The following is a 70,225-nucleotide window of genomic DNA, read 5'->3' as shown; positions in this document are numbered from 1 at the left end:
CGTCATACTCCAAGGCCTTTCATGAATTTATTAGAGAACACCCAATTCTCGCAGACTGCGACGTTGACAGTCAAATTCATATAGGTGTGTTCCTCAGAAGATGTTCTGCATGACAACATCTCTGCTTACCCGAATAAGCCACTTGGAACACATTAAGATAAGTATCAACCTGCCATGCAGATGAGGAGAGTATTGCATCTTCACGGAGTGGGATAATTAATATAGAGATACTCTCCTCCCAGCTGACCAACAGCTTGTCTCCCACTTCTACTTCACGGGATCTCTGATCACATAGAGTGGGTTACCACTATGGACAACTCATGCGGTGGGTCTCAAACCCATCTCCATCGATGCATTATCTATCACATTACGTGATAGACCCTTTGTGAAGGGATCTGCCAAGTTTTTCGACGTTTGGATATAATCCAACGTAATAACTCCGGAGTTCCTCAATTTTCTGACAGATTTTAGTCTCCTCTTCACATGCCTTGAGGACTTCATATTATCCTTAGAACTGTTTATCTTGACGATCACAGTTTGATTATCACAGTTCATCAGGATAGGGGGTATTGGTTTTTCAACCATAGGTAAGTCCATCAAGAGTTCACGAAGCCACTCTGCTTCAATAGTGGCAGTGTCTAATGCTGTGAGTTCTGCTTCCATAGTTGACCTCGTTAAGATGGTCTGCTTGCAAGACTTCCAGAAAACAGCGCCACCACCAAGTGTAAAAACATAACCACTTGTGGCCTTAATCTCATCAGCATCAGATATCCAGTTTGAGTCACTATAACCCTCCAGTACCCTTGGATACCCGGTGTAGTGAATCCCGTAGCTCGCGGTGCCTTTCAAATAGCGCATAACTCTCTCAAGCGCATGCCAATGATCATCTCCCGGTTTTGACACAAACCGACTCAGCTTGCTCATAGCAAAACAGATGTCAGGCCTCGTGGCACTCGCCAAATACATAAGCGAGCCAATAATCTGAGAATACCTCAGTTGATCTCTACCAATCCGTCGATTCTTTCGAAGCAACACACTAGCATCATATGGAGTTGGAGAAGGCGTGCAGTCGCTATACCCAAAACGACTCAAGACCTTTTCCACATAATGAGACTGAAGCAGTGTGATCCCACCATTCTCATCTCTCAATAGCTTGATGTTTAAGATAACATCAGCTACTCCTAGATCCTTCATCTCAAAACAGCGAGATAAGAAATCCTTAACCTCCTTGATTAAATCAAGTTTGGTTCCAAAGATGAATATGTCGTCGACATACAGACAAAGAATAACTCCTTCGCCCCCACCATAGCGATAGTACACGCACTTGTCACCATCGTTTACTACAAAGCCGGCAGCAGTTAATGTTCTTTCGAACTTCTCATGCCACTCCTTAGGAGCTTGTTTAAGGCCATATAAAGACTTTAATAACTTGCACACCTTTCCTTCCTGACCAGGTACTGCAAAACCATCTGGCTGATCCATGTAAATTTCCTCCTTCAACTCTCCATTAAGGAAAGCTGTCTTAACGTCCATTTGATGAACGAGAAGACCATGTGAGGCAGCCAGTGATAGTAGCACCCGAATTGTGGTCAGTCTAGCCATGGGTGAGTAAGTATCAAAGAAGTCTTCACCTTTTTTCTGGGTATAACCCTTGGCCACAAGCCGTGCCTTGTACTTTTCAATCGTACCATCAGGTCTAAGCTTCTTCTTGAACACCCACTTACATCCTACAGGTTTGCACCCATATGGACGGTCAGTGATCTCCCAGGTACCGTTAGCTAAGATGGAATCCATCTCGCTACGTACAGCTTCCTTCCAGTAGTCAGCATCAGGAGATGCATAGGCTTCTGAAATAGTCCTGGGTGTGTCATCCACGAGGTACACAATGAAATCATCACCAAAAGACTTTGCAGTCCTCTGTCTCTTACTCCTCACAGGAGTTCCATTGTTACCCTCAACAGGTTCCTCAACGTGTTCCATCGCAATGGTGGGTTCAGGAATTACAGTGAATTCCTCACTAGATGGAGTAGGTATCTCCTGATTTGATGAACTCGACATATCCTTCATAGGAAATATGTCCTCAAAGAAAGTTGCATCATTTGATTCCATAATCGTACCAACATGCATGTCGGATACCTCAGATTTTATTATCAAAAATCTATAGCCGATGCTATGAAAAGCATAGCCCAGAAGAACACAATCCACGGTTTTTGGTCCAAGCTTGCGCTTCTTGGGAATTGGTATATTGACTTTCGCCAAACAACCCCAAGTACGTAGGTAAGAGAGTTTCAACCTTTTCCTTTCCCATTCCTCAAATGGAGTCATGGTCTTATGCTTTGTGGGAACTCGGTTTAGGACATGACACGCAGTCATTAGCGCCTCCCCCACCATTCCTTGGATAGACCCGAAGTGTCTAACATGGTGTTAACCATATCAGTTAGAGTTCGGTTCTTTCTTTCGGCTACCCCATTTGACTGGGGTGAGTAGGGAGGCGTCCTCTCATGGATTATACCATGTTCCGCACAAAACAAATCAAAATCATTGGAAAAATACTCTCCACCACGATCGGACCTAAGCCGTTTAATTTTTCGATCAAGTTGGTTCTCTGCCTCAGCTTTATAGTTTTTAAAGAAAGTCAAAGCCTCATATTTTGATTTCAGAAGATACACATAACAATATCTAGTGGAGTCATCAATCAACGTCATGAAGTATCTCTTTCCACCTTTTGTCAACACACCATTCATCTCACAAAGATCAGAATGTATAAACTCTAGTGGCGCCAAGTCTCTTGCCTCTGCAGTCTTATGGGACTTGCGAGGTTGCTTAGCTTGCACACATACTTGGCACTTGGAGCCTTTGACAGTAGAGATTTTCGGAATTAAATTCATATTGGCTAACCGCGTCATGCAACCAAAGTTAATATGACAGAGTCGTGAATGCCAAATATCAGACTCATTATTGTGGCAAACATTATTAATAACTTTAGTGCAAATATCTGACAAAGATAGGCGGAACAAGCCTCCGCACTCATAGCCTTTTCCAACAAATTGTCCACACCTAGAAAATTACAACTTTGTTGGATTCGAAAACCAACTTAAAACCATCTCGACATAAACGGGAACCGCTAACGAGATTTTTATTGATGGACGGCACATGATGAATGTTCTTCACGCGCACAGTCTTCCCCGAAGTAAACTTCAGATCGACCGTACCGACACCTCGAACGATGGCATGTGAGCCGTTCCCCATCAGCACGGGTGAAGTCCCTGTTGCCTGGTAAGAAGAAAACATGGAGGCGTCAGCACAAACATGTACATTGGCACCGGTGTCAATTAACCAATCAGGGGATTGAAATACTGAAAGGATGGTAGGAAAAATACCGTACCCTGATTCCTTCATATCAGTATCACCGATGACAACATTAGCGGACTTGCCGCTCTTCTCATGTTCGCGCTCCTCAAAGCGGTTAGGACACTTTGGAGCCCAGTGATTAGGATCACCGCAGACATGGCAAAGTCCCTTCCCCTTCTTATGAGAATTCTTCTTGAAGTTGGTAGAATGTGATGGCTTGTTCTTTGTATCAAACTTGCCTTTGCCCTGAGTTTTGTTCTTATTGTTTTTGTACTTGTTGGGCTGGGAGTTCTTCTTCTGTACCATGTGGGCACTAGAACCTCCCTCAGCAACTCGAGCACGTGTGTCCATTGCTCTCGCCTTCTCTTCAACATCAAGAGTACCAATGAGATCCGCAACGGAAAACTCCTGTCTCTTGTGTTTCAGGGAAGTAGCAAAATTGTTCCACGAAGGTGGAAGCTTGGCAATGATGCCTCCGGCAACACACACTTGAAGTACTCAAGTTCTTTTGCGAGCGACTGTATCTCATGAGCCTGCTGTACAACAGGGCGCTCATCAGTCATCTTGTAGTCATAGAATTGCTCCATGACGTACAACTCGCTGCCGGCGTCCGAGGCACCAAACTTAGCCTCGAGCGCAGCCCACATGTCCTTGCCGTTGTCAAACGACATATACGAATCCACAATGGAGTCATCAAGAAAACTCAGAAGAGCGCCTTTAAAGAGGGTATCGATCTTCTCAAAAGCTTCCAGCTGTGCTGGATTAAGATCGCCCTCAGGCTTGCCCTTGGTGGCATCATAGCAGCCCATGGCCTGAAACCAGTAGACTGCTCTCGTGCGCCACCTCTTATATTGCGCCCCCTTAAAGGCAGGCGGTTTCAGATGCGCAGCAAAACCACTCGGAGTAAATTGCCTATAATTAGGTTTTTGGATTGTTGAAAATATGAGCAAATTACTACGAGATTTGATCTGAATAAACAGAATATAAATCATGACCACGGCAGCAGAGATTAAACTAATCATGCGAACTAACATAGCAGATGAACATATCACATCTAGGGCACATACTAGAAACATGAATTCTACCACGATCTCGAACAGGAAGGATAGAATCACATACGGTGCAGCGGGTGCAGCACCGCCGGCGTTGATGTTGTTGCCCATGTCGTCCAGGATGAGGTTGCCGAGGTCGGGGAAGAAGTCGTCGTTCGCGAAGTCGTCGCTGCCAGCAGTCGCGCGAGTGCGCTCCCCAAAAACCTGATCGCCCCTCTCCCGTACAGGATCACGAGAGGCGGGGTTCCGGAGGCCTGTTGTCCCTTTTCGCGGTGCACGCCGGAAGGAGGGATGGAGAAGACTAGCTTGGCGGCGTAATGATCTGGAATGGTGATGAGAAACCATACGAAGCGGCGGCTAGGGTAGACGTCTGCTTTTCCGCGGCATGGCGTGGCGTGGCGTGGCGTGGCGTGGCGTGGCGAGGCGAGCGAGGAGGAGGAGCGCGCGTGTAGGTCTCCTCTTATCATGCTCATACAAGTGGTAGAAGAGCTCACCTTATAAAGAGGTGCAACTCTCTCTCAACTTCCAAGGTGAGACTAAACTTTAGCCTCACTCACTCCACTCACATGTGTGTTGGGGAACGTAGTAATTTCAAAAAAATTCCTACGCACACGCAAGATCATGGTGATGCATAGCAACGAGAGGGGAGAGTGTTGTCTACGTACCAACGCAGACCGACTGCGGAAGCGATCACACAACGTAGAGGAAGTAGTCGTACGTCTTCTTCCCGATCCGACCGATCCAAGCACCGTTACTCCGGCACCTCCGAGTTCTTAGCACACGTTCAGCTCGATGACGATCCTCGGGCTCCGATCCAGCAAAGCGTCGAGGAAGAGTTCCGTCAGCACGACGGCGTGATGACGATCTTGATGTTCTACCGACGCAGGGCTTCGCCTAAGCACTACAACGATATGACCGAGGTGGAATTTGGTGGCAGGGGGCACCGCACACGGCTAAGGAACGATCTCAATGATCAATTGTGTGTCTAGAGGTGCCCCCTGCCCCCGTATATAAAGGGGCAAAGGGGGAGGGGTGCGGCAGCCATAGGGGCGCGCCAGGAGGAGTCCTACTCCCGCCGGGAGCAGGACTCCCCCTCCAATCCTATTCCAACTAGGACTCCTCAAGGGGGAAAGAGAGAGAGGGTTGGCCAGCCACCTTCCCTAGTCCTAATAGGACTAGGGGAAGGGGGGGCGCAGCCCTATGTGGGCAGCCCTTTCACCTTTCCACTAAGGCCCATGTTGGCCCATTTGGCTCCCGGGGGGTTCCGGTAACCTCCCGGTATTCCGGTAAAATTCCCGATTTCACCCGGAACACTTCCGATGTCCAAATATAGGCTTCCAATATATCAATCTTTATGTCTCGACCATTTCGAGACTCCTCGTCATGTCCGTGATCACATCCGGGACTCCGAACAACATTCGGTACATCAAAATGCATAAACTCATAATAACTGTCATCGTAACGTTAAGCGTGCGGACCCTACGGTTCGAGAACAATGTAGACATGACCGAGACACGTCTCCGGTCAATAACCAATAGCGGGACCTGGATGCCCATATTGGCTCCTACATATTCTACGAAGATCTTTATCGGTCAGACCGCATAACAACATATGTTGTTCCCTTTGTCATCGGTATGTTACTTGCCCGAGATTCGATCGTCGGTATCCAATACCTAGTTCAATCTCGTTACTGGCAAGTCTCTTTACTCGTTCCGTAATACATCATCTAACAACTAACATCTTAGTTGCAGTGCTTGCAAGGCTTATGTGATGTGCATTACCGAGAGGGCCCAGAGATACCTCTCCGACAATCGGAGTGACAAATCCTAATCTCGAAATACGCCAACCCAACATCTACCTTTGGAGCCACCTGTAGTACTCCTTTATAATCACCCAGTTACGTTGTGACGTTTGGTAGTACCCAAAGTGTTCCTCCGGTAAACGGGAGTTGCATAATCTCATAGTCATAGGAACATGTATAAGTCATGAAGAAAGCAATAGCAACATACTAAACGATCGGGTGCTAAGCTAATGGAATGGGTCATGTCAATCAGATCATTCAACTAATGATGTGACCTCGTTAATCAAATAACAACTCTTTTGTTCATGGTTAGGAAACATAACCATCTTTGATTAACGAGCTAGTCTAGTAGAGGCATACTAGTGACACTCTGTTTGTCTATGTATTCACACATGTATTATGTTTCCGGTTAATACAATTCTAGCATGAATAATAAACACTTATCATGATTTAAGGAAATAAATAATAACTTTATTATTGCCTCTAGGGCATATTTCCTTCAATGTGTGCATGAATGGGCCAAGAGAATTTCAGAATTTTAGTTGGGCTTTGGGCCAAAGGCCTACTAGCAAAATTCCAACAGTTATATGCTCAAGTTGGCGGCGGACAATTGAAGGAATAGACACCCACTATAGTCTTATATCAAATCTAGTAAAATAAAAAACAACAAGCTTAACTTCCTAATTGGAATGATTCCTTGCTCTAATTACGTTGAAAATAGATTACTGCCGAATGGAGGAAAAGGATGGGTTTTCCTATGAGTGGACCCTTTATTTTTTGTACAAATCCTAGATCATACTCAATTCGATGGAATTGTTTGATATTTTGACTCGTTTTGTGACAAATGGTCATTCCTTTGTACTAGCTCGTGTTTTCCTTGATAAATATGATATATAAGATACCCATTGGGCATATTTTCTTAAAAAGGGGGAAATTTTGCAATATCATTGTATTGGGGGTATTTTGGTACTTAGCTATTACATGACCCTTAGTAGCAATGAATAGGCATTCCCATCCCCATTAAAGTAACATGCAGGTCCATGGCCTGTTGATTCTAGATTGCCCCTCAAGAAACTTTATCTTACGATTGCATTACTAGCTGATGGATGTCAAGCAAAGTCACTATTGTAATATACCCCAACATATGACCTGTCCACACCCCCCAGTTATGAAGTTCATAGTGGAGGCTTTTCTATTTCTTGAGTGGGTTAAATACCTTGTCTTCGGTGTGACAGCCTGGTTTGATTGCCGGTTTATCTCAATACCATCTGGCTCGATGTGGATTTCACCGCTTCGATGCTTGCCGGTCTGCAACGTGAACCAAATCACTTGAGCCTGTTGTTACGGTTCTTTTGGGTTGGACCGTTGGGTTGGTAAGACCAGATCAGAATAGGAGAAAGAGACAACAAAGAGGCGATCCGCTGGTCCAATTTTAATAACTATGGCTAATCCAGCTTAGACAAGTCCATGGTCTGCCTAATCCAACTTGCCCATCAAGAAACTTTGACTAGTATTGCACTAGTAGCTAATAAACATACAATGATACAGATGTCAAACAAAGTCACATCATCTCATATTATCTTTGCACTATCATTTCATTCAAATTCATTATTTTTGGATTGGAGCAACTGCTCAGTAGCATGTCTCATACGACCATTGGCATAGAAACTAAAGGGCATTGACTAAAGGAAACTAAAAGAGAATTCAACCTTTCTTGGAGAAAAAGCAGTAAACACCCGCCATCTGAATCTGAACCCAGTGCAGATTTAGAGAAACTGAAAACTCGCCGTTAGACCCCTATAAGTACCGGCGTGTTAGTTTGTTTAGGTAGGCAAGATATCATCAAGCAAGCAAAGCAAAGATAAACCAGAATCTGCAAGCAAGCACGCAAAGCAAAGATGGCTGAACAGGTTAAGCTCATCGGCACATTGGGGAGCCCATTCGTCCACCGGGCCGCTGCCGCCCTGCGGCTCAAAGGGGTGCCCTACGAGCTTGTTCTGGAAGATCTACAGAGCAAGAGCGAGCTGCTGCTGAAGCACAACCCCATCCACCAGAAGGTGCCCGTGCTTCTTCATGGCAGCCGGTCCATCTGCGAGTCCCTCCTCATCATGGAGTACGTCGACGAGGCCTTCGATGGACCGCCCCTCCTGCCGGCCGATCCATATGACCGTGCCATGGCCCGTTTCTGGGCTCAGTTCCTGGAACAGAAGGTGATCTCCTATATCCTCCTACTGTCCATACAAGCTAGCCGCAATCTTTTTGTTTTTTTCGAAAAAAAGATAACCCCGGCTTTTGCATCCAGCGATGCACACATCCATTTTTATTAATTATAGCCGCCATCTTTTCGTGAGCATGCACTTACCCAACATACACTTGATGGACATGCAAGCAGTGCGCGAGGCCGTTCTGGCTGGCCATGTGGCTGGATGCCAGCGAGGAGCAGAAGGCGTTTGTGAAGGAGATGAAGGAGAACCTGGCGCTGCTGGAAGGGCAGCTCCAAGGGAAGAGGTTCTTCAGCGGCGACTCCATTGGCTACCTCGACGTCGCCGCCTGCGGGCCGGCTCACTGGATCTATGCGTTCGAGGAGGTGACCGGGGTGGGCTTGATGGGCGAGAACGAGTTCCCTGCTCTGCGCCGCTGGGCAAAGGAGTATACCGCGAATGAAACCGTGAAGGAGTGCCTACCGACGAGGGAGCAGCTCGTTGCCCTCTTTACCGCGAAGAAGGACATATACAAGATGATAGCCAATGCGATGCTCCATCAGTAGTAGCAACTCGATCGGTGCAATGCAGTGTGCCAGTATAATTATGCATGTTGTGTGCTAGAATAAAGTTTGTGGAATGGTGATTCCATAATCTACTGGGATGTATTCTTATGTGTGTGTGTGACATCAAAAATTATGAGTGCTTAATATTGGTGCTATATACTGTACTTCGGCTAAGATTTGACCATACTATCTGTAAAATATATATTTGGAGTAAATTGTGTTGAATAGTATTATTCAAAGAGCAATCATATGGTCAAAATTACATAAATTTGGTAGTTTCCCAATTACTTATATTTTGGACAAAAAGTGATGGGACAAACCCCGGACCAGCTCGCTGCTCATCTCCTCTCACTAGCTTGGACGAAGGTGGAAGAAGGAGCACACTGGATTTCTCCGGTGCATAAACGCTTCGGCCGCACGAATGACCTTACTTTACAGGGCACCTATCCTGACTCGGCTCATACCATCACCATGGCTCGGCAACACACCGACACCTCGATCAGTACATCAGAGAGCCTTTTATACCTGGCTGCACACACACTAGCACATGCACGCACGCAAGACCCGTCCACCACACTGGCCACCGTTTTTTTTAGTCTGCATATAAGGTTTAGTCAAAGTCAAGCTTGGTAAAGTTTGACTAATTTTAAATTAAAAAATATCAACATTCACAATACGAAATCAATATTTTCAGATGCATCATGAAATGTATTTTCATATTATATAGTTTTAGTATTGTAGATGTTTATATTTTTTAATATAAATTTAATCAAACTTTATGTAGTTTGACTTTGACCAAAACTTATACGCGGAGTAAAAAGAAACAGAAAGAATACACGGCCGGCTCACCGACTAACCAACTAATCAAGTCCTACATACATGCACGTCCAGCGATTGTGCAGCTGCACTAACGGCCTCACGACCTTGCTATGCATGTAGCTAACTAACTCAGTGCGTCATCCACACACAACGCCGACTAACTAAACTCATCCAACTAACAATCTTGCATGTTAAGATTACTACTTACACTTTCCCATCATCGTCGTCATCATTACGACCGCGGACTCGATCTGGCGCGCTGAAGCCGGTCGCCACCACCACGAACTCGACCTGGCACATTGACGTATGTTACCACCGTGCCTACTTCATCTTCGGCGACATACACCGAGCTCCTTCTTCACCAGCAGCACATGTCTGGCGTCTCTCAGCAACAAACGCCGTCGATGCCGTCGCGCTCAAACGCGAGACTTCCCGGACGCCGCTTCATGGTGTTGCACCGCGCTGCTGCGGCCTCCGTCGCCGCGCAGCACCTCCATGCCGCCACACCGTGCCGCATGTCCGCGGCCTCTGCACCACCACACAGCGCCTCTGCGGCCACCGCGCTCGTCGCAGACTCACTGTGCACCACCTCAGCGTCCGCCATGACAGTTGCAGCGCCGCGCACCTCCATAGGCCGACACACGGCCCGGAGCTTCGCGCAGCCGCCAATGAACACCGTCATCGCCGGCACGCCTCCTACATAGCGAACCATCACCAAGAGAACCAAGCTCATGATACCAAATGTTGGAACCAAGGATTGACAAATAATCACAAGAACATGAGGGAGAAGAATTTTTCCGGGCGACGAACACCCGCGGCGACGGACGCCCGCCCCGGCGACAAACGCCGGGTCCTTTTTCTTCCTCTGTATTCACTTGGCTCAACTCCCTTGGACACATACATGGAGGAACACACGCACACACGCAGCACAACCCCGAAAGAACTCTCACGTTGACGGGGCGCATACCACAGTCTGGATGAAGACTACATCTTTTTTAGACTCCTTCTCCTCAGCTCGGCACATACCGTCACCGTGGCGCGGTAACAAACCGACGCACTTTACATCAATACACGAGAGGGCTTTTATAGCCAGGCTTCTGCACACACACTACACGCACGCACGCATTACCCGGCTACCACACAGCCAATAACCAATGCATGCACGCTTCACACCCGGCCACTAACTAACCCACGAACAAGCCCCATGCAGCTCCGGCCGCGCGCACGACGCGACTGCCTCCAACAGACTCCAACGGCGGCAACTAACAGCCACAGCGCCCAGCCGGCGTCTAACTACATGATCAAGATTAATGCTAACAAAAAGAACTATATTCAACAGGATTACAGGAATATAGATCATCATGGTCAACTTTATGTATTGTGTGGCACGCAGCCGCCTCCTTCCCTAACAAAAGTTTAGGATTCCTCTGCCTTTCGCCGCCGCCGTCGCCGGTCCGTCTCGTCTTCAGTGGCCTTAGGGCTATGGCAGCATGGTGGATCCCGGCCCTACCGGCGGCAGGATTTGTTTTTAGATGTTCCTTCAAGTTTTGTTAGGGTTTGTGTTGACGGCAGTGGCTTTCTGAAGATGGAATAAGGTTCTCCCCGCTTAGCCCCTGTCCCGGTGGTGTGTCTAGCATCATCGCTGCGCGTGTGGAGGTACGTCTCTGGCGGATTTGTCTTGGTGGATTTGCTCGGATCTGGCCATAGTACGTCTACGTTCATGTGTCTTGAGGTTGAATCCTTCCGGTCTACGTTACTCTTTATCGGCGGCGGTTGTTGTTCTATTGCGCTGGTCCTATGGGGCCTTGACATGACCGACTTTCCGACTGTCTACTACAACAAGTTCTGTCCGGCTCCGGCGAGCGAGGGGCGATGATGGCGGCACGCCTTCGGCTCGGATCCGTTCTTGTAGTCGACGATGTGTGGTCTAGGAATCTGAATGTAATTTTTACTATTTCTGGTGTTCGTTGTACCGCCATGACTGAAGATGAATAGATTGAAAGTTTTCTCGCAAAAAAGAGTTTATGTACCATAGTCTGGTAGTAACCATAAAGTTACATAAAAAAAAGGACCCTGATAAGTGCCACAGTGTGGCACGTACTGCAGTTGTAAAGTTTTGAATTTGGAGCAATTGCCGGATTGCCGATCTGTAGTTGGCTCCTTGCCGCAGGGTCGCCCAATGGAGGGATTGAAACATTGGAGATGAGGCGAGGGAGCCGAGTTGGGAAGCAAACACGAAAGGGTGTCCAATTGCTTTGTACTATTGGAAATGATTCTAATTAGCCGGCAGATGTAGCACGGGCCTTCTGTCGCCTTCCTTGCTTGACACGTGTCCTGCTTGACCATGCACTCCCTCATCTTTTTTGCAACAACTATTGCAGAACGGTGGCAGCGAACGATGACTGCACCGGTGCTGTGATGCAGCTGGAGATGTGTTGCACTTTTCGCAACACACGCCTTCTTGCAGAAAATTAGGTGTGACGGAGATGTTGTTGCAATTTTGGCAACAAGAGTCTTGTTGCAGAAAAATAGGGAAGAAGAGATTGTGCAGCATTATGGGTCTTGCTGCAGGAGATTAGAGAAGAAAAGGTTTTGAATCAAGGGTTTTGTTGCAGAAAATTAAAGAATAGAACATTTTGCAACTAAGGCCTTGTTGCAAAAAGAACAATGATTAGAATCACCCAACTGATCACGACTATAATTGCATCACACGTGCAATCGTCAGATACAAGTTTAATCGAACGACATGCAGCCTTTATCAGCCGCCCAAGACCTACATCACTGGACGCGTGCCTCTGCCATTTTTCTAACATCATCTGGGTTGCAGAAGTCATCCTGCAACAACGTCTATGTTACAAAAGCATTAAGATGAGAAAAAATTGTACAGCATCATTTGTGTTGCAGAAGTCCATTCGAAGGCCACACATGTTTCAAAAAAGTTAATGCGAAAAAAAGTCTACAACAAAATCTTTGTTGCAGAAGTTTCCGCAACAAGAGATATGTGCAAACGGTTCCACAACACTGTCTTTGTTGCAATTGTGAGGAAAGAGTCGGGCCGATGGATGCGCCGGATCAAACGACAGTGAAGGTGGCGGATCTTTGAACATAATCCGCCGGCGGACGCGTAGGGTCGCCCTTGTAGTATATATCTAGCTTTTTCTTAAGGAAATAAGAGCATCTACAACCGAGCTCCTCAAATGCCCCTAATATGTCCATGCGGACGGCCCGGTCACTGATCCATAAAAAAACTCGACCCAGCTGCACCCCTCATACCGGCTCTATACGTCGGAGCCGACCGACACCCCTCATATCGAACCCATATCTTGGGGGATGTAGGTAGGCCCGTACGCGCCCTGGAGCGTCCGCCACGTCGGACAAACCCACTATGGCCCACACCGTCTCCACACATGTTTCCATAAATACCCCGAAGCCGGACGATCAAACCCTAGTCAACCTTTCTGCTCCACTCGACTTCATTCTCCTCCCCCTCCTCTCTCCTCCCTATCCCCTCCCCTCCGACATGTCTGGGAATGGATCGACAGTGACTTTGACAGTCTGACTCGATCGACTAGGAGAAGCTTGTCTGGCGATGAGGAGGAGCTAGCGCTCCGCATTCCGCTCAGCTGATCGAGGATGGATCGGGCGGGAGCTCTTCATCCACGGCATCGGCGGCGGCCCAGGTGGGTAGCTGTAGCTCCATGGCGCCCCACGGCAGCCCAACACGGTCCCTGCCTGTTCGTTAGGCGGCAGGGGTCCAGTGGTGCCTGGCACCGACAACAGCTGCTCCTCCTGGGCGAGATCGGGTGCTCCTGTCCACAAGGTAGTTGTAACCCAATTGCTGCGTGTATCAGCGCGCAAGGAAGAGCGCGGTGGAGGAGGCCGCCAACTGTTTTGAGTGTGGGTCTTGCATATCCGCGCCGGAGCCGCTGGCCCCCTCCAGCGACGATGACGAGGCCCTCTGTGACGCCATCCGCCGCTCCTACACGTTCGAGGAGACGGACGCCCACTCACGTCGCCGCAAAAATGTGGCGGCGCTCCGCATCGGGATCCAAGAGTCCTAGCGGTTGGCAATGCAAACGGCGCTCCGCCCAGACCAGGTTCTTGCACCAGTGCCTTGCCAGTTGCATCCGTCCTTCCTGGTGTAGAATTGTGGGATGGAGGCAAGGAGGAGGCAAAGCTACGCTAGCCGCCGCTTGCGAAGAAGAGAGTGCAACGGGATGGGAGGAGGGATCGGGTGAGAGAGTCCGAAAAAGAAATTAGGGTTGCTAGGCATCATGAGCGCGCCCTTTATGTAGCCGCCAAACACAAGCGACTTAAGAAAAATTTCTAGAAGCCCACAGGTGGGTTCGTGCGTGGTGGCTGTCCGGCTGTGGTCTGTTCGACAGACGGCTCTGGTTAGTGGGATCAAACCACGCGTAGCTTCTTTTTGGAAGCCAAGACTTTATTACTCAAAGATTACAAAGTTTGGAATACAAAAAGGAGCTTTCAGTTGGTGGAGACATTCCCGTAGACGACGAGGCGCCTACGGTGACTTCGTAAATCTCAAGATGATATGCCGGCTCAGTCTCTCGAAGGTGTTCATAAGGATAGGGTATGTACGTGCGTTCATAGGGGTGAGTGTATACGCGTATGTATGAGCGTTTGCGTTTATACTGTGTTAAAAAAAGGGAACATTTACATCTGTGCCCCTAACTCGAACCCACTACTCATATTTGCCCCTAATTTTGAAGCATGCTCAAATTTGCCCCTCTGCCGTTAAATCACTACTCAGAAATGCCCTTCCGTACAGTACTGTAGCACTTTCCGTCCAATATTGTAGCACTTTTCGTCTGCTACAGTACACATGGGCCTTTGACTGGACGGAAGGGCATTTCTGAGTAGTGACTTAACGGCAGAGAGGCAAATTTGAGCATGCTTTAAAATTAGAGGTAAATATGAATAGTGGGTTCGAGTTAGGGGCAGAAATGCAAATGGCCTAAAAAAAAGAGCCAGTATGCCAGCCTTGCACGTTCATCCCATGCGTGAGCCGACTCCACGGGCGCGACACGGGCCCAAATAATCCTGACAGGCCAGGTCCCCGTGCGAGCCGGTGCACACGGGCAGCAGGCTTGCTGACGCGTGAGCCGATCGATGATGCTAGTACGAGCGTGACACAGGCCCCGGCCAGCGTGATCGAACCAGCACGTCATGGGGCCAACAGTCCTGATAGGCCAGCCCAGTGCCTGGGGCCGAAGTCATCGACAGGCTTCTAGCCTCCCTATAGTGCGCGGGGCAACGCACAACAGGGTCATCACAGGTGCTACCGAAACTGCCTGATGATTGTGGCCCTATGCGACCCTGCGGTCCACCCATAATGAACTGTCGGGGCAGGTCGGCCCGGTGCTTGCTGGTCGAGCAGATCAGACGGCACAAAGAGCCCCCCACGACAGGCCGCATCCTGGAGTAATAGCATAGTCTCTCCTGGGTCTTAAAAATTTTATTCACACAAAACTTGACAAGAATTTATGAGATAAGTTAGTATAAATTAATTCAAAACTTTAACATTCTCTATTGTAGCAAATTACTAAAATTATAATTAAACATTGCACACTAAATGTGTCCATATATTTAATATTGGTATCCACCAACAGAAACACTAAATAAGCAAGCATAAGCAAACAATGTAATTATAATAGTAAACTGTCAAAACAAAAGAGTCTGTAAAGGAAAAATAGTCAATAAACAAGAGAATTGTACAAAGAGAGACTAGAAACCGAGACCCAGCAAATATCAACTCTTGTGTGGAGATCAAGCAGGTATTAACGTGAAAATACCTTTGCCGACATGTCGTTGGATGCCACGTCGAACTTAGATTGTTGTTTTTTTGTCCTATTTGAGTCCGCTTCTTGTCTTGACTGCTGAAAATTCTTCTAAAACTCTAGGGGAGCATTAATTCAATATCATGTAACATACTTCACGAGATATTTTTACCATTTCAACCTTTTGTTGAGAATTTTTATTTTGTTAACTATTTCCACAATCCAGGTGCATATTTTTGGTTGAAATAGATGAACATTCAGCACAAATGATATAACATTTTTTTTCCAAGAAGTGTTATTTTGCACTGAGCATTTTTTTCCCCTAGCTATCCTTTCAATTGTGCTGAATCATGGGGACACTTGTAGTTTAAGAAAAGTTGTGCCATGTTCACAGTTCTTGCTTCACCGATTTCCATATTTGTACACCCTCCTTCTATGTATATAGGGTCTAATGCGTTTTTTAAGGCTAACTTTGACCAAGCAATAATATATGGCATACAAGTTAAACAAAGCACACCCTCAAATTCGTACGTACAAGAAGCTTCTAATGATGTAATTTTCACATTATATATTTCATATATTATTAATCTTATCAATAATCAACGGCAACCTCAAAAAATGTACTAGGCCCTATATATATGGAAGGAGGGAGTATCATTTATATGGGCTCTTAATTAATTTGAAGATGGCATCTTTGATTGACAAAACGATACAAATGTGTCATGTTTTGGATTGTACAATTTAGAACTGTGTGGCTCTGAATTTTCACACCATGTTATAACACACCTTCTCTTTATAAACATGTGCTATTAGAATAACACTGCAAAGTAAACTAGCCACTGAAAGAAAAACTTTTTAAGGTAGAAAGGCACAATCAGGAAAATATGCAGGAGCTCTTTGGTGCTCCACACCCCTGTACAAATATTAAACTTAAAAAATACCAAAGAATCAAAAAAAATCTGAAGGGATATCAAACCTGGGTTCCCAATCTATTCTCTTGTGAAGTTTTGTGAAATATACCAGGAATTGTATCCGTGGCGAAGGAAATATTGTCCGAATAAAAATCCATCCAAACAGTCTTTTTTCATACATATAATTTTTTATTTTATCTTTTTTGCCACGGATACCTTTCCTGATATATTTTTCATGAAATTTCACACGAAAGTAGATCGAACCCCCAAGTTTGATATTCCAAAATCCCAGTTTTTATTTCAATTTTCTCAGTTTTTATTTCAAATTTCTCAATATTTGGAGCACCTAGGTGTTACAAATCCTCTTCCGGCACAACAGGACGTACTACTAGTACTAGTGGTGTTGGGAGCAGCTATGTCTCACCCGCAGCAAGACACAAGCTCGTCTGGCATCAACATCCATACTAATGGGCCGGCCTAAGTAGCTTCACGCAGGTTAATTCGTTTCCCTTCTCTGTTTTTTAATTTTTTTTATTTTGTTCCTATTTCCAAAATAATCCAAAAAATATAATAAAACTCAAAAAATATATAAACCACAAATTTGAAAAGTTCTAATGCAATGTAAAAGTATAGAGGTTGCATATTCAGATCGGAGGGAGTAGCGTAATTTTTTAAAATGATGATTGTATCGAAAAAACAAATTGAGACATTTAAAAAGAGTTCACACGTTTCCAAAAATATTTCACGATTAAAAAATGTCGACCCATTTCAAAAATATTTTAGTGACATTTAGAAACAATATTTATACAATGTACAAAAATATTTCGTGTAGTTTTAAAAAATTCATATCAATTCAAAAAAAATTTCCATGTGTATTTGGTAATTGTTCAACACGTATTCAAAAGATGTATTTGAAAAATGTTAATCATGTATTGGGAAAATGTTAAACACGTATAAAAATGTATATGATGTATAGGAAAATGTAAAATGTGTATGAAAAAAGTAGACATGTGTTAAAAGGATAAGGAGGAAAAGAACAAGAAAAGAAGAAAAAACTGGAGAAAACAATACAAAAAAAGGGTGAAAACTGAAGAAAGAAACAAAGAAAATCAAATAAACCTGAAGAAAAAAAAGACAAAATAAATATATCTCACTTGTCATATGGGAAGAGCTACCGTATGACAAGTGAGACATATTTATTCCACTCGTCCCATACGCATAGCTAGGCACCTAACTCGAATAGTACATGCCAAGAAGAATTAGTTGAGCATGCCGAATTGAACTGACACGCTGGTCTATCAGTAGCGCATTTCGGTGTGAACTGAATTAATCTACTACTACGTACCAGCTACAAGTTCCCACAAATTTGTACTAGTTGCTGAAATTTACACAACAGCATCACCTCAAAAGTGCAGAACAGAGAAAAGAACAGCACATGCCATGAACATGTTCTGGCGTTAAATGATAACTGCAGTTCCAAACAATCGGCTGCTTGCAGTTTGTAGAAGGTTCGATCCGAGAAGAGAACCGAGTTCTAGATTAATTTCACCTGAAAATTTTCTTTTATAAAAGGCACAATCTGAATATCTGGCTGCTTTCCAGTCGTACTCCAATCTGATATAGTACTAGTATAACGGTATAACCCAGACATGCATTTCTGGCTGCTTTTCATGTCACCCGTCGGCATTCGAGCTATACCTGAGACTTGTCAAACTAGACGACTCCTTATCCTCGCTGAATGCCTTCTGAAGCAAGTCCTGCAGCTCATGGAACCTCCGCTTCCTCTCGGTGGATGTGTCTCTTCCAATGGAATCCAGCTCAGATTCATCATCCATGATCTTCTTCAGCACATTCGAACAACATGGGAAGAAGCGTTTGCCGAGTTGGACTGGTAGACAGGAAAATATTCAACCCACAGACAATTGGATTTTCATTTATTTTTCGAGGAAGTTCAGTACAAGAGCCGACTAAACAGGCCCAAGGAGACAGCAACGAAAGTAGAATACAGCTGGGAAAAGATTATTGGATCTCAACTTCAGCTGAACAAGCTTTCTTATTCAGAATGTTACACAGCAGATTAGCTAAAGAAGTGAATATTATTAGGCTGAAAATATAAATAATGTAGAAGCGCGGTGGTTATACAAAGGCAGGCTGTGCCTCACCTGTTTTGGAGAGGGCTCTCAGCCGAGTCAAGTGTGCATCGTTCGTTTCGAAAGAAAATTCATTTAGATCAACGGTTGGCCATCGTATCTCCAGATGTGGATTTGGACTAGAATCAAAAGTAAATTCCAAAGTACCATTCACTTGAGGAATTTCCATTGCTACTGTTGCCTCAATCGGAAAGAGTATTTTCATCAAAGAACCTGCATTGCAAGGAAATAATTGAGTGAAAACACAACTTCCAAGAGAAGATAAAAGTAGCACATTTGCAAGTTGCACAAGGAGAACTTCACTCCACATGCAAAACACCACCATGTGCAAACCATAAAAACCGGGTAATTTAAAAAACTTTCGTTTTTAGATGATATTACCTCAGTTTTCAAAGGTACAACAACTTTCCACATAGACCGTCACCGGCCATTTCAACAGAAACTCATTCTTCTCCAAGTTGTGCTTTTCTTTCAGCTTGCTCTAGTATCTCAATGCATAACCGATCTTGAGGAGACGATTTCCCTTTTTCAGTAACCCCAAAGTAATCCCTATGTTTTGTGAGTCTTTTTGAGATTTGAACTGCTGTTCTTCCATCAAATGTAAGATCAGAAGGCCGAGCACCCTTGGTTAAAAGAGAAGCAAGAATTTTGGGATCTCTTCGCCTGGCAGCAATGTGAAGAACAGTATAACCTCTAGGATTTCTATGATTAACATCTGCAAGTGTGATGTCCAAAATTTCTGTTATGATCTTTGAGTCACAATGTTCAACAGCATAGTGCAACGCAAACGCATCATCAAGATTAGTCTGCCCTTCCTGGTGCAGGATCGTCGCTAACTCCGCATCATTACTGTCAAGAGCTTGGAGTATCCTTCTTACATGTTTGTTAGGAAATCCCTTGTCTTTGGCTGAAACTAACCCAAGACTTAGGCGTGAATCAGCAATTTGCTTGATAATATCTGGAGGCAATGCTTTCTCAAGAGTAATCATGTCAAGATTTGACCGAACTACCATCTCAAGGCATCTCTCGAGAAGTTTCATGCATGATTTATTGCATAAGTTTGCAACAGATAAGATCAATGGAAGGTTATCAACTTCAACATCATCAAGGACATCAAGGAGACGCCACTGCATGGAAAAGACGTGGCTTAGTATTGGCTATTTAAAAACGCAAAACACTATGATAGTAAAATGTTACAAGTAACAACCCGACACGAATTATCATCACATCATAGATACACAAGTCATATTCAATAAAGTCAGAACTTTCAAAACAAAAATACTAAATAAAAATCTGAAAAAGCAAAATTTTAAGCAACGCCCTGTCTAAAAATTTCTAGAATGTGTAGATGCACAGATTGATGATTATTTACCTACAAAAAGGGGGTCCCCTATTTAAATACTCTCTCTTGAGAGAATATTCATTGGTCCTAATGGAAAATGAGGAGTTATTGAGCTAATATGTGCATAGGTATTAGGAATCTTAGTTCTTAGGTACTACTATAATTAATTAATTATTGTTTGTTGGGATAATTCACTTCTCACACAAACTGACATTCGAAACTTTAGTAAGTGAAAAAACTAGATGAATATTATTGTCACGGACTTGTTGCAAATACTTCGGGGGAAAACTGCTGTATTTATATGCTATCATTTTTGCTCTACATGTATTAGCTGTTGGTATTCATGGAGCCTAGATTTGGATAGTATGACCCAAGCATGTTTATCATGAACAGTTTTTTTTTTTCTCGAATACACCTAGAAGAGCAGCATTTTCATGCTTTAAACAGTTACCTTTCCTTTTTCCTATAAAAATTCAAAACAAGAATCCCTGAAATATCATCAAAATGACACAGCGCTGGAGCAACCAATTGCATGATTTGCATCATCAACACATTTAAGCGGACAGGTTTTGAAACTGGGACACCAATTTACGCCACCACATGCACAGACAACTCAATTTATTTCCATTCCTACATCAAACTGAGCCAGGAATGGGTCTTGATTCTTGAACCTAAACGGGCGTTGCACCCTAGTAGGGAGCTCCAAACAAGTCAACATGCCCATGAATAAAAAACTTGACCAATTTAATGAGTACCATATATTCAGCACAAATGTAATGCTTATCGATGTTTTGTAAAAGCATTGAAATTAAAGAATTTTAGCTAGAATAATATGATATGGATCTATCCCATTCGGCTGAAATATAGCATTGAAACATCTGATAAATACACATCCCATTCCCACCAAGGACAATAAATGTCTGATATGAAGAAATCATCGCAATGGAGAAGGGGGGGAAGAGGTGGACCTGGAAGAGGTTGGTGAGCTTGGCAATCTGGAAGGTGGATGCGGCAAAGAGGACCTGCACCATGAAGGAGATGACGGGGTGGCAGCCGACATGCGTGCAGCCATCTACATCAGCGCAGACGCACACCGACTTGGGAAGGTCGCCGACGCAGCCGGTGTACAGGTACTCGAGCACCAGCTGCAATGACTCGTACCCGACCTCCATCTTCTCACCCAGAAGCTCGCGGAGGTCCAGCCGGTAGCCCTTCACGGCAGCGGCACGGCGCATGAAGAAATCATGTAGGAAGGGACTTCGTGCGCAGAGCATGGGAAGGTGCACAGGCAGGTCGGGCGCGTCGGGCACGACGATGTGCATGTCAACAAGGAAGGCGAAGACATCCGGCGAGCGGAAGACGGCGGCGAGGTTGTCAGATAGGCGGCAGAGCGCCTCCAAGTTCATGTCTGCCATGAAGATGCCATCGGAGCTGGAGAAGGTGGTGGTGAAGTGACTGGGAGGATCCTCCATTGGTGCTGAGGCTGCGGCACGCGACTTGACAGCCCAGTTGGTGAGAAGGTTCTGTTTTGTGCTTCCATCACAATTTGAACAAAAATTCACCAATTGCATATTGATTGTAGGATTTCTCGGATGACTAGTTACAACAGACCTCGCATACTCTATATGAGCAGCTACACCCCCAAATTTTACGGATATCCCTTTAAGGTTTGGCATATGCTCGATGCGGATAAGTTGATGTTGGTCCATTCGGGGGGTGGCATTGAAACCTAGCTTGAGCTTCCAGAGATTAGGCATTGCTTGCGCCTCAAATTTTAGACACGCTATACCACTCGTGCAAGTCAACTTGAAGTACTTGAGAACTGAGAACCCGTCTGCCTTGTTGAAGATGATCCTTTCAATGGGCGCACGCCGCACATACAGAGACAGAGCAGTGAGGGCAGGCAATCCTCTCAGAATATCAACCCAACTAATCTGCAGTTCCACCACTGCAATCTTCAGAATGCACAGGTGGCTAAGTTCTTTAATCCACTTAGGAATTCGGGAAAATGTGATGCAGCTGTGCGGCGAGCATTCAAATCTCTGGAGAAGGGGGAGAGGTTCCAAGTCATCCCAGGAAATTATTGCTTTTGAGGCGCCAGGAATCACCGATGAGCCATGAGACATTACTATAGTTTTCAGGTTACCATGCCCTCCGATCAAATGAGCCAGAGCTTCCACGCCCAGAAGTGAAGGAATACACGACATGTTAAGATGAAGATCCTGCAGGTAGTTCAGCTTGCCAAGGCTCCACAGACTGATGACTGAGTCAGTCATGCTGCCTATCCAATCCAGCAGATTTGTGTCAACCGGAAGAGTCAGGTGCAACAAGTGTGGGAGATGTATAATATCCCATGGAACAGCAGTGACTCTTGTTGCATCCATAAGATCGAGCGTTTTCAAACATTGCAGCCCTCGTATACTGTTTGGTAGTTTTATGCAGATATCACTTGTGATCTTCAAATATCTTAACTGAAACAGCTCTGAAATGCCAGTGAGGTCTATGGGGTCATGGGCGCCACAATGACCAGATAGTTGAAGGTTTAGGACACGGAGAACCTTGAAGTCTCTAACACAAGGCATACACTTGAATAATCCAAAAAATCTGAGTGACCGAACTTGTGACCTTGTGATGTTTTCTGGTGTCTTGGCATATTTTGCATCACCAAAGATGAGAGATAGACGACGAACCTTATGGGAAAGTGCTATATTTTTTCGATTGTAGTCTACTACCACAATGAAATTCTCTTCTGCAGACTTTTTTGCAATAAGATCACGTACTACGTCATGAACTGTACAGGACAACACCTTATTGTTGTAGTTGATATATAAAGGTTGAATGAATCTTCTATCAACAAGCGCATCAAAATAGATTCCTGCAGTTTTCTCTGTCGTTTCTTTATCTTGCTCTTTCCCTTTTCCTGTAGCAACAAACCCTTCAGCCACCCATTGCTTCACCAGATCATCCTTCCAGATTATGGAGCCCTCTGGATACATATGAAAATACAGCAAACATGTCTTCAGATGCTGAGGAAGATTATTGTAGCTAAGGTTCAGTACTTTTCTCGTTCTTTCCAAGGTAGAACTTGACCAAGAATGGGACCTCAGTGAATCACACATGTATGCCAGCAAATCAAGTGCTAATCCTGTCTGTTGGTTTGCCAAATGACTAGCTATATTGATTGTTGCTAGCGGCAAACCACCACATATATCAACAATTTCATTTGAAACTCGTTTGAATTCTTCAGGACAGTCACTTTCAGAACCAAAAAGTCTGTTAAAGAATAGCTTTCTTGAGTGATCGTCGTCGAGAGGTTTCATCTCGAAAACATGCTCCCAGTGATCACAGCAACATGTTAATGCAACATCTTCAATCTGTGTGGTTATTATTATTCTACTGCCATGGCTTCCCTTCGGAAAAGCACATTTAATAATATCCCATGCTGATGCATCCCACAAGTCATCAATGACTATTAGATACCTGCATGCCAAGAATTCACGCATATCAGATATACTGTGCCAGGATAATAGTAAAAACTGAAGTTTGCTGGGTTAACATAAACTAGAATAATCCCGCAAAAAAAACATAAACTAGAATAAAGAGACTGGGTTAACAGTGCCTTTTATCTTGCAGATGTTTGCTGATATTAATGTCGCTGATGCCAAGTTCATTACAATTGGCAGGTAGTGGCTGCTTCTTCTTATGGAGTTGCAAGAACAGGTTGTGAAGAAGGCTCTTCATATCAGGCTTTTTGGACACTCGAATGAAAGCTCTGCAATCGAATTGCATCCCAATTCTTTTGTACAGCACTTTGGCAAGTGTAGTTTTACCCAGACATCCCGATCCAAGGACAGATACCACCTTGAGCTGCTGCTGATCTGCAGCAACATCAGCTACCAGTGAGTTGATAAACTCATTCATACGGCCATCGATTACAACGTGATCATCGGTTTCTTCATATGGCATTGGAAGCATACGGCCATTGGACAAGAATGTATGTCTCCTCAAGTTGCTGCAACAATGGAGCTTATACCTGTCATGCCGTTCAATTGCCTCCTGGACATAGATCCTGAATTCTGATATTGTTTCCGCAATCTTGGACTTTTTGGGAAGAGGAGGGACAACAGTAACATGAATGCGTTTGCTGGTCCTGACACCATGTTCTGACACTTGCGCAATGTATGTGATCTGTCTGTGCCACTTGAGCCTCTTCTTTATTATCTTCTTTTTATTCTTCTTCCTCTTCTTATTTTTGTTGAAATGGTCAGGTGGCACACATAATAATAAGCTGTCAATGTAATCCTCCATGTCATAAGACAGTTCGCGTGCCTCATTCATCCAGCACATGGCCATCGGGGGAGGGTCCTCAACCTCTAAAAGTTCATCAAGGTAGGAGCTTATCTCTTCAAGGTCATCTTTGAGAAGGTGCATCCCATCCTTCACCCTCTTGGAGGAGCATTCCTGAGGAGATGAATAAGCTAGCAGCAGCATGTCCAGCTTCTCAACAAGGGCTCTCATGGCGCCCAACGAAGCACTGATCACCCAACAATGGTCCTGGAGGAGCTGGAACTTGTCGGGGTCGGCCTGGAGCCCGGAGAGAGCATTCATGTCCCAGCCAGTGCCGGTGGCCGAGTAGCTGCCAGTGAAGCTGGTGGTTTCGTCCTGGAGACTCACAGATTTAATGTCCGAGTAGCTGCCTGTGAAGCTGGTGGCTTCGTCCTTGATCCTGAGAGAATTCATGTCCGAGTAGCTGCCAGTGAAGCTGAGTGCTTCGTCCTTGATCCTGAAAGGTTTCATCTTCGAGTAGTTGCCGGTAAAGCTGGCGGCTTTGTCCTTGATCCTGGGAGGTTTCATGTCTGAGTGGCTGCCAGTGAAGCTGGCGGCTTCGTCCTTGACCCCGAGAGTAGTCATGTCCGAGCTGCTGCTCCCGACGAAGCTGGCTGCTTTGTCCTTGATCCCGAGAGTGTTCATGTCCGAGCTGCTCCCGGCGAAGCTGGCCGCGTTGGTGTGGGGCTGTGCCCTGGTGCCCATGCTGACACCAGAGGAGAGGCTATTACCGGGGGCAGCGGCGTGCAGGCCGGGGAGCCCCTTGAGCATGCTGAGGTCAGTGTGTCGGTGCGTGACGGGGTCGATGCCCATCTGGAGCAGCTTCTTGCGCAGGTTCGTGTTCCAGTAATTCTTGATAAAATTGCCTGTTCTCCCCGGCAAATGAGTCGCGATCGCCGACCACCTGTTTAAAGTTCAATTCGTAAGCATTCAGCAGCGACACAGTGTGGCTTGACACCGTAGTTGGAGAAGAAGAAAGATATCGACAGACACAACAGAGAATAATACACATACTTGTTCCCGTGAATGGAGTGGAGGTGTATGATGGTTTTCTCCTCATCGTCGGTGAAGGTTCCGCGCTTGATGTTGGGGCGGAGGTAGTTGGTCCAGCGGAGGCGGCAGCTCTTGCCGGAGCGGTTCAGGCCGGCGCACTGGGGCAAGGTTCGCCAGTTGCCGCCGTTGCCATGCCTCTCGAAGTAGTTTATGAGCAGTATATCCTCCTCTACCGTCCACGGGCCCTTCTTCACGCCGGCGACACCGGTGGAGGATGGCGACCGACCCATTGATTATGTGTATTCTTCAATGCTACACAACGCCAGTCGCTGAGAGATTTTGCAATGGAGCGGGGGACGCACCTATGAAAATTTTACTAGCTTTCAGCCTTTGCTCTCTCTCCCTCCCTCCCTCTCTCTCTTTCTCTCTCGCTCCAAGCTGGTTCTAACCATTTATTTATTATTACTCCTTAGTCTAGGAGACACACACGTTCTCTATTTACTCGGAGTAAAAAGTGGAATATTTGTAGCGTTGTCTTTGAACATTTGATTCCATGATATACTGCGCATAGATTTTTTTTAAGTCAAATTTCATCAACTTTGATCAGGTTTATAGAGTGTACAGTATCAAACCAGTACCATTAGATTCATTGTGATATATATTTTTATAGTTAATGCATATGGTATTACTATTATTGATATTTTTCTTTTTGACTTGGTAAAACTTTACAAAGTTTGACTTTTGAAGAAAACTGTATCCACTACTATGGGACGGAGGGAGTATAAAGTGCACTTCCTCCGTCTAAGTTTATTGAAACCCCTTGTATTTTGGGTCAATACGTACCATTTGCATGACTAACAAAACATGATTTATATCCTACAAAAGATATACCATTGTACTGTATTCAAAAGAGGATTCTCATCATATAATAGTTGTGACATATTATTTATATTTTATTAATTAAATATATGATCAAAATATAAATACAAGGAGACCTAATAAAAGCATCTCAATCCCAACCCATCAAACTGCCCTCATATGTTGCGGGTGGGCAACCCGGACAGGAGAGAAAAAAATCGATATCTAACTAGAGCCCCCTAAATTGTTCTCGTATGTACATGTTATCCGCAAACCCTCACATTGAGTCCATATGTGGAGAAAATTAGGTAGTCCATCACGTCAGAGGCAACCCACCTCGAATCACGTTATCCCTTTCTCTTCATCCTCACCAATCATACACATGTGGCCAGGCAATTTGAGGGCATGGTTGGGTATATAGACAAATGAGGATTGAAAGCGAACTATGAAAGGCCAAATAGGCCAGTCCATCATATGAGCCGCCAAATTAGAACCCGAGAGAATATGCTCTTTGCGCAATGATTGTGCTGACTCAGTGCAGAAGGTGTTCTCTGCATTTAGTCTAGCTAATGGACTGTTCTTTTCCTACCATCATTGTAGGAGTGGGGCCCACCACCACTCCTTGTTGGGAATTAAATAGCTGTGCCAGCTCACGTGCTTGGCCCCTCTCTCTCTCATCGGCTTTTGCAATTTAGTTGTCCCACCACAAGGTATAGAAAGATAAAGAAAGCATTTGCAATCGAGTTGTCCCATCACAAGGAAAAAAGAAATATTGTTTCTACACTCTCTCCGATCATTCAAAGCTATTTATCACACTAATTCACGTGAGCCTATCTTGTTTCGAAAAGTTGCAATTATCGTGAGCGTGCCATGTTACAAAAAACTGCAGTGGTTATGAAATGATTTTGATTTCACTGATTGCTTAAGGCCTTGTTCAGTTGTGTGGATCCGAGAGGATTGAAGGGGTTTGAGGAGGATCAAAATACGTCCCAATCCTCGCCAATCCCCTCCAATCCTCTCGAGGAGAGGAGATGATTGAAGGGGTCTGAGGAGGATTTAAACCCCTTGTAAGTCAAAATACGTCTCAGTTCTCGTCAATCCTCTTGGAGAGGATTAACCGAACAGAGACTAAAGGTTTCAGATCTCCAAATGTGTTTTTCCTATGAATTATTGACTTCATTTTTAAAACTTTTTACATATTTCCAAACATTATATCGCAATGAATCATCGAATGTTACAAACGTGAATTTGTTTCAATTCCGTTCCAATATGTTTTTACACTTATCTCACTTATTTGATTAGAATTTAGTAACTTTTTCAATATTTTAACAAAAAATCATTTATTTTGAAATTCTTCTTGTGAAATTTCATACAAAATTATCAACAAAGTTGCAATGATTGTTCACATCAATTTCAGAAACATTCAGACATATGTCAATTAATTTCATAACCATTCAACACACAATTCACATGAATTTAAATTATCTATTCACATTTTCAATTATAAAGTGTTACAGAGTTTTGTTGGAATATGACAAATAATTAACAAAATTGTGTAAAACCTAAGAAATGTTTCTAAGTTGGTTGAGATAGTTGAAATTTGGGTGGTTTGAATATGGAAGTATGTAAGCAACCTTCATTCTCCGTGCAACTCTCTAACTTAACCTCGCAAAAAAAGAAAACACAAAGTACTACTCCTACATGGAAGGTATTTTGGCTTGTATTTGCAATTTTCCCTAAAATGTACTCCCTCCGTCTCAAATTACTTGTCTTAGATTTGTCTACATATAGATGTATCTAACACAAATGTATCTAGATACATCCAACACTAAAACGTGTCTAGATAGATCTGTATCCGAGATAAGTAATTCGGGACGGAGGTAATCGCCTGCACCAATCTCCAAAGCGTAAATGATTGGCGGATTCCGCTCGGCCAGGTTAAATCCGGATATGCTTACCATCATATGTAGTGTCCATAATTAACTCCAGAGGATGGGATGGCAGATCAGGGATGTTAATTAAACTGGAGAAAGATATATTCTATAGGTGGGCACTCGTAGCTACCTACCTTTGCCCGGCCATGGCTGCTCATGTGCCGTCCTCGCCTCTTTTCTCTATCCACGAAACTCCATGATCTGATCTTCCAACCACACACAGATATCACCAACATCCATGGAGGCTGCCGCGGCCACCGCTTTTGTCGGTAGGATCGCGCCGAAGCTCCTCGAATTCTTAGCTGCAAATCACAAGCTTCGGCAGAATCTGGAGCATGACATCACCTACATCCAAAGAGAGTTTGCGTTGATCTCCGCTGCCATTCAGCAAGATGATGACTGTCGCTGGAGGAGCGGCGACCATGTGAAGAGGGCCTGGATCCAAATCATACGTGACTTGGCCCATGCCATCGAGGACTGCATCGACCGCTTCATGCACCGGGTGACCATCTCTGGGGCGTCGACATGGATCCGTCAGGCTGTCCACCGGGTGCAGACGGTGACAGTCCGTAAGGAGTTTGCCAAGGCGATCCGCGAGCTCAAGAAAATATCACAGGAGTCATCCAAGCTGAGAGAAACTTATTACAGCGCCAACATCGGTGCTGGCACCTCCTCTTCCTCAGTGGCGTCGTCGGTGATGGCATGTGAGACGGCGACACAGATGGTGATAGATGACACCCTCTCAGCTGGCCAACCCGTGGGCATGGATGCACCCTGGGAGGAGCTTCTCGAGCTGATCCAGCAGCAGCAACAGCAGCTCAAGGTGATTTCCATTGTTGGTTTCGATGGTATAGGCAAGACTCTCCTTGCCAGGTGTGTGTATGACACAATTGAGAACCAATACGAAGCTCGGGCATGGGTCTCTGCAGCGGAGCAAGGGGTCCCAACAAATGTTATCAAGGAGATACTCCAGCAATTTGCCATCCCTACCAATGGTGGAGGTAACCTCAGCAAGCTCTGCGCAATCCTTAGACTATACCTTGGGACCAAGAGGTAACTAATTTAAGCTATCTTGGTTTTTTTTTTGTCAACTCCATCCCTGTTTGATGATTCAATCTCGATCTAGAGCAGTCTGCATCTTTCATACTTTTGCAGAGTCCAGCAATTCTCCTAGCTAGATTCAGTATTATCATCTTTGTGGGTACACAAAATGAAATTTACTCTGTTTTAATTTCCACTTGGTATCTCTCCATGTTTGACCATTTACTCCTCCTGGTAGGTTCTTCATTGTTATTGATGACATGCGGACAGAATTTTGGCATGATATAAAAGATGCATTTGTGGGGTTGAGCGGCAGAGTTTTGGTGACGACAGCCATTCATTCAGTAGCAAATGCCTGCAGCAGCTCAGCAGCTCATGATCATGTGTACGCAATGAAAACTCTTGCCGATGAACACTCGAGACTATTATTCTTCAAGGAAGCTTTTCAAGACGACAATCCACCAATCGATAAAGAGGACCAACTTGGCTCGGAAGCACTGAAGAAGTGTGATGGTTTACCCCTTGCTCTTGTTACCACAGCACGGTACTTGCAAAGCACAGGTAATCCAACACATGGAAACTGGGCAACATTATGCCACAACCTGGGAGCACATCTGGAAACAAAAGAGATGTTAGCAAGAATGAAGCGTGTGCTTGTCCATAGCTACACCAGCCTTGTTAAACATGATGTCAAGACGTGCTTACTATATCTCGGTATCTACCGTAGTGGTCGTACAGTTAGGAGAGGAAGCTTAATAAGGAAATGGTGCGCTGAAGGGTTTATCCAAGGAGATTATATGTGTAATGCTCTGGATGCTGCTAAAGCCAATTTCAAAGAGCTTCTCAACCGGAGCATCATCAAACATACAGATGCCAGCAGCAAAAACAACAAAGATCAGGTGAAGACATACCATACTCACGGCATGATGCTTGAGTTCATCCTGCACATGTCCAAGTGTGACAACTTCATTACCTTGTTATATGATCAGATGGCTCCCCCACCTCCACCCAGCAAAATCCGTTGGCTCTCTCTCCATGACGCAAGTGCTAGAGTAGTAAATGATCTATCTCTTGTTCGGTCTCTGACGGTCTTTGGCAAGGCGCATGATTCAGTCTTGGATTTTTCCAAATATGAACTGCTTCGAGTTTTGGATTTAGAAGAATGCAGTAACCACTTGGAGGACAAGCATCTTAGGGAGATATGCAGCAACCTGTTGCTGCTCAGGTACTTAAGCCTTGGGGCTGCACATAAGGTTGCGGTGCTCCCCAAAGAGATAAAAAAGCTTCAACTTTTGGAGACGCTGGATGTAAGAAAAACCAAGATAGAGGTCCTGCCGACACAAGTCATGGAGCTGCCATGCCTGATTCATCTATTTGGAAAGTTCAAGCTCCAGCAAGGTGTAGGAGGCCGGAAAATGCATAAGCTGCAAATTTGGTTCTCGGAGAATAGCAAATTGGAAACAGTAGCAGGATTTGTTGTGGACAGCAACAAGAGCCAAGGATTTGCACAGTTCATGGAGCATATGAAACACTTGACGAAGGTGAAAATATGGTGTGAGCAGTCCAGTAATAATAGCAGGGATCCCACTGCCAGCGCCAGCAGCAGCAACACCAACAACTACACTCATGTCTCAAAGGCCATCAAGGGGTTCATCAAGAGAAGCACCGATGTGAAAAAAGCTCATTCACTCTCACTACATTGCAATGATAAATGGTTCCAAGACTTGCTCGTGAACTTGTCCCTAGAAAAAGAAGAAGCTTCCTCCTGCTATCTTAGTTCGCTCAAGCTACAAGGGGGCAACATATGCAGCCTGCCTCCATTTGTTACCATGCTAGGTGGTCTCACTAAGCTGTGCCTTTCATCCCCTCATCATCAGCTGGGCGGGGATATTCTTGTTGCCCTAAGCAGAGTGCGCTGCTTGGCATACCTGAAGATGATTGCATCTCAACTGGACAACCTCGTCATCGTAGAAGGTGCACTTGGAAACCTGCGACAACTATGCATCGTGGTTGAAGTCATGACTGAACTGGAAGTCCAAGAGGGAGCTCTACCGCTCCTCGAGTCGCTCCAGCTGCTATGTAAGGATCTAAATGGCTTTTGCAGCAAGATGATCCAGTCCCTGCGACGTATTAAGGAGGTCACCCTCCATGATGGAGTGAACGGTGAAACAAAACAAAAGTGGAAGGAAGCAGCAAAAAAACACCCCAGACGCCCCAATCTCTTGTTTGTTAAAACAGCAGAAGATGCTGATATGGGAAGTGAACCCGCAGACAATTCTGAGAGCCCTGTGGCACAAACTACTGCTACAACGGTATCAGTGATAACAACCCAGGATGCCATTTCTACTGGACAATCTGGTAAAGAAGTGGTGTGCCTCTTATTTTGCTTAATATTTGGTACTTTGGTTAATTATTGGTGTGGAGTTATATATACTCCCTCTTCACGCGTCTATGTGACATTTTTTATTGTGCAGTACAAGTTGATGGTGCTGATCTACAACAGGGTGATGAGAAAGAACATGCGTATAAAATTGATATCCTAGAGGATTTTGCTAGCAAGACTTGTCTTGACCCTCCAATGAACACGGAAAGTTTTGAACAGGGGATGGAAGGAATGGTAGGTTTAGAGGATGAGCGGATGGAAGATGTCACTCATTCTACTGATCAGGCTGATCAAAATGTTGTGCTTTCTGTGGTGGGGGAGAACAGAAGAAAGAGGGCAAGATTAGACATTGGTGAAGATAACTCAATGGACAAGGTTGTTGATAGGGTGAAGCGCAAGAAGCCAGAGGATGTCCAAGGTAGTAATTTACAAATTCCAAGTTTCCAACTGTCTTAAATTCTTCCAATATTTCTCTTAGTGACATAACTAGTAAAACTGGGGTGATATTTGGAAGCAATATCTTCAGGTAAATAAATCTATTCAAGTGATTAGAGATTTATAAGCTGCTAGATGTAGTGCTTTTATAGCTAGCAAGGGGAACTCTGACAATGTGCCTATGAATTTCGACTCTTTCTATGCCCTGTTTCTAAATATCTGTGGAATGTAGTTAGTGCACAATGAATATTCAAGCCATTCCCACCTCCTTTAACTGTCCGTGCAGTTGGATTCTGAAGTTTATTGGAGATGTTAGAAATCTGATGGCTGTTGGAGATGTTGCTTTAATTTGGACTGTATGGGAATCTACAAATGCTCTCTTTAGAATATTTTTCCTACTGATACTACTATGTGTTTTTAATTGTTACATTGGTTATCGTCATTGGCTGGTTTGCAGAAACGATGCCTACAAAACAAACAGCGCCTGGGCTAGCGGTTGCTGTCTCTGATGGAAATTGAGGTTTTCCATCGAAGAAGTGGATGGGGGCCACTGGTGCCTCTAGCAGATCCATTGTTGTTTTGTATGTAGTACGTGTGTTTGCAAGCTTGGGTCAATCTCGCTCCGGAGTCCGGACAGCACTTACGTTTGCTTCGAGTATCAGGTTGGCATTTGGTGTTTCAAGTAGCCGTCGTTTCTATTGCTTCGGAAACTGGTCTGTCTTTTTATCCCCTGGCATGTTTACATGCTACTCCCTCCGTAATGAAATATAAAAGCGTTTAGATCACTATTTTCTACTTTAGTGATCTAAACGCTCTTATATTTGTTTACAGAGAGAGTAATGGTGAATCCCCATGTGCTGCTGCTTGCGACAATGCCATACCAGACTGATACGGCTGTGGTGAAGACGGCGAAGTGCTTCGAATAAGCTTTTCCTTCCAAGTTTTTACTTGTACCACAACACAAGTTTACTTTCATGCATGTCGATTTGGTGGCTTTCTGCTGTGACAGAGTTCACCATGTATGTTGTTGGATATGTATTTGGTGCCGGTTAACTTTCGACATCTGTTCCAAAAAAACTTAATAATCATCCTTCATCCAGTTACAAGACCATATGATGTTTATTTTGCTGGCAATAATATATGTTCTTGCATTTTGCGGAGAGCTTTTCTTTTTTGCTTTCTTTCAAATAATTTGATTTCCCACGCTGGTATGCGATCATTGCCATGGTTTCTTCCTTGTTAATAACTTCATGGTCATGCTGGTATACGATTAGTTTGCATGAAACTAAGGCTAAAGAAAGGAATGGTTCAAGAGAAAACGGCTTGGTTCTAGTTTGTGCTGACCTGTCAGAACTCAGACAGAACCTATGTGCTGGTCACCGGCCGGAGATGTTTGGCGCTCCTGACAGAGTTTCCACGCGCACCGGTTTCCATCAGAGTTTCGGCGGCGCGCACACCGGCTTCTCCCACCTTGCTGACACGTCGCTCAGACCTGTCTTGTATGCAAAATTGCAAATGAGGAGCTCTGACGACGACAAGCAAGAAACCATGTTGAAATTCCTGCAGTAATGGGACTGAACCGTACCTGCAACACACTAATTGCTCGCCATTGTGCAGACTTGAGTCCCTTGGCGACAATCTGAGGAGCGGTCCGGTATGGCCCCTGGCTGAATCTCTGGCCTGTTGGTAATTCCAGGGTAGGGTTAATCGCCGAACAAACGTAGTGGAATTGGTACAGGACGAAATAGATAGGAGTACCTAAATCATCATCGGCGTCCAAGAAACAGCCGTGGAGGGGGCGGGGGGTGAAGGTCGCCACGGGCTTGCGGAGGTCGCCGTGCCGGCGGGGATAGGCCAGAGGTGGAGGGAGATTGCTGAGGGGATGGGCTCGATTCCGATGGGGGAGACATTTCGGGAGAAGATTTGGAGAGAGATCGTGGTCAGCCGGGGAGCGCCGCCGCCGGCGGAGGAGGCCGGAGGCGCCACAGCCGACGCGGCTTCAGCCGCCGGTTCGGACGAGGGGCAAGGGGTGAGCTGAGGGTCTCCTCGACCTCCTCGATGGGTCGCGGAGCAGCGCGGTGGTGGTTGGCCGCGGATGGGCGGCGCCGCCGATGGTTAGCCGCGTCCAATCCGGCTAGTGCATCCAAAGGGGAGGGAAGAGAGGGAAGCAAATGACAGGTGGGCCCATGTCCTGGCCTAGGACAAAATCAAGGTCAACACTGGTCAAACTGGGGAAAGGGTAGCAATAGTGAGGGGTCTTTTTGGAATGACCAATCGTAATTTTAACTTTCGGTAAATCTAACCACCAGTCGACTGGTGGTTTGCAATAGGCGCGTACAATCGCTCCTGCCCGCCTGCTTCGCTCCCTTTCCTTTTTTTTCCTTGAGCGCTAAAAAGACGCACCAGTGGGGATCAAACCCAGCCCGGCTGGTATTTGTTTGAAGCGAACAACCAACTCACCAAACCTCAATTGATGTCCTGTAAATGAAAATTAACTATGTGACCTTTCTACCTCCTGCATGTTGGCCATTGGTCCCCCACCCCCCTCTCCATGTGAATGCAAGTGTTGTCACCCTCCCCATGTGACAGACTGCCTGGTTGTAGAGTGAGAGAGAGACGTGAGAGATGGATGAGATGATATGACCTTTTTCAGGGATACACCATACATGCATGTTTGCATGGTACTGCATGAGCTGGCCTTTTTTATGTGGGCATGCATGCATGTCGTATGCGGCTCCATGAGCCCATGCACAGGTAAGTCATTTTTCTCTATGTGCAGATGGATAACCAGGGCCATTTAATAAGGCTAATTACTACGTGTTTTGGTCTTTGGAACCAATAAAATGGGATGAATAAAGTACTAGTCAGGCCTCATTCGGTTTGGAGGATTTTCGTAGGAAAAACATAGGAATAAGGATTCCAGAGGAAAATTTCCTATGTATGCATTCGGTTTGTAGGAAATGCGTGCAGGAATTTCGTAGGAATACTACTCATTTCCCGTGTTTTTGGAGGAAACTACACATCCACTCAAAGCTCATTTTACGCGTAGGAACGAGGCAAGTCAATTCCTTAGGATGGCAAGTGCCATCCTATCATATTCCTATACTACTCCTAATTCCTACGTTTTGATTTCCTCCAAACCGAATGAGCCCTCATAGTTTTTTGTACATGGCAACTCCAACCAGGAAACACAAATCTTGTCCTTTTTGTTTGCGTTTTGTATATTTGGGTCACTAAAATGAAGACCGGACCGACGTACGCGTCCGGACAAAGCCATTAAACCCAACGGTGCTGCTCCAGCTGGTGAGAAGTCCGTCCCGGCATTTCACTGAACACCAAGTGGGGGCGGGACCTCCCAAGGCAAAGGGCGGCGATAACTTATGTGCCTCGGTGCTGATAACTTCGGCGAGGGGGTGATAAAATGTACCCATGACAACTTTAATGTTAATAGCACGGTAACTCACTCATCGCAAACCTGATAACTTATGTACCCCGGTCCTGGTAACTTTGCTGCCGGTGAGGGGCGGGGGAGTGCTGGGGTGGTTGATGAAATATACCACCGTTAACTTTTATGTGAATAGCATGATAACTCACGCGTCATACACCTGATAATTTATGTATCCCGGTCCTGATAACTTTGGCATGGGTGTGTGTGTGTGGGAGGGGGGGTTGATGAAATACCCTCTGGTAACTTTTATGTGAATAGCATGGTTAACTCACATATCACAGACCTACTAACTTGTGTACATCAGTCCTGACAACTTTGGCATGGGGGGAGGGGTTGATGAAATATCTCCTCGATAACTTTTGTGTGAATAGCATGGTAACTCTGACGTCTCAGACCTGATAACTTTATGTGCCTCGGTCCTGATAACATTGGCAAGGGAGTTGTTTAATAACATACCCCGACAGCTTTCATGTAATTTTTTGGTACTATACGCATCATATACGTGATAACACATGCACAATCACCACAGTAACTTTAACCCAAGCTGATAAGAAGGTTAGAACGTTTATGCCCCGGTAATATCTGTGTAAACAACGTGGTAATATATGTAGCACATGTGTGATAAATTACTTAGCCTAGAACTGGTAACTTTTGATCCGAAATAAAAGTCGTCGGAACATATCAACATAGGATCTAGTTTCGATGCCATCTTCGCGGTGTTTTTTTTATGAAAACGATTTTTTGATCGGACCGAAGATTTGAGCTACAAAACATTTTGAAGTTTGAAAATAAGGGGGAATCAAGGATGACATCAATTTTTCGGTCTTCTAAATCATTGCACAGGGGAGAATTGGAGGACCACTTTTTATGCCCCGGTTATTTCTATATAAATAAGATGGTAACTTATGTATCATATATGTGATAACTTACTTAGTGCGGGTTTGGTAACTTTTGACCCGAAAAAAAAGTCATCGAAACATACCAACATGGGATCTAGTTTTAAAGGTCTCGTCGTGACGAATCTTTTATGTGAAAACAGTTTTTCAATCAAAGCAACGGTTTGAGCTACAAAACATTTTGAATATAATTTTTTAGATGGAATCTTTCTTTTTTTTTCTCTCCATGAGGTCAACTGGGCCTAGTCCGAAGCCTTGCACTTACCCGGGTCCACAAAATCTTTCGGTAATGGGCCAGTTTCTGTTAGAATCGAACAAGAAAGCCGGAAACGATCGAAGAAAACTGGAAAAATGGGACGATCGAAATAATCATAGCGATCGCCTGGATCTGTCGCTAACAATCAGTCGACTGATCGTTAGCACAGTCCTTTAACTTTTGATGATTTGCTAAATTTTATGTGCCTGAAAATTTTACTTGGGATCTTTCTAGAGGCATTTGTGGCAATGCGTCTTGGATTACAGTAATAATACTTCCGCAAAAAAAAATTAAAGATTACAGTAATAATAACATCACAAATACTAGCATATCGTTGATTTTCGAGCTCCGTTGTTACTGCTATATTTAAAAGGGTCTGAGGTTAAATTATATTGTTTTGATTTCAATTCGTTATTCCAATGTAAAAGAATGAAAGAAATGTTGTCTTTCTAGAAAAAAAGGGTATTCTTTTTTATCTTCCATACTTGTGGCGTCAGCCATGTTTCTCCGTGAGGCGTGGTGACAACGTGAGGTGCGGTAGCAACGAGGGTCGGCCACGGCGAGAGCGAGTCCGAAACTTAATCAGACCCTGCTTAGCTGCTCTCTTTATCTCCAGCCCCCACACGCACACGAAAATTAACGAGGCACCTAGACCAGCTCTCGCTCATGGCGGCTGCTGCTAGCGTCGCGCATCTCTGCTCGCCGTCCCGCACGAGCGCTCGCCCCCACCGCCTCTCCGTAGAGGCTCGCCACACTTAGCATCATCGTCTCACCCCATGGTCACCACTTCCTCCTCGCCATCAAGGAGAAAGGCTTGCCGGTTTGTAGCTTTTTTTTGTTGCCGGTTGCAACCCATCATGGCACCACCGTAGCAGCAACAACACCATTCTATCATTGGTTGTAGCTTTTTTGTTGCCGGTTGCAACCCATCCCGGCACCACCGTAGCCGCAACAACATCGTTTTGTCATCGGTTGTAGCATATTGCCCTGCTGGTCCCAAGCACTTCGCCTGTCTCAGCATGTCGTGGCGCCGATCGCAGCACTGTTCCTTGTCGGTTCTAACAATACGAGATCTGCATGGTCGAAGATCCGTCATGTCAGTCGCAGCATCGTGCCTTGCCAGTTCCAGCTGGAGACTTTCCCGCTGCTAGTCCCAGCAACAGTAGACCATGATTGAAGCATGGTCGACCACCATGGCCGCGTCACCATTGACTCCCTCCCTGCTGCAGCTTTTCCAGCCACCAATCCCAGCAGCAGCGCACCATGGTTGAAGCATGATCCGCCGGTTTGATTCCCCGTTGCAGATTTGTAGCCGCCGGTTCCAGGCAGCAATGGACCGTGGTTGAAGCACGACCGTCCATTGCACCAACGCCATTGAATATCCTCCACCAAAATTTAACCACATCTCCTAGCCATAGGATAGTGAGAGATTCACACAGTTGACTGTTTTATTTAAAATTGGCCTTGCGTGTGACCAACCGCTAGGGCTATTAGGAATCGCCTAGAGGATAGAGGCAAGCGAATCGGGCCGGCACATTAGCGCAGTCGCTCGTTGTCGCTTGTATGTCGTTATAGGTTCGCTCACTCCGCTTCATTTTTATTTTGTTATTTCTTTTTTTACTAGTTTTCTTTGATTTTTTGAATTTGTAATTGTTTCCTTTTTCTTTTTTCACTGGTTTTCTTCGGTTTTTCTTTCTTCGTTATACTTTTGTTTTCTTTTGTTTCTTTCTTAGTTTTCTTCATATTTTTTTGGTTATTTTTCCTGTTTGTTTTTGTGTCAGTATTAATTGATTTTTATTATTTTAAACACAGCTCTACTTCTCTCAGTACAGAATGTACATTTTTAGCGCACACATGAATTCATTCATACACTTTGGACATTTTTTAAATGCATGATCTACATTTCTTTTAAAAATACATGTTTGAACAATGTTTTTTATACATGGTAAAATTTTCCAAAGACATGTTGCACATTTTTTGTAATGCAATCAACTTTTTATAAATTGCCTGCATTTTTTTAAATTGTTCAAACATATTTAAAATTTCATGGAAATTTCTTGAAAGCATGTGAATAATTTTCAAAATTTAAGATAATTTTTAATGCCAATAAGCATTTGTTTATACAATGGGAACATTTTTTACATTTTATTAACACTTTTGAAAATATTGTAAACATTTTTTCGAATCATGGTAATCTTTCTTTAAAATGTCATGTGCATTTTATAATGATGGGAAATGTTTTTTACATTACGCAAAAATGATTTAATATTGCATACAGTTATTTTCAAAGTATAACAAACACATTTTTGAAACTTGTGAACATTTTTGTAAATGTAACGTACATTTTCTTGAACCTACAAATCATTCCTCTTGAAATGCACGAACATTTTTTACATGACATAAACAGTTATTTTAAAAGTAGAGTACTTTTCTTATATGTGTGACAACATATCACACGAAAAATATTACATATTATTAATTTTTTCTACTCATAATTAAGAAATTTAGATGCATGATTGACATTTTTTGAAAAAATTATGTAAGTTGTTCTTGTAAGATATATATTTAGAATATTTATAAAGATAAACAAATAAAAAAATAAAGGAAAAATGAAAAAAACGTGAAGTAAATACGTAAAAACATGATGATGTTAGAGTGACGTTAGCATGACGCATCCTTGTGGTTAATGGACCAGCCAAGCAACCATTTTAGTTTTATTCTTCTATTCCTTTCTTTGGTTGGGTTATTTTCAATTTGTTTTTTCATTGTCGGAACAAGGGTATGCGCAGTAGCCTTGGCAGCGTTGGGGATTGTTTTTTGCCGTCTGTTTTCTTATGCTGGGCTGCCATTTTTACAGAGGAGAAGGGAGGGGAAACTGTCATCATTTTACATACTTCTGTATCCTTAAAAAACTGTCTTTAACAAGAAATTAAGGCAAAAATTATAGGATCATGTACACTTGCCCTCAACCCCCCTCACATTTACTGAAAAATGGTCTTCCCGTACAATTACGGCAGACAAGAAACCTCCTGAAAATTCATCAACGGTACGTTGGGCCACCATTGCGCCTCATTTGAACACTAGGCCGCCGACATGCCAATGCCGCCGGAACGCCACGGCACCACCACCGGAATGCCGGGCCGTTGTCGTATCACCGCCGTCGGCTCGTGCCGTTGTGTCGCCATCATCGCCACACCGGGCCACCACCCCTAGCCGCACCTCTCCATCCATTGTCCCATGCACGTGTCACTGACTTCAGGGCGCTAGACCATTAGCGAGGTTTATTTAATGGAAAATAGGCAAAAGTGATTTTAGGGGAACAAGTTTTACTAGAGCTGAGAAAAGTAGTCATGAGATAACTTTCCTAAATTATACAGACATCTTATTAAACGACTTTTCCAAACCTTGCCATGTCTTTCTGAGAGAACAAAATTCATAAAACCTTTTGCGATGTGTGGATTACAAGTTCCCTATATTTGCCATGGCAATTTTAGACAGAGATGTTATTCTTCAAAACACCGAAATTTTCTTATCTTTTTGTTATTCCTTGAACATGGCAAAATAACTAGAAAACGTATTTAACACAAACATGGCATTTTTTTGTAAGGCAACATGGCAAATCTTCGGCAAAACCACATGTAATTTTTTTAGAAATTTCTTAAAAATTAAAATAAATGTCAAAACTATGTTTGTTGTACCATGGCAACAAAATCTTACTTTTTAGTGTCGGCAATTTTTTTGTGTTGTACCCTTAAGGAATTTTTTGTTTGGTACCATGGCAAATTCCTCAAAATTCACAAAACTGTTTGCCATACATGGATTGCAAATTCCAGTTTTAGATGGAGATATTATTCTAGAAAACATGGCAATTTTCTTATCTTATTGTTTTTACTTGAACATGGCAAAATAACGACAAAACATTCTCATACAGTACATGGATATTTTTTCCGTTGAAATCTTTAGCAAAACTACACATTTTTTAAATTTTATGAAAAGTAAAATATAAAAATGTCAAAACTATGTTTGTTTCCACCATGGCAAAACAATCTTACTTTATCATGATGGAACCTTTTTTTTGTGCCCATAGTAATTTTTTGTTTGGTATTATGGAAAATTCCTTTTTATCTTACTTTTCATGGTAGAAAATTTATTTGTTGTACCAAGGCATTTTTTTACCATGGCAAATTCCTTAAAAAACTATCACTATCGCAATTATTTTTTGTATGATGGGAATTTATTACAGGTACCATGGCAAATTATAACATTTGACCATGGCAAATTATTTTATTTTTCTTTTACTTTTTGCATGATGAAAAATTAATAATTTTTAGTACCATGGCCCTTTTTATTTTTTTTGTAAAATGCCAAATTATTACTTTGGACTATGGAAAACTTTCTTTCATTCATACCCCGCAATTTCTTATTTGTTATTATACAATGGTAGATTCCTTTTTTAGTTAAATTACCATTTTGTATGATGGCAATCTATATTTGTTCACATCATTGAATTGTTTTAACAACCCATGGTGAATTTAGTCTTAATACCACTATAAATTATTTTGTTTATAGCACGTCAATTTTATCTTAACAATGTGTTTTTACAATGGCATATATAGCATTTTTAGTTTAGGAATTTCTATCATGGCAACTTATTTATTTGTATTTTTAAGATGAATTTTCTCTTTAAATGCATAATCTTGAACATGGTCAAACATTATTTTTAACACATATGTGTTTTTTATCATGAACATGGAATTTCTCTCATGAGTTTTCACATGGAACTTCTCTCATGAGTTTTCATATGGCATTTTTTTTATCATATGGCATTTTTTTAACACATATGTGTTTTTTATCATGAGCATGGAACATGGAACAATGAACTTCGCTCATTCCCCGCTGGTAGATCGAACAAGTTTTTCGATCTAACCATGTCCCCTCCTGAACGTCGGTTTGTTATCCGGGTCCATGTTTAATCTTAAATCTCTATATATTTTTGTCATATTTTAAATTGGACTATCAGTTACATGTCCATTCATCCTACCCCTTTCCTCCAAGCATGGATGCCATATGGGAGACAGTTTGAGCTTCTATCCGGAGGCCATGGTGGGCTGATGCTGCTATGGAGGTCTTGCTGCGGCAAGCGGTTTGTCCCTGGGCGACGGCGAGACTGCCCTGAAGAAACCAACCGCATCATCCACCAGCAACATATATCATTTGGAAATCTGAGGAGCTCTCAGCAAAAAAGACAAATTGAGGGTGTGTAAAAATCTTTACTGTTCATGTATTGTTTTGGTCCGATTTGTCCTTTTTAACTGAGAGCTGCTTAGATGTCCAAATGACTTGAAATTTGGAGCGGGCCTTACGCATCAAATTATCTACCGCAGAAAAAAATTTGAAATTTTTTGATTTTGTTTTGAATTGCTTACGAATTTCTACTAACTGGATGCAGATGAGACTGGGTACCGAAACGCCCTACTCTTCAAAGTACTCACTTCAGTCGTGGATAAATATCAAGTCCAGCGTTACTTCTAGCCATTTGTCAACCACTTGCACTGTGTGCCCTATGGCACCTTTCACTATTCAAAAAGAAATTCACCAGTTGTATTTTGAAACGAGTGCGGCACTCCGGCCCGTGACGAGGAGATGCATGCAACCAAAACGTCGACTTTCCACGCTCTCCAACGCTGACCGTGCCACTATGCAGCAACGTCGATTTCATACACGCCGCGTCGCATGCATGCGGATAGAATATTTTTAGAAACTCATTGCTGATGCTGACAAGCACGACACGCACGCGCACTCACTAAAAAACGTCGTACTGTGCTCAAATGGAGCCACACCCACGAGGCAGACCCGGCTCGTACGTGCCCCGTCATTTGAATGTACACATTTACTACATCATACCTATAGAAGCATCTTCGTTCTTCTTCGATGGACAAAATAGACGAATCTTAAGTTGATGAAGCCGTCAGAAAATCTCAAATAAATTCAGAAAATACACAAGCATCCGAGCCAAGTTTAGGACTTGAACACCCGTTGATCGGTTTCAGCACAAAGAAGCTAACCATCTCAGTCATGTTTAGTTCATGCATGTAGATCGAATTTGAAGCAAGCATTTTGAAATTCATTTGTAAATGCATTTTTTTCTCGGTCAGATATTCTAATCGTACGTTTACCTAGAAATTAAGCTGAGATAATACTACGTGCACTTCGACGAAAGCAGCAGCTAGAAGGTTACTACTAGACAGTGAAGTTGGAATCCCTCCCAAACTTGATAGCAAATGTTTTCAAGTTTCAACGTACGACCCTTGAGGCCTTGACCGAGTTCCATTACCAAACTTTGACCGTGTTCTACTGTTTTCCAGTAACAGAACAGCCCAAAGTAGACAATTTTTCTTTTCGCACAAAAGAGACTATTATTTGAGTTCCAAGTTTCCCGTTCATGGATAGTAGTGTTGGTTCACTTTCAACGAAAATTCAGCTATTTCGGTAGGTATACTACTACGTTGGGCACACAATAGTCAACAGTTCACTCATTACAGCGGTACACAATTTTCTTAATACTATTCTGAAATTTCAAACATTTGATTGTATTTCAAGCGAATTGAAGTGCTGAAACGAAAACCAACGTTGAGTGAACTATTGAAGTTAGCTTTGTTATATGGCTGAAATATTTTTTGAAACTGAAACTGAAACCGGCAGCCTCTAAATTAGATGATCGTATGGGAGGTTCCTAAAAAGGTAAAAATAGAATGATCATGATTTTTCTTTCTCCTGTTTTTTGGTCTTTGAGGGGGCGAATTAGTTTGGATAATACCCTAAAAACGTGCCAAGTCAATTTGTAAGACCATTCTGAATGTTTGACGACCATGTTCCATGTATGTTAGTTTATTCATCTCTATATAAATTGACCAAGAAAAAACTTGTTTGCCACATCATTCGGATGAACTCCAGCCGTTCTGACATTGCTGCAGGCATAGTACCCTTATCCTTTGGGGCCGATTGGGCGCCATGGCCGGCGGAGGAGGCAAAGCCAAGCCGCTCGAGTTCACGCCGACATGGATCGTCGCGTCAGTCTGCTCCATCATCGTCATCATCTCCCTGCTCTTCGAACGCTTGCTCCACCGCCTAGGCAAGGTACGTGCATGCTTGAGTGCGTCCACTATGAGACCTTCATGAATTAGCTGCGTGCACAAAGTACAATCCATCACTAGCTGACTATTGTTTCATTTTCACGCAGAGGTTGAAGAAGAGCCGAAAGAAGCCGCTGCATGAGGCCCTCCTGAAGGTGAAGGAGGAGCTGATGCTACTGGGGTTCATATCGCTGCTGCTCAACGTGTTCCAGGCCCCCCGGGGAAGGTATGCGTCCGCCGGAGCGCCATGCGCCACATGCTTCCCTGCAAGCCGCCGCCGCGCCGGCCGCGCAAGACTGAGCACTTTGCCGATGCTGTGTTCACCGGCGTCATGGGCGGGGCCAGGCGGCTCCTGGCTGGAGGAGGCGCCTCCGACGAATACTGCCTCAAGAAGGTACTAGCTTCAAATAATTGGCAGTGGAGGCTCTTGATTTGGTCTTTGCTACTCCTGTTTTCCGTTTTCTTTTCCAAGTGTGGACTTCTCCTCGGCTCAAAATATTTGGTATTTTGTATTTGATAATCAGTTTTTTGACGCGTTATTTGATATTCAGTTTCCACCTTTCTTCTCTTCCCCCTTATTTTTATCTATTGGTTTATTCCATGTTTACTTGGCATGTAGGGCAAAGTTCCAATACTTTCAACTGAAGCTATTCATCAGTTACACATATTTATCTTCGTGTTGGCGGTCACTCATTTCCTTTTTAAGGCTCATTCGGTTTGGAGGAAATCAAAACATAGGAACTAGGAGTAGTATAGGAATTTGATAGGATGACACTTGCCATTCTAAGGAATTGACTTGCTTCGTTCCTACGTGCAAAATGAGCTTTGAGTGGATGTGTAGTTTCCTCCAAAAACATAGGAAATGAGTAGTATTCCTACGAAATTCCTGTACGCATTTCCTACAAACCGAATGCATATATAGGAAATTTTCCTCCAAAATCCATGTTCCTATGTTTTTCCTACGAAAATCCTCCAAAACGAATGAGGCCTTAGTGCTATTACGGTTCTTCTAGGAATTGCGCAGGTACCAATTAGAAAACTCAAACTAGATGTTTCTTAGTAGTACTAACAAGTACTTAACCTATCATGCTTATACTAAAAAAAATGTTGCTGGTTGTCCAGAAGAGAAAGTGGCGAAATTGGGAGACCAAAATCCAAAGAAATGATGATAGTGGTAAGATTCAGACAAATTTCAAATTTGATGAGTGATGAGTTCACAGATTTTCCTGATTACAAGGTTATGTCATATTATTTCATTATGAATGTTTGGTCGTAACTTGCAGCCCCTCGAATGATCAAGCATGTTCAAGAATTCAAATTTATTCAACACCACTTTAAAGGTGAAAAAAAGCGATGGAAGACATTTGGTTGGCTGGTATTTTTTTCTCTTGAACTTAAAGCGTCAATAAAAATGTATATTGCAATTGTTGTTGACTATAATTGAAGCATAAGACAATCAATTGTCATTTTAGCGTTCCTTCTTCAAACAATTTTATGGATCTGTCACCGAGGAGGACTATACAACAATGCGACTTGGTTTCATCATGGTAATCATACATAGTTGTCATCAAATAGAAGTCAATTTCAAACTTTTGAGCATGTCTTGTTAGTGGATGAGATTTAAATGTTTTCCTCCCCCTTTCATAGAAACATTGTAGGGGGAACCTAAAATTCAACTTTTATAGTTACATGATTAGAGCATTGGAGGTTGATTTCAAGAAGGTTGTTGGTATTAGGTAAATAGTCAATGCTACTACCACACAATATATTGCATGATGTTCTTCTATTGGTTATATCAGTTATCGGTATACGAAGTAACTAATTAATTGTCATGTTTTTCGAATGCATCTGGTACCTTTGGACTATGCTGATGATATTCCTATTGTTGAATGTTCAAGGTATCTATTTTATGTTGTGTCCTACTTACATATTTAGCATCAATTATTGTATTAATATATTTTCGGCTAAGTTTAATAATATCTGTTGTTGCTTTATGGAAAATATAACTTCACTGTATGGTTGCCTGTTATTGTAGGATGGTATGTCTACATTTGGATATCGGTGGTTCCATTCATTGTAAGTGAATCTAGTATATTGTCAATGAAAAAAATGAAAACACAAAATTTTATTTAGTTTATACATTTTTTCAGGACTTTATTTTCTTTTTTGTATGGATCCGGTTAAAGGCACAACCTTGACATGAAATTATGAATTGGTTTTGGCAGATGCTACTTGTAGTTGGAAGTAAGATGGAGCACATTATTACGGAACTAGCTTATGAGGTTGCCCATAAGCATACAACAATTCGTGGGGAATTAGTGGTAGCTCCTTCAGATGATTTCTTTTGGTTCCATCGGCCTAAATTAGTCCTTTTGTTGATCCACATCGTCCTCTTCCAAAATGCATTCGAAATTGCATTTTTCTTTTGGCTCCTGGTAAGAACAAAATGTTAATTCGTCGACCATCAACACAGACTAATTTATATTTCATAAAAGTATTATAAAAAATGATGTATTTACAAGATTATAAGATATGGACTTGATGGTCCTAAATTGCAATCTAGTAATAAGTACAATTAGAACTAACTCTTCATTTATTAACCTTGCAGGTAACATATGGCTTTAAATCCTGTAGCATGGGTAAACCAGCATGTGTTATTACTCGAGTTGTCATAAGGTACAACGAAAAAACGCTATCGTGCAATAATATTTCGGCACGCCTTGAGAAAAGCAGCATACTCATCACTCTTTTCTGTTCTTTTCTTTTTAGTGTCATTAGCCAATTCATATGCGGCTATAGTACCCTACCGCTCTACGCCATCGTCTCTCAAGTAAGTTCGCTTAATTAGATGGATATGATTGTAGCTCCTCATTAGGATTTTCGTTAATGCACACTTTAATTTGAAGTATGATTAGTTAATGCCTGAGTAATATAGAATTCTTTTCGACAATTAAATGCCACAATATAGGTATTTACTGAAACGATCTAAGTACGACCTTTTGATGTGCAATCTTATTAATTTTCTTCTCGCTATTATTGCAGATGGGGAATTCATTCAAAAAATCTATAATTGATGGGAATGTGAATGAAGGCCTTGTCAACTGGGCCGAAAAGGCAAGGAGAAGCACAAGAGTCCCAAACAGAGCAGCTATTGATGCAAATAGTTCACCAATTGATGAGGCAAATGGCGGCGCATTTGAAATGGCAAATACGCCGGAAAGATCATCAGTGGAGCAAGGGACTGCTAGGCTAATTTAATTGCATACATAGGCTTTAGGACCCCAGTAGGGTAAGAATGTGTCCACACTAGCAACCACTACATGCATGTATCTATGAGCGGAAATGTTAGCATTATTAGTGAAAATTTTGAAGCTCCAAAATGTTTCTCTCTCTCAAACCATTGATCCAATTTATGATCCGCTTTCATGGTTGACTTTGTTTCAACGAGAGTTTCGGTACTATATCTCGTATGTCTATATGTTTTACTGGGATAAGAAGGCTTAGAAGTTGCCACCTAGAGTTTTACACAATATGTCGACACACATGTACATGATATATAGTAGGACATTTTAATCAGTATCTTTGTTTTTTTTTAGCAAGGCACGTGTATTTTGCCAGTCACGAATAGACTTTTCTTAGATCAGGAGAAAATTCTATGTGGCAGGGTTTTGTTCGGCTCAAGCCTGAAGTGAGGGTTCCTGCAAAAAAAAAAAGCCTGAAGTGAGACGCAACTCGTAGTGTGCCATGTGGGAACACATATATCAAAGCATCTGAATCTTCTTCTCCACATTCTTCTTACTATTGCAAGCGAAAAGCCTGCGATTTCGAGGGAAGACACGATAGGGCCGGCGAGGCCTCAGCACTAGGTTCCGGTGGCCTGCCAGCCTGGATAGAAATTTTGCTCACTGAATCTGGAAGCAGCGGCAATGCGGCATCCACATATGCATTGCTGCTATGTCGCCCAAATTATCCTCATTCTTTTTGATATGTCTCAGTCTCAGCGGCAAGGAAGAGAAAATGACCCCAGTGTTAAGTTTGTTGTTTTATGCAACAATGCCAGGCATTCAACTGATCAAACACAAAAAAGAACAAACCAACCATAGACCAAAGAAACTGTACCTAAATTTTTTTGAGAAGGAAACTAACCTAATTTGAGTAGTAATTAACTGCCACAATTACTCACCCGCGCCTGAAATTTCACCAAAAACTGAGTACAAATTGCCAAAAAAGTTTATGTCTACAACCTAAGTAGTACATTTGACATCACTACGATGTTCTAAAATAAAAGCACGACGGAGGCTGAGGTGGCCACGGCCACGACGGAAGCCACCACGCCACTCCTCACGCCGACGCTGCCGCTCTCCTCGTCGTCTGCGGCGGGGTCAGGCGAGTCAGCTGGCGAGTCTGAGTCTGGCGAGCTGGCGGGCCCTGGCGGGCTGTCGGAGTCGTCGGAGTCATCGTCCGACGACAAAGAGGACGGCGTCGCGGCGGATGAATCATCCTCGTCGGTGGCGCCGCCGTCTGGAGACTCGGCGGCTTCGGCTTCGGACGAGCTGGCCGGGGCCTTGGACGGCATGGCGCCTTTGCTCGGCGACTCGGCGCCAGACCCCTTCGCGGGCGCCTTGGGCGGTGCAGCCTTGGGTGTAGCCGTGGACGTTGCGGCCGCCGCCGTTGAAGCTTTCGCGCTCTTTTCGGGGACCGCAGCAGGAGCCTTTGCCGAGGCCTTTGGGGGTGCTGTCGCTGAACCGGACTTCTGGGAGGCCGCCGGAGCCGGAGCCTGGGCGGCGACCGCCGCGACGGCGGACGCGGCGAGGAGGAGGACGACGATGATGCCGACAGAGTGTCGCATGGCGCGTCGCCGGGAGGGGGGGGGGGGGGGGGGGGGGTCCTTTCGGAGGAGCCATGGCGCCGCGGAGTTAAATAGGTTGACCAAGGAGAAAAAGGGCGTCGGCGAGACAAGCACGGTGAAGACGGTGGCTTTTCTTGGGTGGGTCGGCGTGCTGCGTGTGGTGGTGCCGCGCGCCGAGCGGCGGCATGCATGCATATGCTTTATGTGTTGGGCGAATTTACGTGGGATGCATGGAATTATGAATCAGTGCTATTTCTGGATCATTAGTGTATCCTGTCATCCGGCTAGATTACAGTGACTCATCCGAAAAGAGGATTTTTCAGCACAAGAAAATCAGTCTTGCCAAGTCTCAGTCGACTAAGGCTTCGTTAAGTCTCGGTCGATTTACATTGAGATCTATATAATATTTTCTTTTCTTTTCTGTTTTTTCTTTTTCTCTCTTACATGTTATGTCACTTGATTAAGACTTGGTTAAATCTCAGTTGACTGAAACCTAGCCACATCCATTAAAGATTGACTTTTATTAGGTCCTAGTTATAGTTTTGTGCATTAGTGACCATTTTTTTTCTTTTTGAGATAGCTCACCATCCATGCCAGATGGTTTAGTGACCATTGGTTGAGCGGTACTTACCATCGGACATAAATTGTGTTGAACGATTTGGATCAGTCGATTTCCACGGATGGCTTCCTTCCTCCTCTCACAATTCATTGTTCATCGTCTTCTTCCCTACGATTTGAACCATGTAGTTTTAAATAGCATGTTGTCTCGACGCTATGGTGTTTGGAGGGGCATCACGTTAGGACATTTAGCATCCTTTTGTGCCATTTATCGCGCTATAGCACAGTATAGTGCGCTAATGCTTTGGCTGCTATTTTCCATAGCGGGCTATTTAAAACTTTGATGTGAACTGAACCATCCCGCAACAGGGCCACCTCTATGTTTTGAAGGGCCAACTGCTATTTTCCATAGCGGGCTATTTATACAAGCATTCTAATTACAAATGTGCGTATCTGTATTAACTTAAATAACATACATGATTTCATATTCAAATCAAAATTTTAAATATTAGAATATGAATATTTTGAATTATACAAACATTGAACTATACAAATGTGCATATAATTATTAAAATGCTTGTATAATTGAAACAATATTTTTAGTTGTAGCTTATGAAATATTTGTATTATATAAAATTATATATTTTTTACAATTCACCATGTCAATTATATTATAGTCAGTTGAAAATGTATGGCGGAGTGGTTTGGCCTGGGTTTTGGGTTCGAATCCTGGTGGCACCTACTTTTTTGTTATTTATTTTTAACAGGTGGGACCCACTGGTCACTGAGGTGAAGAATGCCACGTCTACATGGATCTTTTTCTAAAATCAAAATTCCGAGGTTTATTTTGTGAAAATTAGGCCACACACTCTTTCTCCTTAGTCTAGTCACTGACAGCAGGGTCCACATGCCTAGTCAGCGCACATTTCATATACAAACGGGATAAGCAACCGTATTTGCACGTCCAAGACAAGTTTTTGCACCACTTCAATGTGCGCCATAACTTGTTGCACTAAAGGGACCGCTTGCGCCAAGTTGTAGCACTACCAGTGTAATTGACTCTAAACATAATGTTCTGTCAATACTTCTTCCAACCATACCTAAGTTCCCATATTCCATTTTGCTAGCCTCATCTCTTTGTGACTTAACAAATAAAATTATGTTTCCTTTGGTAATCCAATAGATACTTACCAAATAAGTCATTTTGCCGGTCACTAATAACGTAACTGATGACATAACAGGTTCATGCCAAAACCGGGTGCCAACATAAACGGATTCTCATCACTGACCTGTCACCTGTCTTGACCGTCTGTGATATTGTTTAGGAATAATTGGTTTTATACCCTTAGGCGCGTCCTCCTCGTCAGGATTGCCTTTAGTTTCTGAAAACATGTGGTCTTGCCCAACCCACTTTGGCAGTCTTGTGATTTTTCCCTTTGACCGTCACTTTGAAACTTCATAACTAATTCATACTACTAAATCAGAAAAATGCAAATAAAATACCAAAATATTTGATAAAACATAACATGTATGTTAATGTCAATTGCATTTATAACAAAAGTGTTGGTAAGTGCCCATCTTAGTTTTAGCTCTTATGATACCACCATGAACAGTATTTCTACCGATGTAACGCGTAAGCTATTCCCAAGTTAATTGTGCGGCTTGGCTTAGATAACCATCGCTGGGAAGTAGCAGGTCCTGCCATGTTCTTGCTGGAATTTAGTCTATTTTGGGCAGCCCAATAACTATTTCAGAAATTCCTAATAAATCCTAAAGGCCCACTTAGCCCATTTGTGCAAGGCAAGGGATACTACTAAAGTTTAGTCCCACATTGCTAGTTTAGTGGGAGTTGGACCTCCTTATAAGGGAGGTTCTTTCCCCATTTGTACGAGCATGAGAACAAGAGGGATATCCACGCGCGCTCCTCCTCCGCCGCCCGCCTCGCCGCGCCGCGCGTTGCGGGAATGAGCCGAGCCGATATCTAAATTTTTGCCACGCACTACGGGTATACGAAAGGTCACTTGGGAGCTGGAAAGTTTTTGCTGTAGTGGATATTGAGTACGAACGCTGCACCCTTCGGCTGCTGACTATTCGTTTCATCTCCCGCGTTCCCTTCAGCTCCCGGCGCAGCCTCTCACCTCCTTCTCTTGCGCCTATAAAAGGGAGGTCGCTCCTCTCAGAGAGACGCACCATAATCTCTTCCTCCTCTCGCCACAAGTTCCTGAGCACTGCGCTACTGCTATGATCTTCCCCATCCCGTCTTGCGGCGTGCACCGCAGGTCGGGATAGTAGGCCTCCGAAACCGCACCTCTTTGAGTCATGTACGGGAGAAGGGTGATAAGGTTTTTGGGGAGCGCTCCGCGCGACTACTGACTCCTTCATCACGGACTCCGACGACTACTTCCCCGACGACGACTTCTTCCCCGACATCGACGACATGGCTGGAGAGGACGTCGACCCCAAGTCCAGTGCTTCTGCTGCTGCTGTCCCGTACGTATTTATGCTCTTTCTGTTAGATGTCCTGCCACAGTTCTTTGCTCTAGTTTCTGCCCTACATGTGTTAGGTTCTACTTCATATATGCAACTTGCTATACTGTCTGATCTAGATGTGTTTAGTTACAGTTCATATGTGAAGTTGCTATTTACCTTCTCTTTGTCAAATCGCATGACTTGCTTTATCACTGTTATATTAGTCATGCTTTATCTAGTATTTCTGTTAATAAAATCATTTGGTAAATTGCTCATATTTCCAACAATCCAAAAACCTTATCATAGGCAATTTACCCCAAGTGGTTTTGCTGCTTCCATGAGACCTTCTATGTTTGAGGGTATCCACTATAAGAGGTGGCGCGTGAGAGCAGTCTTATGGTTTCAAACCATGAGTTGCTATGACGCCACTCTTGGCAAACCTGAAGGAGAGCTTGATGCTCAACAGGCACAAGCTTTTCAGAAAATGGATACTCTGTTTAAAGCTGCTCTCTTGAGTGTTCTTGGTGAGAACATAGTTGATGCTTATGCGTCAATTGATAATGGAAAAGATATGTGGGATGCACTCGAGGCCAAGTTTGGGGTCTCAGATGCTGGCACTGAGCTGTACATCATGGAGCAATTCTATGATTACAGGATGACTGAAGAGCGCTCTGTGGTTGAGCAAGCTCATGAGATACAGTCATTTGCTAGAGAACTTGAGCACTTCAGTTGTATGCTACCGGACAAGTTTGTTGCCGGAGGTATCATCACTAAGCTTCCTCCTTCATGGAGGAACTTTGCTACCTTGCTGAAGCATAAGAGGCAGGAGTTTTCCGTCCCGGATCTCATTGGCACTCTTGATGTGGAAGAAAAGGCGAGAGCAAAGGACACACGTGCTCAAGGTATTGAGGGAGGATCTAGTGCCAATGTGGTACAGAAGCAGAACTTCCAGCCCCACAAGTTCAAGAACAAGGGCAAGTTTGATGGTAAAGCAAAGTTTGATGGGAAGAACAAGGCTGTGCAACACACGAACTTCAAGAAGAAGAATGGCAAGAAGAAAGGTGCTTGTCATGTGTGTGGGGATCCTGATCATTGGGCTCCTAGTTTCCCTAATCGCTATGACAAGCGTAATCCTGGGAAAGGCGGCAAGACCGCTAATGTTGTCATTGGAGACACTGACATGAAGGATGCTGGGTATGGTATATTTCCCATTATTCTTTCAGTATGTCATTCTCCTGACTGGTTGATTGACACGGGTGCTAATGTGCATGTATGCGGTGATATTTCCATGTTTTCGTCTTATCAGACCGCAGGGACTTCAACCGTGCTGATGGGCAACGGTTCAAGTGCTTCTGTTCGTGGTGTTGGCACGGTCGATCTGAAGTTTACTTCGGGGAAGATCGTGCGGCTGAAGAACCTGCATTATGTCCCCTCCGTCAATAAAAATCTTGTTAGCGGATCTCTTCTGTGTAGAGATGGCTACAAGCTTGTCTTTGAGTCGAATAAATTTGTAATATCCAAGTATGGAACCTTTGTTGGTAAAGGCTATGAGTTAGGAGGCTTGTTTCGTTTATCCTTATCAGACGTTTGCAATAAAGTTGTTAATCATATTTGCAACAATAGTGAATCCAATGTGTGGCATTCACGTCTTTGTCATGTTAACTTTGGTTGCATGTCGCGACTAGCGAAGTTGAACTTAATCCCTAGTTTCACCACCATCAAGGGATCTAAGTGTCAAGTGTGTGTGCAAGCTAAGCAACCTCGTAAGTCTCACACGACTGCGGAAATAAGAAATCTTGCACCACTAGAGCTCATACATTCAGATCTATGTGAAATGAATGGTGTGTTGACAAAAGGTGGAAAGAAATATTTCATGACGTTAATTGATGACTCCACTAGATATTGCCATGTGTATCTTCTGAAGTCTAAGGATGAGGCTTTGAACTTTTTCAAGATCTATAAAGCCGAAGTGGAAAACCAACTTGATCGAAAAATCAAGAGGCTTAGGTCTGACCGTGGTGGAGAGTATTTTTCCAATGAATTTGATGCTTTTTGTGCGGAACATGGTATAATTCATGAGATGACGCCTCCTTATTCACCTCAGTCAAAATGGGGTGGCCGAAAGAAAGAACCATACTCTAACTGATTTGGTTAACGCCATGTTAGACACATCGGGTCTCTCCAAGGCATGGTGGGGGGAGGCGATATTGACAGCATGGCATGTCCTGAACCGAGTCCCCACAAAGAACAAAGAGATAACTCCATTCGAGGAATGGGAGAAGAAAAGGTTAAAACTCTCTTATCTGCGAACATGGGGTTGTTTGGCGAAAGTCAATGTTCCAATTCCAAAGAAGCGGAACCTTGGACCAAAGACTGTGGATTGTGTTTTCTTGGGTTATGCTTTTCATAGCATTGGCTATAGATTCTTGGTTGTAAAATCTGAGGTACCTGACATGCATGTCGGTACGATCATGGAGTCGAATGATGCGACTTTCTTTGAAGATATCTTTCCCATGAAGGATATGGCTACCTCATCTAATCAGGAGATGCCTAGTTCATCGAATCAGGAACCAGTTATAATTACCGAACCTACCATTTCGATGGAACACTTCGAAAGTCCTGTGAAGGAGAACAATGAAGTTCCTACCAGGAGCAAGAGACAGAGGACTGCAAAGTCCTTTGGTGATGATTTTCTTGTGTATCTCATAGATGACACTCCCAGTTCTATTTCAGGGGCCTATGCATCTGAAGATGCTGACTACTGGAAGGAGGCAGTTCGTAGCGAGATGGATTCCATCTTGGCAAATGAAACTTGGGAGATAACTGATCGTCCTTATGGGTGCAAACCTATAGGATGCAAATGGGTATTCAAGAAGAAGCTTAGGCCTGATGGTACTATTGAAAAGTACAAGGCTCGACTCGTGGCTAAGGGTTATACCCAAAAGGAAGGTGAAGACTTCTTTGATACTTACTCACCTGTGGCTCGACTGACCACTATTCGAGTTCTACTTTCACTAGCTGCCTCGCATGGTCTTCTCGTTCATCAAATGGATATTAAAACTGCTTTCCCTCACCTGCATATACGTTAAGTTTAAAGGCAGTAGGTTCACATTTTTAGTCCTATACGTTGATGACATATTGTTGGCATGTAGCGATAAGGATATGCTGCATGAGACCAAGAATTTTCTGTCATCCAGTTTTGATATAAAAGATCTTGGTGAAGCCTCGTATGTCCTCGGCATCGAGATTCATCGAGATAGGTCCAGAGGAACGTTAGGACTATCTCAAAAGGCATACTTTGAGAGAGTATTGAAAAAATTCAATATGCATAAGTGCTCACTCTCACCTGCTCCTATAGTCAAGGGCGATAAGTTTGGGACATTTCAATGTCCGAGGAACCAATGTGAAACTGATCAGATGAAGTCGGTTCCTTATGCTTCAGCTGTCGGAAGCATCATGTATGCTCAAGTGTGTACACGCCCAGATTTATGTTTTGTAACCGGGATGCTTGGCAGATACCAATCAAATTCAGGACCGGACCACTGGAAGGCCGCAAAGAAAGTCTTGCGTTATATGCAAGGAACTAAGGATTTCATGCTTACATATAAAAGAACTGATAACCTAGAAATTGTTGGTTATTCAGACTCTGATTTTGCCGGGTGTGTGGATAGTAAGAGATCCACATCAGGTTATATATTCACACTCGCGGGAGGAGCTATATCGTGGAAAAGCTTCAAACAAACCTTAACTGTTGGATCTACGATGCAAGCAGAATTTGTAGCATGTTATGAGGCCACCGGGCAGGCTGTATGGTTAAAGAATTTTATTCCCGGACTTAAAGTGGTTGACAGCATATCTAAACCAATTTTATTATACAGCGATAATGAACCCGCAGTTTTCTATACGAGTAATAACAGGTCAAGTGATGCTGCCAGACACATTGACATAAAGTATCGTGTTGTGAAAGATAGAATCCAGGATCAAACAGTTGATGTTAAACACATAAGAACGAATCATATGCTTGCGGATCCGCTAACAAAAGGCTTACTACCCAGTATTTTTCGTGAGCATGTTGCCGGCATGGGACTACTGGAAGCCTTATGATTCTAGAATAAGAGGACCATTAAAATGAACCACTCCCCAATTAGCAAAATGTTTTCCATTTCAAAATAGGCGGGTGTGCTATAAGTGTTGAGGTTCCATGGCGTTTCGAGCTGTTGTAACACCTCACTTTGGTACATCATTCCTATGTAGAATGGGTGAATGAAGTTAAGCCTAACGATCAAGGGGGAGAATGTTGGTTTTGATCTGACGGCTTAACAGGCCAGTTAGATCTATTAGTCTAACAGAAAAAAAGGGAAAGATAACGTTAAAGAAAAAGGTCCCATGCACCAACGTACGTGGGCTTTTTCTCCTAACTAAGGCGCCCTGATCGGGGGCACCCAAACCAACTGATGGTTTAGGTCCCCCGTCGCCTGCGCTACATAAAAGGGGGTACGGGAGAGGGTTGGCAGCCTGCGCAATCACAATTTTCGTACGGTTTCATTCCCCTCCCGATATTCTCTCACCCCATCCGATCGTGGGGAGCGCTGCAGCAACGGGAAGACCTACTCCAGCCGCCGCTGCTGTCCTCGGGCAGTGCCGATGGCGTCCTGAGGGCATCAGGACGTTGAGGAGGACTGCTACCTCGACTACATCACCCCTGCATCGAGCAGGCGATCATGTCCACTGCCGTGACATGTAAAGATTCCCTAAACCTTCTCTGTTCATACTTTTTAGGTGATCTAGATGCAATCAGTTCCTGCTAATGGTATCCCAGAGATGCATAATTAATCCAACAGGCCCCACACCAGAAATTCAGGTGGGAGTGATGAACTAGACTCTGCCAAGTCTGTCCGAATGAGAGTTTCCGTAACTGCGGTCTGTAAGTGGAGCATTTTCGCATTTTCCCTGCCAATTTCAATGCGTCTGCTAGTTACAAACACGAGGTTTCTCTCTTTTTTTTGGCGAGAAAACATGAGCATGAATTGCAAATGATTTATTTTTGCCTTCCTCCACGGAGATTCTTATGAACCGCTTCCGAGTCCAATCTATGTGTACATCACTGCATTGTGTGTGTGTGTGTGTGTAGATAATCGGTTTGTGCTGTAACAACAAGCCTTCTATTCAAGCAGATAAACTTAACCCCCGCAGCCCTACTTATACTCCGCTGATGATGAGATTGTTCCAACTCCTACAGTCCCCTTAGAAATTAATGGCAGCAATAATATGAGCCCGTGTCTGCCCCACCTTTGGGAGCCTCACATCAAGTATCCTACTGCTACTACAGACTGAAGCAGATTTATTCATCTGCTATCCACAACCAAACTTCACCAAACCATGGGGCTGGAATCAATGATAGTAGTCCAGTGTACTGGATCATCGTCAGAGCGTGGCGATGTATGCGTCGGCGAGCATCTTGCCGAGCCGGACCTGGGCCTGCGTGGTGAGGTGCGTGATGTCGTTGGCGAGGGGGAGCCCCATGGCGTCCACGTACTTGAGGTTCGCCACCCGCACCGCCCTCTGCTGCTTCCGCACCAAATCGAGCCACTTCCCCTGCTTATTCCCCTGCCACTGCGCCGTCGCGATCCCAACCTGCTCCAACAGATCATGGACGGATTCACTCTCAGAGTTGAGATTAATGGAGTCGGAGCAGGGGATCCATCATCCATGGGTGTAGCTACTGTGGCGACAGACAGACGGACGGACCTGGATGACGAGGAGGTTGGGCAAGGCGAGGTCGCGGCGGACGTCCCGCACAAACGCCTCCATCCTGCCGGCGTAGGCCAGCGCGTCCTCGCGCCGTAGGGTGTCGGCCTCCCCCTGGAACCACAGCAACGCCGCAATCCTCCCCGTCCCGGCGCCGGCGACGCGGGCGCGGGTGACCATGCGCTCGTACATCTCGGTGCCGCGGGACCAGTTGGCGATGGGGGTGCCGCCCTGCGCGCAGGGGACGAGGCCCACGACGGCGCCGCGCGGGCAGGCCGGGGAGCGGAGCAGCGCGTGCGCGAACGGCATCCCGGGGCCCACGCCCACCACGTTGCCGGCGTCCACGCCGGCGTGCAGCGGCTCGCGGGCCTCCTCCCAGCGGAGGGACGGGGAGAGGCGCAGCGTCCGCGGGGACGGCGCGCACTCGGGCGGCACCACGCCGTCCCAGCGGTTGCCGACCGTGGCGCCGCCCCGGCCGCCCATGTTGGACTGCCCCGCCAGGATGAACACCAGCGTCGGCGCCCTCTCCGCGCCCCCGCGCGCGCTCACCGTCACGGCCGCCGCGAGCAGCGCGAACACGGCCAGCAGAATGGGCAACACTCGCGGTCGTGAGAGCATCGTCGCCGCCGCTGGCTCCATTGTCCCGGCAAGGCCCAAGGTGACGGGGGCTCGCTCGACGAGCTGCTCTGCTCACTGGGTGCCTGGCAGTACTGGATGCCTGGATCCAATCGTGGGGAGATGGTATGATATAGAAATGGTACGGCAAGGGACAATGGCCAATCCGCCATGGCGTGCGGCGGTGTGTGATGCTGTCCTCTAGCTTTCTTGTCTGGGGGCGAGGGACTGGCAGCGGCAGCGGCATGTGTGTCTGTCACGGGCAACCGCGCATGGCTCGAAACAGGCGTCAAATGAGCTGTCCGAGCTTGGACTCCACTGCACAAGAGCACATGACTAGTACCACGGTGCATTGTTTTTTTGGACCTAAAAAGACTAGTACTGGCGTCGGAGGAACCAAAAGGCAATGCTGTGAAAAGCCAGACAAGCAAAGAGTAACGGCACCCTGTGGGTGAATCAGTAGAATATAATCTTACATCCAAGGATGCTTTTTACTACAAAGTAAGAAGTAAGAGCATTTACAGTCGCGATTTTAGTATTTATTTTTATTCATGCAGGAAAACAGAGCACGCCGAGTCAGAATTCAGACATATATGCGTGTTCCCCTTCCTCTGCCCCAGCCATGGTCTTGAAAGCGTGTCCTAATTCCAACTTCTGCAAACCGGAAGTCATTGGCAAGTTTGCATTGGCAATCTGCTGCAAACCAGAATTGGATGTGTCTGCTGTCAGTTAGTAGCAAATGTTCAGAACTCCCCCGCACATGTACGCACATGTACAGTCAAAAGCTTAACACTAAGCAGTTACAGGGAAGTAGTAGAGATGAAGCAACAATATTTACTTCCGCGATATTATCAGTGGATCCTACCAATGCAAAAGAGTTTTGGCAGCGGCAAAGGCAGGGGAAGTTGGTGGATGTGGTGAGGAAGGAGCAGAGGGTGGTGCGGCTGCCAAACCTCAAGTATGTGGACGCCATGGTGCTCCCCATCGCCAACGACATCATGCATCTCACCACCCAGGGCGCAGGTCCGGCTCGGCAAGATGCTACCGATGCATACATCGCCACGCTCTGATGATAATAGCAATCCAGTAACCAGTTATCAGTGTGTGCGCCTACCTGATTAGTACTACTAGTCTACACTATCATTGATTCCACACGAAAGAGTTTGGTGATTTTTTTGAAAAGGGGAGCAAGTCCCGGCCTCTGCAAGTACAGTCGTGTACAACAGATGAATAAAGCTGATTTACTCTGTAGTAGTACTTGTAGTATGGTCAGGTCTCCAACTGAACGGAAGGAGCAAACATAAGCTCAGATTATTGGTGACATTGTTATGGGCATTGTATGAATTGGAACAATCTCATCACAGCAGCAGGACGATACCATATTGCTGTGTGCGGAAGAAAAATTATTCGCTCTATTAAGTGTTAAGCTTATCTACCAGACAAAAGAAGACTTGTTCTTACAACAGAGACTGGTTATGTATGTACACACAAAGCTACAATGTTCTGTTGGAATCGGAACCAGCTCACCAGAAGCTTGGTGGAGAAACGCGAAAATTAATTCTTTGCAATGCAGCCCCATGCTTTCTCGCCAAAAAGGGGGAAGCCTCATGTTCGTAACTCAGCCGTCTGTGGCCAAGAAGAAGAAAAATGGGAACAAAGAACTGAAATGTTTCGAGATGTTTGCAAGATGCTTAATAATACAAGGTTATGGCTTGCAAACATATTGGTATGTGGTACAAAATGGCAGAAGCTACTGCCAGGAATAACAATAAAAGATGTTGGTTAAGATTGTGGCTTAACAATAGAAGCTTCAAACCCACCCTCTTGCTGCCGGTTGGTCTATTGGGTCTCTGCCCACGGCGTCTATCCATCCAGCTCTCACTCCATCTCCGTCGGCACAGGCAAATCTTGTTCCCTCTCGTCCATGTCCCCCACCGTCAAAGCGCCACTCTCGGCATGTGCTCTGGCAAAAAGGACGGCTGCTACTTCAGGCCGCGGCCCGCGCAGCGGAACTTTCCTCTTAAAGTTCGACCATTGCTTCGTCCCTCCCTCTCTGCGCCCTCCAGATCGCGACTGCCTCCTTCATGCCGTGGAGGCTTTCAGAGATTTCCACCTGCAGGTACATGCACCACGTCGGTCACTGCCCGTTCCTGCCGGATAAACTGCTGGTTCGCCTCGACATAGGCCTCTTCCTGGATGGACTCCAGGATGGCATGCTGCTCCGCCATCTTTGCCGCTTGGGCGACCGCGACCTCCGCCATTGTGTCCTCCATGTCGAAGCCCGCAGCCGGCAACAGTTCCTCCTCCGGCTGCTCAGCCTTGTCCTCCTCCAGATCCGCCACCTCCATTGGAACGGCGACTGCTCCTCTTCCTCTTCCTCCGGCTCTGACGAGTCCACAGGCAGGCCGGCTGCGATGCGGGTGGCACGCCTCTCCCGGATCTCCTCCTCAATCTGAAACCGGCGCTCCAGCGTGAGCATAGCATACGTCGTCTTCTTTTGCCGGGCCATGCAGAGGCCGGATGACATGGGAAGAGTGAGGCAAGGCGGGAGAGAGGTGGATGGACCCGGGATGGTGATGCAGAGAGGGAGGAAGTTGGATGTGGCTAGGGCTGGGGGGAGGGAGGAAGTGGATCTCCTCCTTCATACTGCCCTTCTTCATCACCTTAAATTATTTTCATAGCCATTCTCCTTGCCCTCTGGAGTTTCATCCTACCAGGTGTCATGTGCCATTCCTTCTGAACAACCCTAGAGAAATTCATCAAGTTCATATCTTGATCATCCCTAAAGCTCTCTAAGTACTTCCGTGCTAGGAATTTAGATGTGAAAGCCCTAATCTTTCACTTCTTGCTGCATGTGTGCTCATGCACATATCTCTTCACCATGAATGCCTTGGTCCTGTTGTCAAATGATGCCCATAAATACCATGTGCATTCATCATCACACTTGGCTTTAACTCTTTTCCTATCATTGACAGGCAGCTTGATATCAACTTTGTTCTGGCAGGAGTACTCTTTAATTGATGTCCTCAGTAGTTCTACACTCTCAAAGACTTGGCCTACATGGAATTTTGGCCTGTGTAGATCCTCTGGTCTGAAAGTTTTGAACTTCAAGTGCATCTCTTCATCATCTGAATCAGGTGCCCACAAATCTTCAACTTCAGACAAGTCTTCATCTTTATTATACTTCTGTTTGCCTCTGTCTTGAGCTTTAGTTTGGAATTGATTTCCTTTTTGCTTTCCTCTCTCATTTGATTTGTTCTCCTGTTTCTGTTCTGGTTCATCCTCATCTACATTATCTGCATACAAGTCATCATCATCATTGCCAATCTCATTGTCACTATCCACAATTAGACCAGGGTCATAATCCTCATCATCTGTGTCACTAGCTGCATCATCTTCGTCCATTGCATAATTGATTTTGGTCTGCCTAGCACTCCTCCTCATTGATGTGCTTCCAACACCATCCTCTGCTTGCATTTCATTATCATTGTGATGACTGGGTTGTTGCACTACAACTGGCTCTGCTTTCTCCATCTGATTACCCACACCTTGTTGTGTTGATGGCCTCCTCACAAACTCAAACTGATTCACATTCTCATCTGCTGCATCAACATCAGGGAATATAACCTGGAGAGGAATGGGTGCCCCTGTCTCTAGCTCTGCATCTGCCCTGCCTCTGTATGCTCTGTTTTTGCCTCGACCTCTCCAGTGTGTACACTACTGCTGGGAACTCTCTTTGCACGGCTCAAGACTGGAGGCAATTCTGCTCTTTGATTATGGACAACATCATCTTCATCTAGATTAGCCTGAAAGCTTTCATCATGATCCAGGTAGATGCTAAAGAAAGTGGTGCCCAATATCAACAAACACCATTATTCTATCTGTCTGCTCATCATCACTCAGTTCCCTCAGACCATTAGTACTAGGTGTAAGGATGGGGACATAGTAGAAAACCTTGAGCCTGCCTGCCATCTCATAGCCAATTTCCTCAACTAGGCTTTCAATGAAAATTGGTGACCAAGTAACCTTCTCCACATGATCATACCAAATGGAACGGCCATTAACATAAGCACGGATCCTTCCATGCCCAACAAAAAAACCACCATGATTGATTTCCACAGAGAAATTGCTGCTTTGGCGGCCTGTCACACCAACACATATACAACATACATCAGAATCGACATGACATCTCCACATGAGCATCAATTTATATAAACATCTAAAACACTCAGCCCCAATTCTCGTACCCCCAAATCCCATGCCAAAACTCTAGCAGAATCCGGCCCATCTACCAACTACAACACATGCAGTAAAGCAATGCGCCCCGAAAAGGAGGGTTTTTCAACATCAAAGTGCCAAAAAAGATGGATTCTTCAGTTTAGGGGACTTACTGTACACGGGGGCCGCCAACCCTTCTGCACGATGAATAGGGGACATCGCCGCCGCCTCCCATGGGAAGAACACGCGCGGTGGTGGCGCCTCCTCAACCACGCACGAAATCAGGCCATCGCCTCCGCTCTACCGCCGATGATCGCCGGGGCGGCGTCGCCTATGCAGCGCCCCCCTTTCTCCAACGACGAAGACGAACAGGCGATGTGAGTGGAGGAGGGATGAATGGGGGATGTGGTGATGCCTGAGGGCTTTTTTGCATATTTCCACAGCCGCGCCTCCGATGTTCGCCACGTGTCCCCAACGAGCGGTCAACACGTGGTCAAACTGCGTGTACGCATCGCATACGCGCTACAGTGACCATATTTTCACGTCCCATCGTATACAATGACTGTAACGAGCGTATTTCAAAGTTGGGTGACCGTATCGTGCTTTCGATGCAATTACAGTGACCGTGGGTGTATTTATCTCTAAACTTTTCTTAGCAATGATCACCCAGCCACTGCAGCAGCAAGAGTCGCGAAGCTTCCTCTTACAGCTCGTCCACTACAGCTGCTTCCTCCCATAATGCCGTCCATGGAGGCTTTCAGAAATCCCAGGCCACAGGTACATGGAGCCATCGTTGAGCAATCCATGTTATCATCCACAGGATCTGATGTGCCCAACCATTTCTTTCATGGCTTGCTTCAGAGTAAACACCAGTGTCGTTTAAGCGATTTCAGTATTTATTTTTATTCATGCAGGAAAACAGAGCATGTCGAGTCAGAATTCAGGCATATATGCGTGTTTCCCTTCTGAATTCCAACTTCTGCAAACCTGAAGTCATTGGCAATTTTGCATGCAGTTACAGGGAAGTAGTAGAGATGAAGCAACAATATTTACTTCCGCGATATTATCAGTGGATCCTACCAATGCAAAAGAATTTTGGCAGGGGCAAAGGCAGGGAAAGTTGGTGGATGTGGTGAGGAAGGAGCAGAGGGTGGTGCGGCTGCCAAACCTCAAGTATGTGCACGCCATGGTGCTACCCATCGCCAACGACATCATGCATCTCACCACCCAGGGCGAAGGTCCGGCTCGGCAAGATGCTACCCGACGCGTACATCACCACGCTCTGATGATAATCGCAATCCAGTAACCAGTTATCAGTGTTTGCGCCTACCTGATTAGTACTACTAGTCTACACTATCATTGATTCCACACGAAAGAGTTTGGTGATTTTTTTGGAAAGGGGAGCAAGTCCCGGCCTATTAAGTGTTATGGGCATTGTATGAATTGGAACAATCTCATCACAACAGCAGGACGATACCATATTGCTGTATGCGGAAGAAAAATTATTCGCTCTATTAAGTGTTAAGCTTATCTACCAGACAAAAGAAGACTTGTTCTTACAATAGAGACTGGTTATGCATGTACACACAAAGCTACAATGTTCTGTTGGAATCGGAACCAGCTCACCAGAAGCTCGGTGGAGAAACGCAAAAATTAATTCTTTGCAATGCAGCCCCATGCTTTCTCGCCAAAAAGGGGGAAGCCTCATGTTCGTAACTCAATCGTCTATGGCCAAGAAGAAGAAAAATGGGAACGAAGAACTGAAATGTTTCGAGATGTTTGCAAGATGCTTAATAATAGGTTATGGCTTGCAAACACATTGGTATGTGGTACAAAATGGCAGAAGCTACTGCCAGGAATAACAATAAAAGATGTTTGTTAAGGTTATGGCTTAACAATAGAAGCTTCAAACCCACCCTCTTGCTGCCGGTTGGTCTATTGGGTCTCTGCCCATGGCGTCCATCCATCCAGCTCTCACTCCATCTCCGTCGGCATAGGCAAATCTCGTTCCCTCACCTCCACGTCCCCTACCGTCGGCATGTGCTCTAGCAAAAAGGACGGCTGCTACTTCAGGCCGCGGCCCGCGCAGCGGAAGTTTCCTCTTAAAGTTTGACCATTGCTTCCTCCCTTCCCCTCTGCACCCTCCAGATCGCGGCCGCCTCCTTCATGCCGTGGAGGCTTTCAGAGATTCCCACCTGCAGCTGCCTCACATGTTTTCACCGAATTTAATGTGAGAAAAATTATTTAGACACAAGGAAGATTGATTATTTACCAGGGCACTCATGCGTATACCGATTACTTTGCATCTATTCTGGATTTCCATGCGGCCGTCATTAATGAGTGTCTTCATGTGGGAAATGGGATAGAGGAGACCAAGTGAAAATACTCCCCACCTTCTTTGCATCGTCTTTCAACTCAGGGCATTCATGTATTTTTAAGAATTCGAGGGCTGGCAACCGTTGCAGAAGACCGGGCGGGAATTCCTCCAGAGCTGGACAGTCAATAATCACTAATTGCCTAAGAGAAGTGAGGCCACACATCCCATTAGGCAGCGCTTTCAGGCCAGTGTAGTGAATCAAATCGAGCCTCCTCAGCTTGGCCAGATTTCCAAGGTTCGGAGGCAGTGCCACCATGCTTTTGTAGAAGATCTCTATTTCCTCCAGGGACAGCGGAAGTGTCTCCTTAGACGATGAAGTGTACCCCTCCAGGTTCTCACAAAATCTGATACGCAGAACGCGGAGTTGATCCAAGCACCGGAGCTCCTCTGTTGGCCAGCAGACAAGACTTTTCCATCCACCAATTTCCAGCTCTTCCACGAGCGAAAAGCATTTCCAAGGCATAAAGTGCGGTCTAGACAATGGGGAGCTTGTGTCCAAGCTGTTAAGGTCTTCCAGATCAAAATACGTAAGTTTTTCAAGAGGACTTTCACTTTGGTGTTGCTGGGCGTCTAGAGGCAACATGGCTATGTTTTCCGGAGACCCAGGAGTTAACCTAGCGAGAAATGGCCAAGAGCCCAAATAGATCCTCATAAAAATTAAACTATATGCAGTACTATGTACTCCAACTATTTTCAACTCATTGACTGTGGGGGTCACTGGAATACTCGCAAGCTTGGGGCAATCTCTGACTGTTAGCACTTCAACCATCGGGAACGTTACCATGCTATCACAAGGCTGTCCCACACTGTTTTCTGCACATATCTCGAGGCTTCGTAGCTCATTCAAGTACATCCTCTTCAGCCTTGGGAAAATTTGCAGAGGGTAATGCATCCTCCAGTATCCATATCAAGGTTATTACATAATGTGGTCAGGTTACCCATCCTCCATAAGGACAATATCTCTAGAGAGGCCGAGAACCATACTACAGGTATACTCTTGCATTCTAGGCAGTCAGACATTTCGAGTTATCTCAAGAAGTTAAACATTTGAGGCTTTCTCATCCACTGTGATATTTCTATGCCACAATATCCATAGGCAGTCAGACATTTCGAGTTATCTCAAGAAGTTAAACATTTGAGGCTTTCTCATCCACTGTGATATTTCCATGCCACAATATCCAGGTATGTCCAACTTTTGGATATTACTGTGAGGTACCAAACCCTGAAGCACTTCCTCTACATTATTACAAGCCATATCTTTATGTCCATCATCTATTTCTTGGACCCAAGAGAACAACAACTCACTTAGGCTTTGCTTCTAACTGAGATTGGCTTCTTTTGCATTCTCCCCACTCTTTATCTTGCTCAAATTCAACAATTCCAACCTATTACTAAGGTGTTGCAAGTTTTTGAGTTGCTCAATTCCAAGGCCATCTCCAGTATCCACAACAAGTGTTGTTAATATGTAAAGGTTGTTCAGTAGACCAAAGTTTGGAGGCATACTTTTGAGACTATGGCAATGAGAAAGATAAAAATAGATGAGCTTTCTCAGTCTTGCCATGCCTTCTGGCAACTGCCGCAGATTATAACCTATGAGCCTAAGTGTTTGCAAGTTACACAAGACACATATTGAATTTGGCAATGTAACAAAGTAAGACCTAGAGAGGTCAAGACACCGTAAATGTTTTGCATTTATGGCCTTGCGAATGATAATTTTAGGAGGGGGACAATGCAATGCTCTTAGTGATGTCGATACCTATAGCAACACTTCATAATCCTTGTAGTATTCCGAAGGAGATAACAAAGTGCGGGGGTATGTTCTACCTTTGCATAACCCGCTGAATATTTCCAATTCAGCCTCTGTCACTTGCATGTGACAGACATCTTTTAACGATGCTTTCTGCTGAGTAAGTTCTTCCATACTACCACATTCATTCGTGACATCTTTTGCTAGATCATGCATCTTACAGTTAATAGTCACATAACTTGTTGTACCATAATTGTCTTTGCACTCCTGCTTATCTTTGAGGAAGGACCTCTAAACCAACTCATAAAAAATAAATTCTCCTTTCCGTGTTAAATGCATTGTTTCCTTCTCTTGAATAAAACCACTTGCCTCATCCTTATCCATCTCATAGTCCTTGGGGAAAACTGCTAAGAATGCAAAACATTGCTTCATTTCATATGATAGGTGTTTGTAGCTCAACTTTAGGATGTACATGATTTCATCTTTCCCTCTAACATTATCACTAATATTACTTTCTTCGATGGCCTTCCATTCTTGTACTTGTTGATATCACTAGTACAAAATAGGGCTTTGGTCCTAGCTCAATGCAATCGGGACTAATGTGAGCACTAGTCCCGGTTCGAGCGGCTAGGGCGTTGGGAAGGCATTAGTCCCGGTTCAAATGGGACCTTTAGTCCAGGTTCACCGGGACGAAAGGGTGCGATGCCCTTTAGTCCAGGTTCACCGGGACGAAAGGGTGCGAAGCCCTTTAGTCCCGGTTGGTGTCTCAAACCGGGACTAAAGATTAGACCATTAGTCCTGGTTTGAGACACCAACCGGGACTAAAGGGTGCGATGCCCTTTAGTCCCGGTCCGTGTCTCAAACCGGGACTAAAGGGGTCTCTCGAATTTTTTTTGTTTGGTTTTCCATTTTTTAATGTTTTTAGTTTCTTTTTTAAATTGCTTATATCTTTTAGGATATTTGAAGTTTTTGAGTGATTCTTTTTGCATTAGCTTCAAAAAAAATTCTAGTTTCTGTTTGTGCCATTAGTTTTCAGATTTGAATGATTTAAATACCATTTTTTCAAATTTGCTTAAAACCATAGATTGTGAATAATTTGAGTTTAAAAATAGTTTTTAATTTAATTCTTTTTGCTCCTAGTCACATGTCAGATTGTTGTCACAGTAAGATTTATTTGGTTATTTTTAGAATAAATTAAATTAGGATTTTAATTAAAACAGTAATGCTTTACTTATATAGTCCTTTAATTGTTGTTTTCAATTATTTTTAGTTAAAAAGTTATTCTTTTTGCCACTTTAATAGAATGTGACTCTGGCTTGGTTAACCTTAGTTGTGACTCTGGCTGGGACGGTGCTAGCAGATGTAGTCGACAGTAGGATTGGGTGGACAGCATCCCAGACTAAAGGGGTTCAAACTCCCCGCCCCCCCCAATGTATCGCCATTTCAGTTTTGAAAAAAACAAAAGAAAATGATAAAAACTTCAAAAATTAAAATCCTTCAAGATGTAGTTATGTTACTACATCTACTAGTTAGGAAAATTAAAAAACTTAAATTTGGACATGTTTTGCAAAAAATGTTTTGAAAAAGTAAAACGGCTATAACTTTTGCATATGATGTCGAAAAAACGTATAATATATCAAAATGTTCAGCACTAAAATCCTGTTCTGATTTCGACGGCCATAGGCCGTTTTGCAAATTTGTAGAATCCTCAAATTGTGAAAGGAAAAAAAGTTATCCTCAAATTTATGTTTTTTTTGAATTTTTGGTCAAACTCTGGTCAAACTACTTATTCAAGAAATATTAGTGTTACTAAATAATTGTTGGTTTTAAGAATAATAGTTTCAAACTCAGACGGTGAAACATGTGACTTCATGCTCAAGTTCAAATCCAAGGGTTAATAGGATTGACAGCTTACTATTGTCAGGAAAACAACAAGTGCAGACCTGGAAACGAGTGGGAATAGAACTCGGAAGTCAAGCGTGCTCAGCTGGAGTAGTGAGAGGATGGGTGACCGGACGGGAAGTTAGACGATTCGGAATGATGAGGGGTGATTAGAGATTAGAGATTAAATTGTGAAAAAATATCAAAAAAAATTAAAAAAGGTGGAGCTCCAGGCAGCGGCCACATGGAGCCCCTTTAGTCCCGATTCGTAAGCGAACCGGGACTAAAGGTTTTGGGCTTTAGTCCCGGTTCCAGAACCGGGACTAAAGGCCCGTTTTCTACTAGTGTATGAACCCACCAATCCGCCCATTGTCTTAAGAGCAAGAGGCAGCCCCCTACATTTGTTGACAATACGTTTGTCATTGCTATACACTTTCTGTGCAAACACTTCCCATGAATCTTGTTCATTCAAACATGCTATCTTATGGGGTCGAAGGGTCTGCATTATAGAGGCCACTTTCTTCGAGTTGTGACTAGTATTACACTTCCTGGTCCACCAACAAGAACACAAAAGTGGCTTCAGGACATCCACCCACTTACTTTCATCTTCATTCCATACATCATCAAGCACGGGAATAAACCTATTTTGGCCAATGACCAGAACACAAAGTTACTTTAACCTCACTAGGGAACTTTGTAACCTATCAACCTGTTAATTCAAATACATATGAACTAAATTAGTTGGCCAGAAATTAATTGAATCTTTTATGAAGCATAACTTAGAATTAGATAGTGCACCAACCACATTTTGTATGACTTTTCCATGTTGCTCTCGCCGTAGCAAGCGACTCAATGTTGGGCAAAAGAGAAATAGTTTCAGATCAAATAGAGACAAGATGCATAAAACCTAGTGAGTATGATTATTCAGCAAAATATAAATCTGCAAAACAATATTTCAGTTAAATGAGTGGATCATTTTCACTCGAAATGGAATCATTTCCTTAAGCCAGCATTTACCCTCTCGAGAAGTTTTATTTATGCTACTTCTTTCCTAAGATAGTCATCAATGAACCCATCTGCACATTTGCCATCAAGAATCTTCACCTGTTTTGGTGTCAAAATGAAAAATCAGCTAGTCTTTATTAGCACAGCAAATTGTTATCTACTACCCCCATAAAAGCATGATAAGCGGAGAACCAAATACATCTCAACCATCCAATCACATTGATCCAATGCTCCAAATCATTTCAACTGATCAAACGCGTTTACACACTAATTACCCACATGTCACTACCTCTTTCTAATTATAATTGTAATCTGACCAAAACTAACTGCTACCCAACACCTCCCCACCCCCACCAAACGGTAACGCTGCTTCTTGGTCGCCGCTCGGTCCCTTCCTCACGGAAGTCTGGTGCTCTGTCGCCACCAATGGAAGCAGATTCCAAGGCCATTAAAAGTTTTGACTGGGTTCAACAAATAGAAATAAAAAAATGAATGGGTTGCTATAGTGGCTAAATCAGAGAAAGTTTTTTGATGGAACGTTGGACACCTACAGAGTGGAAGAGAAAGGTGTACTAGATGAAACTACTAAAACTTTCAACAATTTAGTGAGGACAAAGGGCCACTACTAAAAGTCTAGTTATAACTGAGAAAGGTAGCAAGTTCATAAAGAATGATGGGTCTGTTGTTGCATGAATGAGCTGGAGATATTATCCAAAGCTCGAGAAAAAGTAATTTTTAGTAAAGATATGGGGAGTACATGTTTCTTGGAATGTTCATTTAATTTTTTCTACACATATTCATCTTAGGATACTGCTAACACGTGCATTGCACGTGCAGCATTACTAGTAAAGGGAAGTGTGCATACCACAGTTGGCAGATCAATGATCAAGCTGTCGAACTTCTTCTGTGATTTCCAGTCAGAGATCATGGTCTTAAGGACAAAATTCACAAATCCATCGATTACTTCTCTTGTTTCCTTTAATGAATTTACAAATTTTTCTTCAGTTACCAAAGCATCACAAATTTGAACCTTTGGATTGCCATTATTTTTTCCTTCCAGCACA

General features: G+C 44.2%; 6 protein-coding genes, 1 long non-coding RNA gene and 2 pseudogenes across 10 annotated transcripts; 3 read left to right on the top strand and 6 right to left on the bottom strand.

Annotated features, from left to right (window-relative positions):
* The first annotated feature begins 7,973 nt into the window (after window positions 1–7,973).
* LOC125527557 (putative glutathione S-transferase) lies at window positions 7,974–9,145 on the top strand. Its single transcript, XM_048692072.2, has 2 exons — window positions 7,974–8,414; window positions 8,597–9,145. The coding sequence occupies exons 1-2, from the start codon at window positions 8,103–8,105 to the stop codon at window positions 8,969–8,971; spliced, it is 687 nt and encodes a 228-aa protein (XP_048548029.1). The 5' UTR covers window positions 7,974–8,102; the 3' UTR covers window positions 8,972–9,145.
* A 9,248-nt stretch (window positions 9,146–18,393) lies between these two features.
* On the bottom strand, window positions 18,394–27,174 carry LOC125527558 (disease resistance protein RGA5). Its single transcript, XM_087537121.1, has 5 exons — window positions 25,332–27,174; window positions 23,611–25,221; window positions 20,960–23,471; window positions 19,031–19,776; window positions 18,394–18,862 (listed from the first exon to the last, which is right to left on the bottom strand). Exons 1-4 carry the CDS (start codon window positions 25,598–25,600, stop codon window positions 19,093–19,095), a joined length of 5,076 nt encoding a protein of 1,691 aa, XP_087393247.1. The 5' UTR covers window positions 25,601–27,174; the 3' UTR covers window positions 18,394–18,862; window positions 19,031–19,092.
* Window positions 27,175–28,257: 1,083 nt separating this feature from the next.
* Window positions 28,258–33,072, top strand: LOC125529341 (disease resistance protein RGA4-like). 3 transcript variants are annotated; one of them, XR_015611792.1, is made up of 5 exons: window positions 28,258–29,155; window positions 29,382–31,501; window positions 31,618–31,944; window positions 32,419–32,623; window positions 32,793–33,072. XR_015611792.1 is itself a non-coding variant. In XM_087537122.1 (4 exons), exons 1-4 carry the CDS (start codon window positions 28,341–28,343, stop codon window positions 32,478–32,480), a joined length of 3,324 nt encoding a protein of 1,107 aa, XP_087393248.1. In that variant the 5' UTR covers window positions 28,258–28,340; the 3' UTR covers window positions 32,481–33,072. The 3 variants fall into 3 exon arrangements, 1 of the variants encoding a protein (XP_087393248.1); XR_015611793.1 differs by having other exon boundaries at window positions 32,419–32,674; XM_087537122.1 differs by having other exon boundaries at window positions 32,419–33,072.
* Window positions 33,073–33,245: 173 nt separating this feature from the next.
* On the bottom strand, window positions 33,246–34,110 carry LOC147956938 (uncharacterized). Its single transcript, XR_015611795.1, has 3 exons — window positions 33,720–34,110; window positions 33,547–33,641; window positions 33,246–33,453 (listed from the first exon to the last, which is right to left on the bottom strand). It is a non-coding gene; the product is annotated as an uncharacterized LOC147956938 (long non-coding RNA).
* Window positions 34,111–43,523: 9,413 nt separating this feature from the next.
* Window positions 43,524–47,001, top strand: LOC125525573 (MLO-like protein 1; annotated as a pseudogene). The gene is made up of 14 exons (XR_015611794.1): window positions 43,524–43,698; window positions 43,802–44,088; window positions 44,314–44,393; window positions 44,682–44,718; window positions 44,817–44,868; window positions 44,978–45,069; window positions 45,167–45,241; window positions 45,342–45,430; window positions 45,543–45,592; window positions 45,730–45,770; window positions 45,920–46,129; window positions 46,303–46,370; window positions 46,464–46,524; window positions 46,737–47,001. The product of XR_015611794.1 is annotated as an MLO-like protein 1 (transcript).
* A 965-nt stretch (window positions 47,002–47,966) lies between these two features.
* LOC147956937 (uncharacterized) lies at window positions 47,967–48,557 on the bottom strand. The gene has a single exon (XM_087537123.1). The coding sequence runs from the start codon at window positions 48,541–48,543 to the stop codon at window positions 47,971–47,973; it is 573 nt and encodes a 190-aa protein (XP_087393249.1). The 5' UTR covers window positions 48,544–48,557; the 3' UTR covers window positions 47,967–47,970.
* Window positions 48,558–56,587: 8,030 nt separating this feature from the next.
* LOC125520659 (putative carbohydrate esterase At4g34215) lies at window positions 56,588–58,210 on the bottom strand. The gene is made up of 2 exons (XM_048685622.2): window positions 57,319–58,210; window positions 56,588–57,204 (listed from the first exon to the last, which is right to left on the bottom strand). Exons 1-2 carry the CDS (start codon window positions 57,955–57,957, stop codon window positions 56,995–56,997), a joined length of 849 nt encoding a protein of 282 aa, XP_048541579.1. The 5' UTR covers window positions 57,958–58,210; the 3' UTR covers window positions 56,588–56,994.
* A 6,274-nt stretch (window positions 58,211–64,484) lies between these two features.
* LOC147956936 (uncharacterized) lies at window positions 64,485–65,646 on the bottom strand. The gene has a single exon (XM_087531513.1). The coding sequence runs from the start codon at window positions 65,418–65,420 to the stop codon at window positions 64,485–64,487; it is 936 nt and encodes a 311-aa protein (XP_087387639.1). The 5' UTR covers window positions 65,421–65,646.
* On the bottom strand, window positions 65,568–68,823 carry LOC125518093 (putative disease resistance protein RGA1; annotated as a pseudogene).
* Between the last annotated feature and the right edge of the window lie 1,402 nt (window positions 68,824–70,225).

This window comes from Triticum urartu, chromosome 7A, assembly GCF_056163025.1.
Source record: "Triticum urartu cultivar PI428250 chromosome 7A, HENAU_Tu73, whole genome shotgun sequence".
Taxonomy (NCBI): domain Eukaryota; kingdom Viridiplantae; phylum Streptophyta; class Magnoliopsida; order Poales; family Poaceae; genus Triticum; species Triticum urartu.
Note: the sequence above shows the minus strand (reverse complement) of the source record. Positions and strands in the feature narration are given on the sequence as shown.

What these genes read in the sequence shown, in the direction of transcription:
- LOC125527557 (XM_048692072.2), top strand. Translation starts at nt 8,103, where the DNA reads ATGGCTGAACAGGTTAAGCTCATCGGCACATTGGGGAGCCCATTCGTC. An exon ending in CTCAGTTCCTGGAACAGAAG is followed by an intron (nt 8,415 to 8,596) that starts GTGATCTCCTAT and finishes ACATGCAAGCAG; the next exon opens with TGCGCGAGGCCGTTCTGGCT.
- LOC125527558 (XM_087537121.1), bottom strand. Translation starts at nt 25,600, where the DNA reads ATGGGTCGGTCGCCATCCTCCACCGGTGTCGCCGGCGTGAAGAAGGGC. An exon ending in CACTCCATTCACGGGAACAA is followed by an intron (nt 25,222 to 25,331) that starts GTATGTGTATTA and finishes AACTTTAAACAG; the next exon opens with GTGGTCGGCGATCGCGACTC. An exon ending in AAACATCTGCAAGATAAAAG is followed by an intron (nt 23,472 to 23,610) that starts GCACTGTTAACC and finishes CTTGGCATGCAG; the next exon opens with GTATCTAATAGTCATTGATG.
- LOC125529341 (XM_087537122.1), top strand. Translation starts at nt 28,341, where the DNA reads ATGGAGGCTGCCGCGGCCACCGCTTTTGTCGGTAGGATCGCGCCGAAG. An exon ending in CTATACCTTGGGACCAAGAG is followed by an intron (nt 29,156 to 29,381) that starts GTAACTAATTTA and finishes TCCTCCTGGTAG; the next exon opens with GTTCTTCATTGTTATTGATG. An exon ending in CATTTCTACTGGACAATCTG is followed by an intron (nt 31,502 to 31,617) that starts GTAAAGAAGTGG and finishes TTTATTGTGCAG; the next exon opens with TACAAGTTGATGGTGCTGAT.
- LOC147956937 (XM_087537123.1), bottom strand. Translation starts at nt 48,543, where the DNA reads ATGCGACACTCTGTCGGCATCATCGTCGTCCTCCTCCTCGCCGCGTCC.
- LOC125520659 (XM_048685622.2), bottom strand. Translation starts at nt 57,957, where the DNA reads ATGGAGCCAGCGGCGGCGACGATGCTCTCACGACCGCGAGTGTTGCCC. An exon ending in CCAACCTCCTCGTCATCCAG is followed by an intron (nt 57,205 to 57,318) that starts GTCCGTCCGTCT and finishes CTGTTGGAGCAG; the next exon opens with GTTGGGATCGCGACGGCGCA.
- LOC147956936 (XM_087531513.1), bottom strand. Translation starts at nt 65,420, where the DNA reads ATGCATTACCCTCTGCAAATTTTCCCAAGGCTGAAGAGGATGTACTTG.